Source organism: Bufo gargarizans, chromosome 6 (assembly GCF_014858855.1).
Source record: "Bufo gargarizans isolate SCDJY-AF-19 chromosome 6, ASM1485885v1, whole genome shotgun sequence".
In the NCBI taxonomy this organism is placed as follows: Eukaryota; Metazoa; Chordata; class Amphibia; order Anura; family Bufonidae; genus Bufo; species Bufo gargarizans.
The window spans coordinates 299052367-299124455 of NC_058085.1; the positions used below are offsets into that span (position 1 = coordinate 299052367).

Below are 72089 nucleotides of genomic sequence, written 5' to 3' on the forward strand. Positions count from 1 at the left end.
GCCCTGTATGCTAATTAATAGCATCGGAGCAATGAGGAGGAGACTGAGTCTTTCCCCGTGGGCATCTCCTTCTCCCCTGGCTGCCCCAGCAGAACCAGATACCACAGTGCAGTACAATATACTACACCAGCAGAGCCTAATACCACAGTGCAGTACAATATACTGCCCCGACAGAACCACATACCACAGTGCTGTACAATATACTGCCCCGACAGAACCAGATACCACAGTGCCAGTACAATATACTGCCCCAGCAGAACCAGATACCACAGTGCTGTACAATATACTGCCCCGACAGAACCAGATACCACAGTGCAGTACAATATACTGCCCCGACAGAACCAGATACCACAGTGCTGTACAATATACTGCCCCGACAGAACCAAATACCACAGTGCTGTACAATATACTTCCCCAGAAGAACCAAATATCACAGTGCTGTACAATATACTGCCCCGACAGAACCAGATACCACAGTGCCAGTACAATATACTTCCCCAGCAGAGCCTAATACTACAGTGCAGCACAATATACTGCCCCAGCAGAACCAAATACCACAGTGCCAGTACAATATACTGCCCCGACAGAACCAGATACCACAGTGCCAGTACAATATACTGCCCCAACAAAACCAAATACCACAGTGCTGTAGAATATACTGCCCCAGCAGAACCAGTTACCACAGTGCCAGTACAATATACTGCCCCGACAGAACCAAATACCACAGTGCTGTACAATATACTGCCCCGACAGAACCAGATACCACAGTGCTGTACAATATACTGCCCCGACAGAACCAGATACCACAGTGCTGTACAATATACTGCCCCGACAGAACCAGATACCACTGTGCTGTACAATATACTGCCCCGACAGAACCAAATACCACAGTGCTGTACAATATACTGCCCCAGCAGAACCAAATACCACAGTGCTGTACAATATACTGCCCCGACAGAACCAGATACCACCGTGCTGTACAATATACTGCCCCGACAGAACCAGATACCACCGTGCAGTACAATATACTGCCCCAGCAGAACCAAATACCACAGTGCAGCACAATATACTGCCCCAGCAGAACCAGATACCACAGTGCAGCACAATATACTGCCCCGACAGAACCAGATACCACAGTGCAGTACAATATACTACACCAGCAGAGCCTAATAGCACAGTGCAGTACAATATACTGCCCCGACAGAACCACATACCACAGTGCTGTACAATATACTGCCCCGACAGAACCAGATACCACAGTGCCAGTACAATATACTGCCCCAGCAGAACCAGATACCACAGTGCTGTACAATATACTGCCCCGACAGAACCAGATACCACAGTGCAGTACAATATACTGCCCCGACAGAACCAGATACCACAGTGCTGTACAATATACTGCCCCGACAGAACCAAATACCACAGTGCTGTACAATATACTTCCCCAGAAGAACCAAATATCACAGTGCTGTACAATATACTGCCCCGACAGAACCAGATACCACAGTGCCAGTACAATATACTTCCCCAGCAGAGCCTAATACTACAGTGCAGCACAATATACTGCCCCAGCAGAACCAAATACCACAGTGCCAGTACAATATACTGCCCCGACAGAACCAGATACCACAGTGCCAGTACAATATACTGCCCCAACAAAACCAAATACCACAGTGCTGTACAATATACTGCCCCAGCAGAACCAGTTACCACAGTGCCAGTACAATATACTGCCCCGACAGAACCAAATACCACAGTGCTGTACAATATACTGCCCCGACAGAACCAGATACCACAGTGCTGTACAATATACTGCCCCGACAGAACCAGATACCACAGTGCTGTACAATATACTGCCCCGACAGAACCAGATACCACAGTGCAGTACAATATACTGCCCCGACAGAACCAGATACCACTGTGCTGTACAATATACTGCCCCGACAGAACCAAATACCACAGTGCTGTACAATATACTGCCCCAGCAGAACCAAATACCACAGTGCTGTACAATATACTGCCCCGACAGAACCAGATACCACCGTGCTGTACAATATACTGCCCCGACAGAACCAGATACCACCGTGCAGTACAATATACTGCCCCAGCAGAACCAAATACCACAGTGCAGCACAATATACTGCCCCAGCAGAACCAGATACCACAGTGCAGCACAATATACTGCCCCGACAGAACCAGATACCACAGTGCAGTACAATATACTGCCCCGACAGAACCAGATACCACAGTGCAGTACAATATACTGCCCCGACAGAACCAAATACCACAGTGCTGTACAATATACTGCCCCGACAGAACCAGATACCACAGTGCTGTACAATATACTGCCCCGACAGAACCAGATACCACAGTGCTGTACAATATACTGCCCCGACAGAACCAGATACCACAGTGCTGTACAATATACTGCCCCGACAGAACCAGATACCACAGTGCAGTACAATATACTGCCCCGACAGAACCAGATACCACTGTGCTGTACAATATACTGCCCCGACAGAACCAAATACCACAGTGCTGTACAATATACTGCCCCAGCAGAACCAAATACCACAGTGCTGTACAATATACTGCCCCGACAGAACCAGATACCACCGTGCTGTACAATATACTGCCCCGACAGAACCAGATACCACCGTGCAGTACAATATACTGCCCCAGCAGAACCAAATACCACAGTGCAGCACAATATACTGCCCCAGCAGAACCAGATACCACAGTGCAGCACAATATACTGCCCCGACAGAACCAGATACCACAGTGCAGTACAATATACTGCCCCGACAGAACCAGATACCACAGTGCAGTACAATATACTGCCCCAGCACCACAGTATAAAACTGTATCATTATCCTGAGGACAGTCATACAGTAGAACTCCGGAGTACACCTGCGACCACTGCATCTGATGCTTCTACAGTATTGCTGAGAGCATCAGATCTTTATGCACCTGAGTCCGCTCACCCTGCCCTCAGGGCACCCGCTCACCTGGCCCTCAGGGCACCCGCTCACCCGGCCCTCAGGGCACCCTCTCACCCGCTCCTCAGGGCACCCGCTCACCCGGCCCTCAGGGCACCCGCCCACCTTCCCTGTAGGGTCTATGGCCGGTCTGCTCATGGAGCCATGTGATCGGACACTACAGACAGGGCCGGCGCTACCCATAAGCAGAGTAGGCCACCGCGTAGAGCGCACTCTGCCTGGGGGCGCCGGCGCTCTGGAGTCCGAATCCCGACTAGCCGCCACCACGCCCCCTACTTGTGATCCATCTAAGTAACATCTTCCTCTGATTCCCGACTAGCCACCGCCCGCGCCACGCCCCCTACTTGTGATCCAAATCTGACATCATTCATCTGCGGCTTCTTGACTCCTCCTGTACTTGCCGGCCGGATCAAGGATGTCCTGGGATGTGCGCCTGCGCGGGCATGAGTTTTTTTTCAGTCACTTCGGCGCAAAATCACGCGAGACCGGAGGTCACGGGTCTCGTGCCGATACTCATGATCGTATCTTATCCAACGTCATATCCGGGGGACAACAGGAAGTGACGTGACGACTCAGGGTATTGAAATATTACGGGGTAGGGAAATATCACTACAGGATCATCAGCGTCAGCGAGCGACACAAGTACGTACGGGGGGTTGTTTGGCGGCAATTTCAAATTACATAATGGGCATTGTGCACTGTGGGGGCAGTATTACTTAGTGTAGGCACTGGGGGGAAAATTACATAATGGGCATTGTGCACTGTGGGGGCAGTATTACTAAGTGTGGGCACTGGGGGGTAAATTACATAATGGGCATTGTGCACTGTGGGGGCAGTATTACTTAGTGGGGGCAAATTACATAATGGGCATTGTGCACTGTGGGGGCAGTATTACTTAGTGGGGGCACTGGGGGGGCAAATACATAATGGAGGGCAGTGTGGGGGTCTGACTGGGCGGAGTCAAGGGGCGGGGTCAAGGGGGCGGCAAAATTTGCTTTCGCCTAGGGTGGCAAAAATCCTTGCACCAGCCCTGACTACAGACCCCACAGGTCAGACATATTACCAAATGAAAGCTGATTACACAGTGAGAATGGCTTATCACCGCTGAGCGCAGCCATGCCGCTGACTGCAGGAAGCACCAGCCCTCTGTTATCCGCCTATGGCACCCATGACCCTTGCACTCTATTAATCAGTTGCTCATATGACTCAGCTCCAGCCCCTGTCATGAGACGAGGATCTGGAAACGGAAGGGTTAACACCCGAACAAACAGCACCCAGCCTACAGCCGTGATTTGCATGACAGACACGCCCCGGGTGACGTTTTTAAGTGCGGCCACGCCCCCACGGCAGTGCTTTCTGTACAGGCAAAGGCGACGTGTGAGCGTCCGTGACGTCAGCAGAGGAGAAGTGGGCGGTCCCGAAGCTGCCAGAAAAGTAACGCGGTGACGCAGGAGGCAGAGAGCCCAGCGGCGGTGCTTATCGCGCAGAGTGCTGCTGTCTACCTGAGCCGGGGGCTCGCCATGCTGGAGCTGCGGGGCGGGGAGAGCGGCCGGTGAACAGTCACCCTGTCACCTCATCTCATTCCCTGTCTACAGGATGGCAACCCACAGTGCCAGCGAGCCCCTGGCACCGGCCAGCCTGGACCTCCATCATCACCACCCCGGGGACAAGGAGCTGCTAGGAAAAGACCACAAGTTACTCAATGGCTGCGTCCCACTCTCGCATCAGGTGGCCGGCCATATGTATGGGAAAGATAAAGTTGGTGTGTATGGCTCTGCTCAGCTTGTCTACCCTCTAGGCTGGATGATGGGGGGAGTTATTGCATGGGGGCATTTTCTCAGTGATTGGACTGTAGGTGGCGGTAGTAATGTGATTGCACTTCAGGGGTGAAATGCGTCAGCCGGAATATGATACCTAATGTGACCTGTCAGCGGAGCCGCTGTTTCCACACCTGTATAGACAGCGTGACCTGATGACTATGTCTGACGGTACGGCCATGTATGGCTCATGATAAAAGCCTCAGTGGCTGAAATTCACCCGACATGGGCTGGTTATTGAGAAGGAATTGCTGTGGGTCCGCCACCGCTTTCAAAGTTTGCATTGCAATAGTTGAAAGCCGCAGATAAAGCCCACAGCATAAACTGACAGGCAGCGCGAGCCGGTGTATCCTATGGGGGTACCCTGCAGCTGTGGGGCGGTTCTCCAAGCCTCATCCTCTCTGCTAGTACTGTAAATGCTACAGATTCTCCACCTGCAGTTCCAAAGTGGAATACCTTGAGTGAGCGCTGTGTCACAGCTGGGGGTCTTTGGGGCAGAGGGGGCATAATGGTAAGGATTTAAAGAAGACCCCTCACCCCTCCTGGCATGTCTGACTTAGTAACTGTTTGCATTCCCTGTGAAATAGTCATTTTGGAGGGAATTTCCTTAAAACCCAACTACTGTATGGTTCCTCTGTTTTTCCTCCTAGAAATGTGAGAATAAATTGATGACTGGGTCTTACCATTTGGGGATGAGTCCGGATATCGTCCAATCGGAAATGACGGCTTCAGACCCTGTAATGCACGCCCTTTTCACAAGAGGAACGTTAACACCCAGGTGTCAATTGATTCATACATTTCTAGATGAGGGATGGCACAATACTGCTCTAAGAAAAGATACTCGAGAATTGTTACTTCATGGGGAAGACAATTATCGTATTTACTAAAAGAGATCAGGAGAGGTGAAAATTATGGGGTGCCATCTGGTAAAATTGCAACTTTTTAACACTTAGAGTCTTAGACTATTAGTTAACACTTATTGCGTTTGATACTTTATATGTATTTATAAAACACGACTTATGTCATACTTTAACACTGTGTAGCCTGGGACGCACCGAATCTGAGTCAGGTATGTGGTCTTTTCACCTGGGGCTCGGCAGTGTGCACTCCTACTGACAGCGGCAACCTGGGGTCTTCAGGGGTATGGGCAGCCCATATAGGAGTGCACACTGCCAAACCCCAGGTGAGACCACCCGGTGCGGGGGCTACACTATGTTAAAGTATGACATTATATGTATTTATAAAACATGACTTTTATGTAATACTTTAACACTGTGTAGCCTGGGACGCATCGGTCCTGCTCAGTCTGTCAGGTATGTGGTCTCACCTGGGGCTCGGCAGTGTGCACTCCTACCGCCTCCCTGGGATATGGGCTGCCCAAACCCTTGAAGACCCCAGGTTGCTGATGTCAGTAGGGAGGCCGCAGGAGTGCACACTGCCGAATCCCAGGTGAGAAGACCACATACCTGACTCGCTGAGCAGGACCGCTGCGTCCCAGGCTACACAGTGTTAAAGTATGACATAAAAGTAATGTTTTATAAATACATATAAAGTGGCAAATGCAATAAGTGTGTAAAAGTTTCACTGTAAATACCACATTTATCCCGGGGGCCTTGCTTTTGTTTATTAGTAGAATCTGGTAAAATGCGGAGCGTTTCTATGTGTAAGAGGCTGCAGTCAGTAGTGGCCGCAATTGCTGCATTTGGGAAGATTGTGCAACATGTGCTGGGATTCGTGTGTTGTGACAACATGAGTATGTTAGCTGATGGAAAACCCCTTGAGTAGTCAGGGTGTGTCCTGCAGCCGTAATGATAGATATTTTTATTTTTTTGTAAAAATGATCTTCCTTTTTATTTCCATTGTAAAATCGGGACCCGTCGGCCACTTCCTGCGGTTCGTTATGGGGGGGCTTCTGCTGATGGGATCTACTAGTAATGCGCTAACAAAAACTGGTTGTCCAAAGAAATAACTGCATGATCCCTATAACTTCTGTGAACAGAGATAATTGGGGTTGTTGTACCTCATCAGCGCAGAGTCTAAGGCTCTTTCACACGAGCGTGATGCATTGGCTCTGGGGGCGTTCAGTGAAACTCAACCATTTTGCAAGCAAGTTCACTCAGTTTTGTCTGCGATTGCGTTCAGTTTTTTTCACGCGCGTGATTTAAAAAAACAAAAACAAAAAAAATAAAAAATGAATGTTTACAAACAACATCTCTTAGCAACCATCAGTGAAAAACGCATTGCATTCACACTTCTGGATGTAATGTGTTTTTCACTGAAGCCCCATTCACTTCTATGAGGTCAGGGCTGCATGAAAAATGCACAATATAGAACATGCTGTGTTTTTCACTCAACGCAGAACTGATGCGTGAAAAAAAACTAAATAAAAAAACTCATGTACACAGACCCATTGAAATGAATGGGTCAGGATTCAGTGCGGGTGCTATGCGTTCGTCACCCATTGAACCCACGCGGAAAACTCGTGTGAAAGAGGCCTAAGGCATGGGCCATGCAGTGATTTTTTTTTTTTTTTTTTTTGGGCCTGTGGGGTCACCAGGGATCACGGTCCATTAGCGCATCCATTGAATGGGTTTGCAGCGCCACCTGCAGGTTGCCGCGACCTTGATCCCAGAATTGCAGCAGTGCTGGATCTATTGTGTTTGTGCGGCTGTGGTCGCTGCAACTTGTGAATGGCGCTGCGTCCGCATTTAATGGTTGCAGTGATACACGGCGAACGTTGGTCATGTGATAGTTGTTGAGGCCAAGATCGCTGTGTAGCCCCAAGCTAAACGATAACCACGCTGTGATGGATTCTGACTAGTCGCGCTGTCCGTGGCATTGGAGTCGTTACAGGTTCTTGCGTAATGACTATTTATCAAGTCCTTCAGCACTTAGAAGGGCCCTTATGACAGGTGAAAAACTAGGGAACCGTCTTTAAAGGGATCCTGTCACCTACTATGCCACACCTCACGGAGATGACTTTTAGGCCACCTGACCCAAAATCCACACTTTCTAACTGCGGATTTGATGCGGTTGTTGCCACAAATCTCAGCCTTCATTGGAAAAGTTTGACATCTGCAGCTAAAACTGCAAAAATATAGACACGCTGTGGATTTGGAAGTTTACTCGTCGGGTCAATTTTCACACAGAAAAAATCTGCAAGGTGCACATGAGATTTGTATAATCTCATACACTCTGCTGGTTCTGTAATATGCTGCGGTTTTTCCGCACGGGAAAAAAGCCACTCGTATTCCGTAACCTGTGCAGTTGACCTCATAGTACTGACATGCTAAACCTTGCGGGATGAGTCTGATGACTCTTGTGCCTCACCCATCCTCCACCTCTGGATGATGACTGGCAGGTGGCGGGGCCTGGGTGTCAAATCTGGCTCCTCTCCCACCCATCCCTGGCGCTCTCTGTGAGGTTCAGCATGTCGGCACTATGAAAGTATTGACTGCCATCACAGAAGTCTCTCACTAGAATGTGCTCCTCTAGGAGTGACAGGTTCCCTTTAATACTGGCAGTTGACTTGAGATCTATTAGCTTGTATTCTCACTTTCTGAATGGCACCAGCAGTGTGCCAAGTGGCCAATGGCCATGTTGCACCTGTAAAAGTTGAGGCAATTTGCTGTAAAACACGTGTGGTTTGGTCCTGTGGCACGCTGGTACAATTACCTAAATTATGCAGCATCTGTGTAATGGAGCTGGACAGACCCGGCCCCGCTGCATTTGCAATGCACATCTGATAGTAAAGGGAGCCGTGTGCTCTAGGGAATTGCCGGCCATGCAGTTTCCTAAGACCATGTTACTGAATGATGACTGTTGTGTTGCTCTCTCGTTGGCGCCTGCTGCTTCCGTTGTGGACGGCAGGCTGAGCGGGGTCGTTCACTGCCGCACCCTCGGTGCAATGTTTGTGTTACAGGCTACACTTTGCACTGTGACTCATTAGTGCAGCCTGTATCGATTGGCAGCGCTGCTAATTGCCTGCCGAACCTTTGCTTGGGGGGCAACGGTTGCTACAGCCTCTTACTAGAGCTTCCTCGTAAAGCAGTTGGTAGACGTGGCCATGAAGAGGTGTGCAGCGCCTTCTAGATAACCATGTGTGTGCAAGGCTGAGTTGTGTAAGTGCTGACATATTTGACATTGCAGTAACTTCCTTCCAAGTACGCTGCAGATTTGCTGAATGGTTTATGTCTGTTACCATCCTGTTTTTGCTTAGCACCTTTAAAGGGCTTCTGCCACCAGACTTATAGCAGTAGAACAGGCTGACCTGAAATGTGTGCGCTGGTCAGCAACAACTAATTGTGTTGGTCCCATGTTCATAGGTGCCCGCGTTTTCGGAGAAAAATGAAGCTTTAATATATGCAATGGTGGCGTTGCCGGTACACCTAGAGGCTCAGCTCTTTTTGCAACTGCCGAGCCCTCTCCACTTTGTTCCAACAGGGCCGGGCAGTAAGAACGTCATCACACCTGGCCCTGTCAAAGTGCAGAGGATGCAGCAGCTGCAGAGAGAGCAGAGCCACTAGGTTTAATGGCAACACCCCTGTTGCCCCTAGAGGCTCACTTGCATATATTAAAACTTCATTTGTCCGTTTTGCCGCCATGAGGGCATACATAGGAGATTGACCCCTGACCTCCGTAGGGGCAGGAACATCGAAAATGGTAAATTGCCCACTCCCACCAAATTTTCCCCAGTGTTTTACTTTCCCTACAGAGACCAGGGCAGAGTAGGGCCTTCCTGCGCCATCGCGGTGGAGAAGATTTTAATTGCCCTAGTTTAACACTATCCAGGGAGGTGTAGGCTAAGGGGTGCTTTACATAAGCACTTATCTTTGTTGAGCCCTGGATTTCCCCTGCTCGCCGGCAGTATTAAGACCAAAGCTGAGCCGTGGGATTATATGGTTTCGCTTCCATTGATCGGGTGTCTGGTCCAGGGGTGGGGACGGAGTTGTAGCGAGCGAACCCCGGATGTAGGCATTTGCGCAGACCTGGTGTGCAGGTGTCCACCTTCTCAGATCAGATCCCACTGAGTTTTGGTCTGTCAGTGGTGGCAACATGTTAGGCACGGGTTCAGAGCTGCAGGCATCCAGAGAGCTTGATGGTCTGGCAATGCTACCTCCTGTAAGTTCCCTGCGGGGAAGCCTCTTCTTTATGGGCAGCACCATCTATCATGGAGGAGTTCAGAACCATGATTCATGAAGAGATGAGGTCCTGGACTTCTATCTCTCAATGAAGCCAAGGAGGATTTCAACTGCAAAAAATTATGGTCCTATCTTCCTCAGGCCTCAGGCCTTATGCACACGACTGTTATTTTGGTCCGCATCCAAGCTGCAGTTTTTGCAGCTTGTATGCGGACCCATTCACTTCGGTGGTCCCACAAAAGATGCGGACAGCACTCCGTGTGCTGTCCGCATCCGTTGCTCCGTTCCGTGGTCCACAAAAAAAATATAACCTGTCCTATTCTTGTCCGTTTTGTGGACCAGAATAGGCAGTTATATCAAGGGCTGTCCGTGCCGTTCTGCAAATTGCAGAATGCACACGAACGCCATCCATGTTTTGCGGATCCGTAATATACGGACTGCCAAACACACAACAGTCGTGTGCATGAGGCCTCAGACTGTGATGGTCTCGAGAGGAGGACCCCCTTATCTGAAGGAGAAATAATAGAGGAATCAAAAAAATTATATTTCTCTGGGGAAGAAATGGTTGATCTATTGAAAGTGGTTCGAGCCACAGTAGGCATTGAGGAGGTTCAGAAAAGCCAGACAACACAGGAGGAAATGTTTGGGGGCTTAAAGAGGACCTTTTACCAGGATACATGTATTGAAATTGTTATATTACCTTACAGTGCGGCCCCCAGTGATGTCTTTCCCTTATTATTTTTTTCAAAGATGCTCATATGCTAATGAGGCGATTCGGTTCAACTAGACGGGGACTTTGTCCTGGGCGCGGTTATCTTCTACCTGGCTGTGAGCATATCCAATCAGAGCGCCCCGCTCTTAGCCAGGGAGAAGGAAAATACATCACTGGGGGCCGCACTGTAAGGTAATATACATGTATCCTGGTGAAAGGTCCTCTTTAAGAGAGAAACGCTCAAAGGTATTCCCCGTTAATGAAAATATAAAAGACTTGGTCCTGGATGAATGGCTAGATCCAGAAAAGAGACTTTGTATAGAACCACTTACTTTTTGATCCGGCAGAATCCCAAATATTTGACGTCCCAAAAATTGATGTCCAGGTAGCCAAAGTATTTACCAAACCTCCCTGCCTTTTAAGGACTCTCCTCAATTATGAGATCCCATGGAAAGGAAGGCAACAGTCTTTTATGCAAATCCTGGGAAGCAGCTATGTATGCATTAAAGAGCAATATAGCAGCAACATTGCTAGTAAGTTTTATGTACCTATGTGTGGCTTAATAAACTGGAAAATCATCTAACAAATAAGAGAGGATATCATTGAGTCCATTCCTTTAAGATCAGCCACACTGTTTCTTGTAGACACCTCTGCAGAATCTGTTAGGTTCAAAGCTAAAGATGCCGCTCTTTCAAACGCTGCCCGACAGGCACCCTGGGTGAGATCGTGGTCATGGGACAAAACGTCAAAAATGAAATTCTGTTCCATTGCCTTTTCAGGAGAGTACGTATCCGGGGCAGTGTTAGCTGAAATTCTAGGAAAGGCGGCAGATAAAAAGAAGGGCTTCCCGGAGGAAAGATCAGTTAAAAACAAAAGAAGGAAGGTATATGGAAGAAGATAAAGAACTAGCTGACTGCCTCAATGAATACTTCTGTTCAGTTTTTACAAAGGAAAATGAAGGAGAAGGACCTCAGTTAGGAAAGAAGACAAATGAATCTTTTGATGCATGTGTCTTTACAGAGGAAGAGGTTCTAAGTCAACTGTCTAAAATTAATACAAATAAGTCACAGGGGCCTGATGGTATACACCCAAAGCTATTAAAAGAGCTCAGCGGCGAACTAGCAAAACCATTAACAGATTTATTTAACCAATCACTGGCAACAGGAGTCGTCCCAGAAGATTGGAAATTAGCAAATGTTGTGCCCATTCACAAGAAAGGTAGTAGGGAGGAATCGGGCAACTATAGGCCAGTAAGCCTGACATCAATAGTGGGGAAATTAATGGAAACCAAACTTAAGGAGAGGATTGTGGAACATCTAAAATCCCATGGATTGAAAGATGAAAAACAGCATGGGTTTACTTCAGGGAGATCATGTCAAACTAATCTTATTGATTATTTTTTTTTTGATTGGGTGACTAAAATAATAGATGGAGGAGGTGCAACAAACATCGCTTATCTAGACTTTAGTAAGGCTTTTGATACTGTCCCACATAGAAGGCTTTTCAATAAAGTGCAGTCTTTGGGCTTGGACTCCCATATTGTTGAATGGATTAGGCAGTGGCTGAGTGACAGACAACAGAGGGTTGTAGTCAATGGAGTATATTCAGACCAAGGTCTTGTTACCAGTGGGGTACCTCAGGGATCTGTTCTGGGACCCATATTGTTTAATATATTTATCAGTGAAATTGCAGAAGGCCTCAATGGTAAGGTGTGTCTTTTTGCTGATGACACAAAGATTTGTAACAGGGTTGATGTTCCTGGAGGGATACACCAAATGGAAAAGGACTTGGGAGAACTAGAGGAACGGTCAAAAATCTGGCAACTAAAATTTTATGTTGATAAGTGCAAGATAATGCACCTGGGACGTAAAAACCCAAGAGCAGAATATAAAATCAGTGATGCAGTCCTAACCTCAGTATCTGAGGAAAGGGATTTAGGGATCATTATTTCAGAAGACTTAAAGGTAGGCAGACAATGTCACAGAGCAGCAGGAAATGCTAGCAGAATGCTTGGGTGCATAGGGAGAGGCATTACCTGTAGAAAGAGGGAGGTGCTCATGCCGCTCTACAGAGCACTAGTGAGACCTCATTTGGAGTATTGTGCTCAGTACTGGAGACCATACCTCCAGAAGGATATTGATAGTTTTGGAGAGAGCTCAGAGAAGAGCTACTAAACTGGTACATGGATTGCAGGATAAAACTTACCAGGAAAGATTAAAGGACCTTAACATGTATAGCTTGGAAGAAAGACGAGACAGAGGGGATATGATAGAAACTTTTAAATATATAAAGGGAATCAACAAGGTAAAAGAGGAGAGAATATTTAAAAGAAGAAAAACTGCTACAAGAGGACATAGTTTTAAATTAGAGGGGCAAAGGTTTAAAAGTAATATCAGGAAGTATTACTTTACTGAGAGAGCAGTGGCTGCATGGAATAGCCTTCCTGCAGAAGTGGTAGCTGCAAATACAGTGAAGGAGTATAAGCATGCATGGGATAGGCATAAGGCCATCCTTCATATAAGATGGGGCCAGGGGCTATCCATAGTACTTAGTATATTGGGCAGACTAGATGGGCCAAATGGTTCTTATCTGCCGACACTTTCTATGTAAGTAAACTATTATTTTAGTAATCGAGTATTCTATCGATTTGTTTTGTACGATTAATCGAGTAATGTAATAAGAAAAACCTTCTTAAAATAATGTATTACTCTGTCAGAACAGATTAAATCGATGAATCGTTTCAGCCTTAGTTAGAAGGAAAATACCCTTTTGTCCCTACGGTAATCAAGAAACATAAGTTAGGGGGAAAGAAAAACGGGACGTTGGATCTACCCAAAAGATGGGAAAGGAAGAGGGTTCCTCCTTAACCCACAGAATAATGGCAAATGGTGACGCCAGGATAGGAGGGAGACTGAAGAATTTTCTACCACAACTACTTTGGTCCGTAATGCGGACCAAATGCGCCCCATTGAAGTCTATGGGTCCGTTAAAATAACGAACACAAAACGGATGGCATCTATGTTTGGTCGGTTTTTCACTGACCACTGATAGGAGATGCTTTGGAAATACATTTTCAGCTGAGCAGTGTCCATGAAATACGGATGACACCTGGATCCTTCATGGACATCTTCACCGATGAAACACGGGCGGATTTTTTTTCACGGACGTCAAATTAACACGGAACTTTGAATGAGACCTAATACTGCACTGGCTCATGGCTGGCTGACCACCGCTTTCCCCGGCAACCTCCAGGGGCTACATCTTGAAACGAGACGACCCCTTAGGCTAGTTTCACATTAGCAGCAGACTACTACATGTCCTAGTTTTATTTCGGCCGCTTCTCGGCATGTTTGCTGTGCTGCAGCCGGACCTCTGGCCCGCCCCTATTATAGTGAATGGGGCCGGAGCGGCCTTCCGGAGGCACGCGCGCACTAGTGGCTGCACGGATCCGGCAGGCTGTTCACCCGCTGGAGAAGGCTGCCGCTGATGTGAAAGTAGCCTTAGGATGGTTTTCCACCAGGGCTGTGGAGTCTGTAAGCTAAAATTCTAAATCTTTCATAAATGGCTTGTATATAATGCCGTAATTAGTAATAACTCTTCCATCTTTTCATTGCCATCCTGTAATATTTCTATACAGAATCCGGAGTTGGTGATATGTGCAGGGCCAGATGTTACATTCCTGCGTCTAGTGAACTGTTCAATGCCTTGTGTTTTTTGTTCTATGTTCTGGGTGTGGTGTTTCTGGAGTTTCTTCCAAGAGATATGTTACAGGTGCCAACAAAAATGCTTGCAAAATACATAACAAATGCTTGAAATTCATGGCATTCAGAAAAGGTGTGAGTGAGGACCGCCCTGTTTTCCATAGTTTGGGGCTGGGCAGGGGGCGAAGAATCTTATGTTTCTTGCATCCACTATATTGGTTGATGTGTGTAATTCACCCTCTAGGCTGCAGCCACTGCATGGTATCCAAGCAGAATTAGTGAGACTAGGGATCAACTTTTTTTTTTTTTTTTCTCTGCTGAAAATGAACATGTTGGACGTTTAGCTTTTTCTCATTTATACTTTAATATTTTGGTGTTTGTGGTTTTTCAAATTATTATTTTTTTTACTATTAGCCACCTTAGAGGCTAGAACTCTTGTCCTATTCACCCAAATAGAGCTCTATTAGGGTGAATAGGACTTTACACTCTCCTTGCTGCTGTGTGCACACAGCAGCAGGGAGCTGACTATGGCTTGTAGTGTCCTGGCTGTCATGGTAACCAATCAGAGCCCTAGGCTTACACTGCTGGGGCTCTGATTGGAAGCTGCCACTGCACCACTAATGAGGAGGGGACCCTGTGGCCACTGCCACCAATGACTAATACTGGGGGGGCTTGGGTGGGGGGGGGGATGCCCATTAATTCAAATACAGGAGGCAGGTGCTTGCTGCAGAATCATAGAGCCGCACCCGACCTCTATGACAAGTAGCTGCGATCCGCGGCAGTTAACCCCTGCCGCACCTGAGGGGTTAACTGCCACGGGTCGCAGCTACTTGTCTTAGAGGTCGGGTGCGGCTATATAATTCTGCAGCCAGCTCCCGCCTCCTGTTGAATTTGAATGAGTGAGTTAACATCATTGGTGGCCACAGCCCCGCCCCTCTTCACCTCTTATTGGTGGCAGCATCGGCACAGGGGGGAGGGACTGCTTCCTTCTCCCCTGTGCTGCTGAGGGAACATGGATCGTGCTGACCGCGGCGCGATCCATGTTCGCGAGTCGTTATCGGCAAGGTCCGATACCGATAACTTTTGAAAATCCTGAATTTCGGCTGATAATATCGGTAAAACCGATAATCGGTCAATCCCTAATTATGACCCACCTGGAATATATTGCATGATTTAGAAATGGGTGTACCTCTCATGCAGATGGCTGATAACGGTCATGTCCCATTTGTGCCTCAGACTTTAAAGGTGTTGTCCAGCTTTATATAAGCTTTTAAATTCTGCCCCCCGACCTATGGAGAAAAGCCCAATGTTCTGTTTCAGATTCTTCTGTCCACCACTCTTCGCCGAGCTCCATCCCCTGCGTGTAAACCCACAACACGGACGGGGGTCACTTGTGCTGAAGCCAGTGACTGGCCGAGAAAGGTATTGTCCTTGCAGTCCATTGGTTTTTTTACCCTGTAACCCCCATACAGTGATCTGGCCTTACCTGCGGGGAAACCACTAGGCCGCTACCTGTTGGAATAGTCCCGATGTAGTTGGCAGCTGACTCACGGAAACAGGTCTGGGAAACTTTGCTGTTCCAAGTGCCCAAAGCAAACCAGACTGAAGAAGGGAGGGCTGCTTTCGCTGCCCATGTAGAATTATATCCACTACATGGTTAGATATAGATTTGGGAGTGAAATCAGTTTATTATCACTTTCAGCTGCATTCACTGCCAACCCGAAATCTAACCGCTATATCTTCAGATTTAGTGGATATAATGCTGTGATTCTGGTATTCTTGGAAAGCTGGAACTCCAGACTGTCAAACACCCAAACCAAACAGACCCATATCTAGCTGCTACCAATCCCTAGATCTGAGCAGCAGGGATCCCCCCCTTTCCCTTTCGCCCATGACAGCACCCTTGAGAGACCGCCTCCATCCAGGACAGGAAACAGGAACTTTCGTGGAGAGCTCATAAGGAGGAGCATGGCCCCGAGACCACCAGTTCCTGTTTCCTGTCCTAGACAGAGGACGGTTCGTGGAGAAGAGGAGAGAAAAGCTAGGCTGCAGGGCCCCGGAGGAATTTTTCTAAAGTGGGGTTACCTGTTCCGGCATAAGTCTCCTCTAGGGGCCGGAGTCTGGTGTCTGCTGCTGGGGTCTGGCTTACGCTGCGCTGGCGATACTCTGCAGTCCCGGGCTCACCGAGAGGTGCGTTCGGCACGCCGGTCCTTCCTGACAGTGCTCAGGCGGGCCGGGGCCTTCTTCTTGCCGCGCGCAGGGGGAACCAAAATCTCGCGATCCCAGCGAGATCCGGGTCTCGGTAGAGACTTCCGGTTTTTGGAACGCACGTAGCGTGCGTTCCGGAAGTAGGAAGTGCCTTCTCCTACTTAGGCCGCAGAGGGTTTCCAGCAGGACCCGACCGAGGAGATTGGACCCACAGGCGCACGGTCAGCAGCAGCCCAGCCAGCCAGCCTTACAGGAAGCCAGATTTCCTTTGGATCCGGGGAGTCACTCTCTATCCCACAGCAGTATGGAGGAGGAGAGTGCCCAATGCGCCGATCAACAGGAGGGTCATGAGACCAGACCGGTACTCCTGGTGGGGTAAGGGGGATCATTCCCCACCATTATTTCATTTTTTAGGCTAAATCTCCTTTCCCTCTTGTTTCTTCCTGCATTTAGACTACAAAAGAGGGCCCTAGAAAGGCAATTTCAAAGACCAGAGGGAAGGAGTGTGCCGTCTGTAAAAAGAAACTGGCCCCCTCTTGGTTGAAAAAGCTTTGTCAAAGTTGTATTGAGAAACTAGTGGAGGAGGAGTCCCCATCCCTTCTACAGAGTATTAGGGAGATGGTAAAGACGGAGGTCTCGGATTCCCTGAAAGATTTTAAAAAGAGCTTTCCCGCTGTAGCCTCTACCTCCCTGGGAACCAGATCAAGCACGGCTAATAGATCTGACTCAGATCCCTTAGAGGATAGTGATACGGGAGAAATCCTAGATAGCCCAGACTCGTCCCAGGATGAAGAATCCACGGGCAGGCCACTTTTTCCCCCCCGATGATACGGAAGCTTTACTAAAAGCAGTTTGTGCGACTATGAAAGTAGACGAACCCAAAGACCCAAGATCCGTTCAGGATATCATGTTTGGTGATCTCGGGCAGAAAAAATCTAGAGTATTTCCCGTTAACGAGAATATAAAGTTTTTAATACAGAAGGAATGGAAAAGACCCGATTAAAAAATTTTTTGTGCCAAAAAATGTAAAAAGGAAATATCCCTTTGACGAGGCAGACTCAGTAAACTGGGACAGACCTCCTAAATTGGATGCACCTGTTGCAAAAATTTCAAAAAAATCGGCCCTTCCGTTTGAGGACTTGGGTTCTCTTAAAGACCCTATGGATAAGCGAGCAGAGGTTTACCTAAAAAAAGTTTGGGAGACCTCAGCCCAAGCATTCAAACCAAATATTGCCGCCACATCCACTGCTAGGTCTCTGAAATTATGGCTAGAAGAATTGGAATCTCACATTCAGAACAAGACCCCGAGAGATCAATTGTTAGCCGTTTCCCCCACTCTACTTAAAGCAGTAGACTTTATTTCTGATGCATCAGCAGATGCTTTAAAATTAAATGCTAGGTCAGCTGCTCTTTCAAATTCAGCCAGACGAGCTATTTGGCTAAAAGGTTGGTCGGGAGACACGGGATCTAAAAATAAGCTTTGTGCAATTCCTTGTCAGGGCGATTATCTTTTTGGATCCGTCTTAGACAACCTTTTGGATAAAGCCTCGGACAATAAAAAAGGATTCCCTGTCTCCAGACCCCCGAAAAAACAACTGTTTTTTCGCAAAAACAAGAAGGATTTTTTTAGGGGGCAGAGGAAAGACTTCAGAGCTGACAACAAGAATAGGAAAAGCAAGGGGTTTCTCTTCAGTTCCCAATCCTCCTCAACCTCTAAACCATCACAGCAATGACGGTTTCTCTCCCGTGGGGGGCAGACTTTCTCTCTTCCTCTACGCCTGGGAAAAAATCTCCTCAAGTCCCTGGATTTTAGGCGTTATAAAGGAAGGGTTTTTTCTAGAGTTTGTCTCCCGCCCACCGGACAGATTCAAAATCACGAATTTTCTAGGAAACCCGGGGAAAAATCTAGCCTTACAACAAGAGATTGCATCCCTACTTCAGAAAAATGTTCTAATTCCTGTGCCGGAGGCAGAGAAGGGCGAGGGTTTTTACTCCTCCCTTTTTCTGGTCCCCAAACCGGATGGAACATTCAGAACTATTATAAATCTAAAGGATTTAAATCAATTCCTCTCTTACAAAAAATTCAGAATGGAGTCGATCCAATCAGTCATAAAACATCTATTCAGGGGCTGCTTCATGGCTACGATAGACGTAAGAGATGCGTACTACCACATTCCCATTCGGCTAGACTGTCAAAAATTCCTCAGAGTCGCGGTTTCTATAGGAGGTCACATCCAGCACTTACAATACACAGCCCTTCCCTTTGGGATTTCTCAAGCTCCCAGACTTTTCACGAAAGTCATGGCAGAAGTCATGGCTCATGTAAGGGAAAAAGACATTTTACTAATTCCTTACCTAGACGATCTCCTGGTGGTAGCAGAGTCAAAATCCATTCTAGAAGCACACCTCAAAAAAGTAGTGCAGATCCTAGAAGACCTCGGCTGGCAAATAAACGGAGAAAAATCCCATTTAATACCTTCACAAGTTTGTATCTTTTTAGGGATGGTACTGGACCCAAAGAAACTACTCTCTGTATTCTACCCCAGGACAAGATTCAGAGATTAATACAACAGGTTCAGTCCCTGATATCGGCAGAGAACCCTACTATCAGACAAGCAATGGCGGTCTTGGGCAGAATGACCTCCACTATACCAGCGGTCAGTTGGAGCCATCTTCACTCCAGACCCCTACAGTGGCAAATTCTGAAGGAGTGGCAGGGCTCCCTCCGCCCATTAGATACACCTTTCACACTCACCCCCCAAGTGATCCAGTCCCTTCACTGGTGGCTGAACCCCGTAAACCTGTCCCAGGGGCTCCCTTGGTTCCAACAAGACTTTGTTACCCTTACCACCGACGCAAGTCCTTCTGGTTGGGGGGCCTGTTGCCAAGGGTACTTAAGACAAGGTGTTTGGGAAAGAGAGCAGAGTCTAGACTCCCAAAACATGAGGGAACTGAGGGCGGTTTTTTTCGCCTTAAAAGAGTTTCTTCCTTTACTACAGGGAAAACCTATAAAAAAATTTTCAGACAACGCCACAGTGGTCTCCTATCTGAACAAACAAGGAGGAACCAGATCAGAAAATCTTATGCAGTTAACAACGGATATCTTTTCCCTTATAATTCCTTCTGTGCCGTCCCTTATGGCAATACATCTAAAAGGTACAGAAAACAAGGTGGCAGATTTCTTAAGTCGAAATACACTAGACCAGGGGGAATGGTGTCTGAACCAAATGGTGTTCGATCAAATAATTCGACTTTGGGGTCGTCCTCATCAGGATTTGTTTGCCACCAGAGAAAACAGAAAGTGTCATCGTTTCTTTTCCCTCAGCGCGAGAGATTCACCAACAGGGATAGATGCCTTCTCCCTTCCCTGGCCGAACCAGCTCCTCTACGCCTTTCCTCCATTAAGACTTCTTCCAAGATTCTTACAGAAGCTGAGACAAGAAAGAACAACAGTGATCTTAATTGCTCCTTTCTGGCCCAGAAGAACCTGGTTCACCTGGTTGAGGAAGCTATCCTTGACGGACCCTTGGATTCTCCCGGAGTGGCAAGATCTTCTATCCCAAGGACCAGTCAATCATCCGAGTGTGAAGCAGTTACACCTAACAGCATGGCTCTTGAGGGGGAAATCCTAGAAAGTAGAGGACTCTCCAAGAGTGTAGTTTCCACTTTACTATCCTGCAGAAAGGATGTCACCTCCTCTATTTATCTCAGGATTTGGAACACCTTCCAGAAGTTTGCCAAGGATCCAGTGAATCCTTTAAATCCCCCACCTATGTGTAGGATTTTAGATTTTTTGCAAGCTGGACATGAAAAAAATTTGAGGCCAAGTACTCTTAAAGTACAGGTATCCGCTTTGAGTGCGTTCTTTGATTCTCCCATCGCTAGCCACCCGTGGGTCCGAAGATTCTTTAAAGCCATCAGCAGGCTTAGGCCTATACCTGGACCTTCAATTCCCCCCTGGGACCTCAACTTGGTCCTCACTAGCCTCACAGAACCTCCCTTTGAGCCACTTAAACAGTTACCTATAAAGATCTTGTCTTTCAAAACAGCGTTTCTTGTGGCAATTACCTCAGCAAGGAGGGTTGGTGAGATTTCAGCCTTCTCTACCTCGCCTCCTTACACTAACATCTTAGATGATAGGGTTCTCATTAAACCAGACCCTTCCTTCTTACCGAAAGTGGTGTCTATGTTTCATAGAACGCAGGACATTATCCTTCCTTCCCTGTGCCAAGATCCGAGAAATGAGAAAGAGGAAAAACTGCACTGTTTAGATGTAAAAAGATGCCTATCTCATTATCTGGAGGTTACTAGTCAGTGGAGGAAAACCTCAAAACTCTTCATTCAGTTTAGTGGGAAAAATAAGGGCCTCCCAGCCTCTTCTAAAACCCTTTCCAGATGGATCGTGAGAGCCATTAATTTGGCCTATTCTTCAGCTGGAAAGGCTCCCCCGGGGGGCTTTGGTGCTCATTCTACAAGATCAGTCTCCACCACTTGGGCAGAAAGGGCTGACGCTACCTTAGAACAAATTTGTAGAGCAGCCACATGGCAGTCGCCTGGCACCTTCTTCCGTCACTACAGATTGGACCTAGGCAATAGAGAACAGCTAGCCTTCGGTAGGAAAGTCCTCCAGGCGGTAGTCCCACCCTAAGAAATAAAGGGATTTCTATTCTAGTCGTCTCTCAAGGGTGCTGTCATGGGCGAAAGGGAAATTTAAGATTACACTTACCGGTAATCACTTTTCCATAAGCCCATGACAGCACCCGGGTTTATTCCCACCCTGATATACATATAAAAAAAAAAAAAAAAAAAAAAGAGATAGATAGAGATATAGATATAGATATATATTATATATATATATATATAAAAAATAAATAAATAAATAAATATATAACATATACAAAAAAAAAAAAGAGGAGAGTGTGGTCTAGGACAAGTTCTTGCGATTAACTGGTGGTCTCGGGGCCATGCTCCTCCTTATGAGCTCTCCACGAAAGTTCCTGTTTCCTGTCCTGGATGGAGGCGGTCTCTCAAGGGTGCTGTCATGGGCTTATGGAAAAGTGATTACCGGTAAGTGTAATCTTAAATTTCCTTCAGATTTTTTGCTTTGGGCAGTTGGAAGCTATTTTTCAGCATAATAATTAGGCCTCTTTCACACTTGCGTTGTCCGGATCCGGCGTGTACTCCACTTGCCGGAATTACACGCCGGATCCGGAAAAACGCAAGTGAACTGAAAGCATTTGAAGACGGATCCGTCTTCAAAATGCTTTGTGTTACTATGGCAGCCAGGACGCTATTAAAGTCCTGGTTGCCATAGTAGTAGTGGGGAGCGGAGGAGCAGTATACTTACAGTCCGTGCGGCTCCCGGGGCGCTCCAGAATGACGTCAGAGCGCCCCAAGCGCATGGATGACGTGCCATGCGATCACGTGATCCATGCGCTTGGGGCGCCCTGACGTCACTCTGGGGCGCCCCGGGAGCTGCACGGACGGTAAGTATGCTGCTCCCTCGCTCCCCACTACACTTTACCATGGCTGCCAGGACTTTAGCGTCCCGGCAGCCATGGTAACCATTCAGAAAAAGCTAAGCATCGGATCCGGCAATGCGCCGAAACGACGTTTAGCTTAAGGCCGTATCCGGATCAATGCCTTTCAGTGGGCATTAATTCCGGATCCGGCCTTGCGGCAAGTCTTCAGGATTTTTGGCCGGAGCAAAAAGCGCAGCATGCTGCGGAATTTTCTCCGGCCAAAAAAAGTTCTGGTCCTGAACTGAAGACATCCTGATGCATCCTGAACGGATTTCTCTCCATTCAGAATGCATGGGGATAATCCTGATCAGGATTCTTTCGGCATAGAGCCCCGACGACTGAACTCTATGCCGGAAGAAAAGAACGCAGGTGTGAAAGAGCCCTAAAAGTGCTTTTCCTGGATATGGAATAAAGTATCACAAAGTATTTACAATTTATTTGGAATACGGTGTGGGGCCATGCTATTAGTTCTATTGGGGGAAAATGAGGTGACCGACTCCCTTTAAATTACTGTAATGGATGGTAACATGTCAATGTGAGGAATGATACAAATGTATCTGTTTTCTAAAAACAAAGAAAAACATCCCCTTTTGTCATTGATTTATACTATTATAGTAGTTTAGTGTGTGTGCACTGTGTCCTCTAGAATAACCCCAGGCTGCAGCTTGTTCAGCCCATCATGTGAGTGCAGACAAAGCATTCCTCATAGTAAATAAGAAATAACTATTAGTACTTTACACACCGGTCTTTGGAAAGTCAGTATCACATGGGGGAGCGGGTACAAAAGCGTATTCTGGAAGCTCTCGTTTGTGCTGTAAGGCTTGTATACGTTCCCAACAGATCCACATAGTAAACACCCTCCTAGTGCGTCCTCATCTCACCCTCTATCTGTTGTGACTCCTAAGGCTCTGTTCTAGGACCCTACTCTTCTCCACTATATCTCTAGCCTGGGAGAGTTCCATGGCTTTTAGTGCCACTAATATGCTGAAGACACTCAGATTTACCTACTGGTGTAGATGGTGTGTTGGGAAATCCTCCTGATGCTTGCCTCTTATTTAGGGCTCATACACAAGAATCGCGGATCCGCAAAACACAGATACTGGCTGTGTGCATGCCGCCATTGTGTGTGGTGTGTTTGTTTTGTGTGTTTTTTTTTTTTTTTTTTTTTTTTTGCCATTCCATGGAACAGACTTGCAAATCCGGACAGAGCATGATGTGCTGCCCGCATCTTTTGTGGCCCAATTAAAATGAATGGGTCCGCGTCCGATCTGCAAAAGACACGGATTGGATGCAGATAGAAACAATGGGAGCCCTTACACTGCAAACCCAGTGTCATATCAAGACTATGCTGAGCGTCAAAAAATAAAAATGTCAGTGGACCCCAAAACACTACATAAAAGCATATACTAAAAGGATGTGTGCGTAGACTTTCAATTAGTTTCTATAGACAACATTGTAATGTGCAACCACAGGGATTTTAATAAAAAAAAACTAAACAAAACATGTCATAACGGCCACAGTCACATATTAACCAATGTTTGAGACCTGTTATCATCTTCCAGCTTTTAATAGACATGTTACCTTTTTAGTGTTATTATTCCTGTGATAGTAGTGAGATGGCTGCTCAAAAGTTGGCTTAAAGGGGTTGTTCCACAAAAAATATTATTTTTCAAACCAGCATTTAGATCTGAAATTCATTTGTAATAGCATGTAATGAAAAATTCAGCATAGTCACTGAGTTATTCAATATAATGTATCTGTATAGCGCCACCTGCTGATTTTGTTTTATTTCTTTGTCCTGCTCACTGAGGTGGCCGCACATGCTCAGTTTCATCCTTCAACTGCCCCCTGAGCTGTGATGGGGAGAGCTGAGGCACGCCCCCTGAGCTGTGATAGGGAGAGCTGAGGCACGCCCCCTGAGCTGCAGCAGAAAACGCACTCCTCTGAGCTGTCAGCTTGATATAAATCCAGCAGAGCAATGAATGGGGAGATCTCTGGAACCATGTGAGGTACAGGGCTGGTTCCAGCTTTCTTAAAAAAGAGATGGTCATGTACTATATGAGGTCTAATTTTAATTTTTTACATTAGTCATGGGATAATTCCTTTAAGGCCCTATTCACACGACTATATATTTGGTCTGCATTTTTTTTCTGATATGATGCAGACCCGTTCATTTCTAAATGCAGACAACTCCGTATGTCCATTCCACAGCTCCGCAAAAGAGAGAGAATATCCTATTCTTGCCAATTTTGTGGACAAGGATGGGCATTGATGGATGCAACAAGGATGTTATCCGTATTTAAATTTTTTGGGCTAAACCGCAAAATATATCCAAATGCAACCTAAATACTGAAATGTTCTACTGAATACTGAAACATGTTCTGCTTTAGAGATATATGGTGATGTGGAAAGTAAAAACAAAGTTTTAAAAAGTTGAATCCGATAGAATTTTGTTGCCAGAGAATTCTTACATGATTGTAATAATAACTTTTACTTTGTGATCTATATCTTCATTCTGAAGAAAAGCTGCGAGTAATCCATATCTCAATGACCATTTAAAGGGGTTTTCCAGGCTCCAGATATTGGGGATCTGTCTTCAAGACGGGTACGGTCATTTAATATGCGATCGGTGTGGGTCTGACACCCCGCACCCCACCAATCGGCTGTTCCTTGCAGCCTCTGGTGCTGGAACTAGCAGTGAATGGAGCAGGAAGCACAGCTCCATTCAAAGTGTAATGCCGAGCTACAGTAACCCAGCGTGGAGCTGTGCTTCCTGTTCCATTCAGAGTGCAGGCCGCAGGGAACGGTGGGGGTATTGGATATTAATGACTTCTCCTCAAGATCAGTCACCAATATCGGAAGCCTAGGCAGGCTGGAACCACTCGGTGCACCATTGCTCTTCCTACTTTGTCTGCCAGCCCCTCCCTCCTACTTGATTGACAGGGGCAGGTGAGATGACTATGGAGAAACCTGGAAGGAGAGGGAGAGGCTGGCAGAGGAAGCAGGAAGAGCAAGGGTCCACAGTGGCATGGGAGAGGGTTAATCTCCCCCACTGTGCCTGGTTGATCAGTGACTTTCCTGGTGGCACATTCAGTTATTTCTTACTCGCACCTTTTTATAAAGAAGGCAAGTGAGAACAGGGACAAAAAGTGCAGCAAAATTCTTTTAGTCTGGCATCTGATTCAGTGATCAGATTTGGGGTTTGCATTTTAGCCATGACTTGGTCTTGGTTGAGGTTCTCAGACTTTTTTATGCTCTTCTGTGAGTATCAGTTAGGGTGGGTTCACATCGCATTTTATGACTTTGTTTGATGTATACATTACAAAAAATGCAGCACACCACGTTCTTGCACAGTCCTGTGTAAAAAAAAAAAAAGGTTTTTTTTGGGGTGTAATTTTCAGCTCCTCTAAAAACCCTTCTTGGCGTACGGCATCACATGAAGCTTGATGAAATAAGCAGAACACTTTAAAATACTGTGTTACTTTCAGGCATACTACAACATCCAGATGGGACAGTCTTAAAGCAGTTACAGCCGCCACCACGTGGACCAAGAGAACTGGATTTCTATAACATGGTATGTAAATGTTTTACTGATCGATAAGGGGAACACCCATTTTTGAAAAAAAAATCTATATTGAATGCTGCTTCCACCATATCTATTTTATTTTTTTATTTCTGTGGATATTTTCTTCAGGGTGAGGTGGACCAAACCCTGAGGCCATCTCTGTAACAGTGTTGGGACTGAGACAGGCAGAGGTGTCTTGGGATCGACATATAACCGGGGATGGGTGGTTTACTCCCTCTGGACAACATTGGCAAGCCTCTGTTGTTGGGGTGATGTCACGGCCCGGGCTACCACCACCAGTTGGTCTAATAGCCCAGCAGGAAGCCTGAATACCGTAGTAGAGGATGAGCTCTCCCTTATGATGATGTCCTCCCTTGTAGTGTTATACAGGATGCAGTTGGCTTCATTTGTAGCTTTTGTCTTTGTTGTTTGCATACAGTTTATATTGACCAGACTTGAGGATTAGTGGTTTTCTTTGGAGGAATCCTTCAGAAGCTTTGCTCACTCCCTGTGACGTTTTATTTGGTCTGAGCGCCAGCTATTGGCAGCAGAGTCTGATATTTGAACCGGTGAACTCCATTACGGAGTCGTTAGGCTGAATGTTGACTTCACAGCTACTGTATGTTTGATGTTTTCTATTCCCAGGGGGATAAAAGCTGAAGATCAGTCACTTTAACATTTCACAGATGATTCTTGTAGAAGGATCACTGCCAGAAGTTGCAGCAAAACGGCCAAATATGATTTTTTTTTAATTTATTTTACAGGTTTTCTCAAATGACTGTACTGATCCTAAATTGCGTGAACTACAAATATTTTTACCAAAGTATTATGGCACTTGGTCACCCCCAGGATCTGCAAATGGTATTTATACTTTATTATTATTATTATTATTATTATTATTATTTATTTCTTACATCATATATTTTCTTGACCGCAAGCAGATGTAGCAAATGGGGAGGAAAACAAATACGGGGGGGGGGGGGGGGGGAGCAGAACACCCAGCATATCTGAATAGCCCAGCAAGTAATGAGTGAGTGGGGCCTATCTTTTAGGCCCCACTCACATGTCCGGGAGATGTCCGCCATCTTGAAAGCCGCCATATTGGATCAAGGGCAATTTTTTTTCAAGTGGGAAAGGGGTGCAATATCTCTTGTGGTTCAGAGGTTAAGGAGTTGTAAAGAGTCTACGAAATAGGAAATATCTAAAGAAGATTGTTTAGTTTTTGCATTAGGCAACAAATGAACAATAAAAATCTGTACAAGCTTAACCATAGTATTTTACAGTTTTTATTTTTTATTTTCCCCTTCTTTTCTTTTTAAGATCTTTACTTAAAACTGGAAGATGTAACCCGAAAGTTTAACAAGCCATGTATCATGGACGTAAAAATAGGCCAAAAGAGTTATGATCCACACGCATCAGCTGAGAAGATCCAGCAACAGATCAGCAAGTACCCTTTAATGGAAGAGATTGGCTTCCTGGTTTTAGGCATGAGGGTAAGAATGTCTCCTTGGGTTTAATGCATGTTGAATGGGAACGTGAAGAGCTGCAAAATGTGAAAAAAATAAATAAATAAAAAATGTAACCTCTCCTTCTACAATCGAAATACCTCCTGGTATGCCTGCGTTTTTACATTTTACCCATGGTTATATTGTTGCTTGCAAAAAATCTAACTAGATGCTGCTTTTATAGGTGGGATTGCTTGTAGAAGAAGAGTATGAACAGACTGTACAGTCGCAGTCACCTTTTTGAAGTTGTGCGGGGAGGCACTTATTAATAACATGATGACAGCTGGCAGAATCTATGTGTATTACAGATCCCAGACTATTGAGCAAGCCCCAGACCTGTAATACTTTCTGTCCGTGAGCAGCTAAGAGCTGCGCAGGAAGTAGCTGTGTAGAAAAGCTCCAGGACCACTGCGCATGCCCTGAAGCAGTTGGACAGAGATTACCAGCACTGATGCAAGGTGGCCAGGATGGGAGCTGGAATGTCTGCGTCCCTATATGTACTCCTGCTATACCGGCTTTTATTGACAGGTTGGGCATGCTGGGAGCCATTTTATGAGGTGAGACAACCTCTTTGAAGAGGACCTTTCATCTGTCAAAATATTGTGAACTAAGTGTCATGATCTGTACAGTGGCGCCCAGGAATCTCACTGCACTTGCTATTATACCTGGGCGCCGCTGCGTTCTCTTGCTATGCTCGGTCACTTGGTTATAGTAGGAGGAGACTGCCCTTGTTCTCCTGGGCGTCTCCTTCTCCAAGGCTGTAGCGCTGGCCGATCGCAGTGGAGAGCTCACAGCCTGCAATTGGCCAGCGCTACAGCCTAGGAGGAGGAGACGCCCAGGAGAACAAGGGCAGTCTCCTCCTACTATAACCAAATGACCGAACATACCGGAGGGCATAGCAGGAGAATGGAGCGGCGCCCAGGGATAATAGGTGCAGTGAGATCCCTGGGCGCCGCTGTACAGATAATGATACTTAGTTCAGAAAGTTCAGAATTTTTTTGCCAGATGAAAGGTCCTCTAAGGACTTGGCTCATAAAGGGCTTCAGGCAATGATCCTCTAGGTATCGAAGTCTGGTCCATTTACACATGCAGGTAAGATGCAAACTGGGTCATGATAGTCCGATACTCCTCATATTTTGGTGGAGAAAAGATTGATGTAGTGAATCTTTTTATTTACATACAGACAACACATTGTGCACTTAATCAGGTCACTGCAACATAATAGACGCTTACGATATAGTTCAAAAAGAGACACCAACTGAAGGGTTGGAGGGTGGGCAACCCCAAATCATTTTAAAATGATAAAAAAAAATGTGGAGAAGTAAATATCCATCATAAATGGTTTCTTAAAGTTTTTAATGCAGTTATATTTGTGTTGTCTGTATTATTAAAATCACCGATACTTTACATCAGTCATTTCCGCACAGAAGTTTGACTCTAAGAAATGCCGGACTATGATTACCCTCCAGTTGTGAGAGAGTTAAAGGGCAGTTAGAATTCCAATGCTCAAGTACATTGGCTCCTGTCCTATTTCCCAACACAGCTTTACTCTCTCACGGTTTATATACAGAGGTCAGCTGTGTTCACTGCAGTTTATTGAACTCAATGTAGAACACTCGGGCAAACAAATATTATCATTGTAGTACATGGCAGATCATGGACTCTGAATCTACAGTTACATTCTGCATGGTCACATTTTGTTGACCCATCACGTCGGGTTTCCACTAGAAGTGCGAGGTAGCGTTGTCTGCGCCGGTGCCACGAGGGCTATGAGATTAAAGTAGAACTGTAATTTCCATAGCATCATCACGACGGCATACAAGGAGATTGACCCCTGACCTCTGTAGGGGCAGGAACAGAGAAAGGTTAAATACCCTCCTCCCACCACCAACACCAGTGTTTCCTGTCCCTACAGAGGACAGGGCAGAGAAAGGTCTCCCTGTATGCAGGGAGATGAAGCTAGGAATTCAGCGTGGATACCTTAAGAAATCGCCGGCATCCTGCATGGCGTCCCCCTGCCCTCCCGCGGTCCAGTACTAACGCTGGGCAGGGGTGTGGGGCTCTACCTCGTCCCGATTTTCGGGGCCTGTTCCCCGGCGCAGTCTCCCCTCCGGCATCAGCGGCAGCTGGGTGCGCGCCGGCGCATTGGGCGCATATGTATGACGTCACGCCCGGCGACCCGGAAGTGACGTCAGTGGCGGCAGCATGGAGCCTAATTTAAAAACAGAGGCCTGCTCCGGACAAACGCTCCCAGGATCGGTCCCCCACTGTGCGGTACCCTTACCTTTTGGGAAGAAGCGACCATGTCGGTACCGGAGCGGTCCCCCAGAGCGGAGCCGCCGCCAGCACTGCTAACTGTGAGTCCCCTTCGGGGGTATTTATGAATGGGTCAGGGAGTCTGTTGATCCCCCTCTCCCACGATGATATAGGGGGGGGGGGGAGAGGAGGAGGGGGCTCTTGCTCCACGCTCAGTGCAGCTACGGCAGGGCGCAGGCCCCTACATCCACCCGCGTGCCCCCCCCCCCCACCCTCCTCTTGGTGGGTCATATTCCTTATACTTGCCGTTTCATCTCTTTTAGGCAAAAGAAACCCCGAAAAAGATGGGGAAGTCACTCAAATGTGTCTCCTGCTCTAGTAGACTCCCTGACGGCTACCCCAAAAAATTGTGCAAACCTTGTATCTCAAATATCGTACGGGATGAGGCACCCTCCCTAAAAGAGGAATTAAAAACTATGATTCAGGAGGAGATCCGTTCATCCCTGGCCCACCTGTCCGCTAATCCCCCCGATTTGCCGCAACCAAAGAAAAAGCGGGCTAGATCCCCATCCCCCTCTGATATAGAAGTCGTTGCGGAGGAAAGTGCCCACTCTGTTAAGTCTTGGGAGGAGGGGGAGAGAGTCTCTGACTCAGACGACGATGGACGTAGATATTATTTTTCTACGGAAGAAATATCCGACCTTCTGAAGGCCGTAAGGTCGACCATGGGTGTGGAGGAGGTACAACGTACCCATTCGGTACAAGAGGAGATGTTTGGGGGCCTGAGGGTTAAGAAGACCCGTGTGTTTCCCATCAATGAAAACATTAGGGATATGATCCTTGATGAGTGGACAGACCCAGAAAAACGACTGGGAGTCCCGGCAACGTTCAAAAATAGGTTACTATTTGATCCGGAGGAATCTAAAATTTTTAATGAAATTCCCAAGATTGATGTGCAGGTGGCCAAAGTGAACAAAAAGACGTCCCTTCCATTCGAGGATGCCTCCCAACTCAAAGATTCGATGGACCGTAAGGCGGACAGTCTCCTCAGGAAATCCTGGGAGGCGTCCATGTTTAACGTTAAAACCAATATTGCGGCTACTTCAGTCGCCCGGTCCATGTATCTTTGGTTGGGAGAATTGGAAACTCATATTAAAGACAGAGCGTCTAGGGAGCAGATTCTGGAGTCTCTTCCCCTTTTAAAATCGGCCACGGCTTTCCTGGCGGATGCCTCTGCCGAATCAGTTCGGTTTTCCGCCAGAGATGCAGCACTCTCCAATGCAGCTAGGAGAGCCCTCTGGATGAAGTGTTGGTCGGGGGATAAGACATCTAAGCTAAAGCTATGCTCCATCCCCTTTTCCGGAGAATACGTGTTTGGCCCGGTGCTAGATAAGATCCTAGAGAAGGCCGCGGATAAGAAGAAAGGGTTTCCGGAAGATCGCCCTTCCAAACGCCGGTATCCTTTTCGCCCCCCCTCGGGTCAAGAAAAGAGCTACAGGGGAAAAGGGAAATCGGGGCGTTGGAGTTACCCAAAAGGAGGAAGAGGAAGAGGTCAGTCCTTCTCCCAGCAAAAACCTTCAGATAAGCAATGACGGCCGAGTGGGGGAAAGACTCTCAAGATTCCTGGGGTCATGGGAATCCATCTCCCAGAACCCCTGGATTTCCAAGGTAGTCGGTACAGGCTATCAGATAGAGTGGTCTTCAAGACCCCCAAACAAATTTTCTCTGACACGGTTCCAAATGAACCTTTGGCAAGGAGTCCAGAAACTTCTTCAGATGAACGTAATCTCTCTGGTCCCACCTCTAGAAAGAGGCAAGGGTTTTTATTCAACTTTATTTTTAATCAGGAAAAAAGAAGGTACCTTTCGGACGATCATAAACCTGAAACCTCTAAACAAATTCATCCGTTATCAGAAATTCAGGATGGAGACCCTAACATCTACAATCCCTCTGTTAAGCAAAGACGTCTTCATGTGCACTATAGACCTGCGAGACGCTTATTACCATATTCCCATTCACGCCAGCTCCCAGTGTTTTCTCCGGTTTGCAATCCGGGATATATCAGGAAACGTCCATCACTACCAGTTCAGAGCCCTTCCCTTCGGGATTTCGTCTGCCCCAAGAATATTTACCAAAGTGGTGGTAGAGATGGTTGCCTTCGCCCGAAGACAGGGACTCATGATAATCCCCTATTTGGACGATTTCCTTCTGGTCAGCGAAAGTCGCAGACAAATCAATTCAAATCTGAAGGTCTTTCTCTCCATCCTAGACGACCTGGGGTGGATCGTAAACGAGGAAAAGTCCGTCCTCACCCCCTCAAGGGAGGTTTGTTTCTTAGGGATGATCCTGGACTCCCGAAAGCAAGCAGTGTTCCTACCTCAGGACAAAATATCAATTCTCCGACAAAAGGTCAGGTCCTTTCAAAAGAGAAGATCTTGCTCTATCAGAGAGGCGATGAGCATGCTGGGTCTGCTGACATCTTGTATTCCGGCAGTCCCCTGGTGTCAAATACACTTCAGACCCCTTCAGTCCTGGATACTGAGTGTCTGGAACAGGTGCCAATCCTCTCTAGATCGCCAAGTAAGTCCTCCATCTCGGATTCTGCAGTCCCTGAATTGGTGGAAAAACCACGAGAACCTATCTCGGGGAAATCCCTGGCAGAAGACTCCCCAGTTGCAGGTAATAACAGACGCAAGTCTGTCCGGCTGGGGTGCAAAGGTCGGGGACCGTATATTTCAGGGCACTTGGCCAGATTCGATCAGATCCCAATCATCGAATTTCAGGGAGCTGAGAGCAGTCTGGGAAGCATTGAGGGCGGCAGAGGAAATGTTGTGTCAACATCATATAAAGGTACTATCGGACAACACTACAGCCATTGCCTACCTCTCCCATCAAGGGGGAACCCGGTCTGTAACCCTTCAGGCACTGGCAACAAAGATCTTTGCTTGGGCAGAACAGAAGGTGGCCTCTGTGTCGGCAGTTCACCTGAAGGGGATACTAAATCAAGAAGCAGATTTTCTCAGCCGCCACAGGATCGATCACACAGAGTGGTCTCTAAGTCCAGAAGTCTTCAGGTTAGTGGTAAGGAAATGGGGGTTGCCCGACGTAGATCTGTTCGCCACCAGGGCCAACTCAAAAGTGGAAACATTCTGTTCCCTAAACCCCAGGGACAGGCCTCATACATTAGACGCCTTCGCCGTCCGTTGGCATTGGAACCTATGCTATGCCTTCCCTCCACTTCCTCTAATCCCGAAGGTGGTGCAGAAAGTTCTCCAGGACAAGGTCACGGTGATTGTGATCGCTCCCCTGTGGCCAAAGAGAAGTTGGTTCTCATCTCTCCAGAGACTTTCTCTACAGGATCCATGGCCCCTTCCGGTACGGGAGGACCTACTCCAGCAGGGCCCAGTTCTACACCCAAACCCGCAGTTTCTGAAATTAGCAGCTTGGATCCTGAGTTCCAAACCCTGAAACTTCAGGGACTATCAAACGAAGTTATTGCTACTCTGAAAGCTTCCAGGAAGAAGGTAACGTCAGCGATTTACCTTAAGATCTGGAGACGTTTTTGTTCTTGGAGTGGGGATGAATCGCCACATTTACATAAACCTAACATCCAAAGAATACTGGACTTCCTACAGCGAGGTCTAGATCTGGGACTTAGGCCCTCTACCTTGAAGGTCCAGATCTCAGCCCTGGCTTGTTTTTTTGACCAAGATATAGCCGGTCATCGTTGGATCAAAAGATTCATCAAGGCAGCGACGAGGCTCCGCCCAACGATCACCGCTCGTGTCCCTTCCTGGGATCTGAACATCGTTCTTACAGGCCTTACCTTACCGCCCTTTGAACCCATGTCTGACTGTCCTATAAAGTTATGGTCCTTGAAAACGGCCTTCTTAATTGCGATAACTTCGGCCCGCAGAGTAGGAGAATTGCAAGCCCTATCGATCAGGGAACCCTACCTCCGTATTCTAGATAGATTAATTCTCCGTCTGGATCCGGGGTTTCTCCCCAAAGTGGTATCAAATTTTCATCGGAGCCAGGAAGTTACCCTACCTTCCTTTTGTCAACACCCTGCTAATGACAAAGAAGCCACATTTCACTCTCTGGATGTTAGACGGGCAGTCTTAAACTATATCTCTGTGACGAAAAAGTTTAGGAAGTCGGACAGCCTACTAGTTCTCTTCGGAGGAAGACTTAAGGGCCAGAAAGCCTCCCGGTCATCTATAGCCAGATGGCTCAAAGAAACTATTAGTCTTTGTTATCAACTACAAAATCTTACATGTCCAGTCCACATTAGGGCCCATTCCACCCGGGCCATGTCCTCCTCTCAGGCTGAGAGAGCTGGGGCTTCTCTGGAGGAAATCTGTCGTGCTGCCACTTGGTCCAGCATTCATACTTTTATAAAGCACTATCGCCTGGATCTTTCCAGATCATCTGATCTGTCCTTTGGGCGGAAAGTCCTCCAGGCTGTAGCCCCCCCCTTAACTGATATATTTTTTATATCTCCTTGTATGCCGTCGTGATGATGCTATGGAAAAACCGGAATTAGACTTACCGGTAATTCTATTTCCATGAGATCATCACGACGGCACGTTATTCCCTCCCTTGATTCAATTATTTGACCTACCCAGGTCTCTAGAAGGTATGGAGTAATACCTTTTTTCTTGTTTTTTACTGTTCTCCACCACCGGGTTGCTCTGTGTGATTTTGGAAACACTGGTGTTGGTGGTGGGAGGAGGGTATTTAACCTTTCTCTGTTCCTGCCCCTACAGAGGTCAGGGGTCAATCTCCTTGTATGCCGTCGTGATGATCTCATGGAAATAGAATTACCGGTAAGTCTAATTCCGGTTTTTTTATTTTAATGTTTAGGGACAGTGAGTGTTTACAGTACATTTTATTAGGGAAATATTTTATTCTTTATTAGAAAACTATTTAAAGTCTCCCCTTAGCAATCCACTACCTGAGGGTTGATAAAGAGAATCCATCTTCACTGTGTACTACCATGTTGAAGACACCAGATAACTGTATGATGCATTAGTCTACGCAGCCTGCCTCTGGTCTCCCTGTCCCAGTCTCTGCCTCCTTACTCCATCCCTGCCTCCCTAAATATTACTAAAAATAATGTGCAGTCAGGGGCGGACTGGGAACTTTAAGTGGCCCTGGAAAAAAAAAGAAATGTTAGTGGCCCCATGTTGTAGGCAGGTCCAAATTGAAAGAAGGCAGGGCAACACAAGTAGGTGAGGTCAGCAGTACCATCAGGGCTGTGGAGTCGGAGGAGGAGTCGGAGTCAATTTTGGGTACCTGGAGTCGGAGTCGGCAAAAAATGAACCGACTCCGACTCCTACTAAATTTAAATTGGAATAAAAAATAAAAAAAAGCAAGTTTAAATGTCCGCATTCATAAACAGTTATAATTAATGACTTCTCTACTGTAAGAATAAAGGCCAATGCATGCAGTGCCTCACGTAACCGCAAAACAAACGCGTTCAGTGATGTGAAGAAGCATGCTTTTCATATGCTTCACTATATGGCACGCAATGCACAATTAGGAGTGGCAATACATATACTTTCCATTGTGTTGTGTTCTGATGTTACAGGGAACACAATGCCCATGGTTTACCTAGCCTCTCACTGATAAGGGATTAAGTAAATATGTGTTTTGCAGGACTAGAGACACTTGTATAAGTGAAGGGAATGGAGGGTCAATAGTTCAAGACTGAAGCTGTAAACCATTGGAAAAACTGCTGTCATTCAGCTAAGGCTATAAAACGTGTAAACTCAGAATGTTATCTTAAACTTTAAACATGACTATGGGATTCTTCTAGGGAAATCATGTTTTAAAATAAATGTCCCTTCCTGGATCCTCCCACTGCCCTATCTTCAGCAGAAGATCAGCACACAAAGGAGAAGGCAGCAGCTTCTGCCCAACTACCTCTCTGTGCTAGAAGAGCTTAGAAGAACTTCTTTCTTTCCTTCAAGGAATGTATAAAATACATTCGCATATTAAATACAGAGGAGTCGGAGTCGGGGAGTCTGAGTCGGAAGTACAAAAAACTGAGGAGTCGGAGCATTTATCTACCGACTCCACAGCCCTGAGTACCATAGTGCAAAATACCATCCCAGCAGAGGCTAATACCACAGCGCAGCACAATATAGTTCCCCAAAAGCTGTCCCTCTGTGGTAATTATTAGGGATCGACCGATAATGGATTTTTTTTTATTTTTTTTTATTTTTTTTAGGGCCGATACCGATAATTTGTGAACTTTCAGGCCGATAGCCAATAATTTATACCGATATTCTGGGAATTTTCATTTTTGAAAAAAAATAAAAAAATTCCCACAAATCTGCTGAAAATTAATGTTTATTGTTAATGTGTATTTAATTTTTTTTTTTTTTTTTTTGTAAATCTTTCTTTTTCATTTATTTTTGTAATTTATTTTATTTTTTTAAACTAACTTTTAGCCCCCTTAGGGACTAGAACCCTTGTCCTATTCACCCTGATAGATCTCTATCAGGGTGAATAGGAGCTCACACTGTCCCTGCTGCTGTGTGCTTTGTGCACACAGCAGCATGGAGCTTATCATGGCAGCCAGGGCTTCAATAGCGTCCTGGCTGCCATGGTAACCGATCGGAGCCCCAGCATTACACTGCTTGGGCTCCGATCGGAGGAGCAGGGGAGAGGGGATCCTGTGGGGGGGCGCACTGCGACTGGGGTGGGGGGGCCTTATGCGCCACCACTGCTTAATACTGGGAGGAGGGGGGGGCACACTGCACCACCAATGCTTAATACTGGGGGGGGGCTTGGGCAAAATAAATGCCGATACCGATAGCGTTCAAAATCCTGAATATCGGCCGATAATATCGGTAAATCCGATAATCGGTCGATCCCTAGTAATTATCAATAGCTACCATCTGCTGTCCTTCTCCAGTTGTCTCCAATTAAGATATGGAGCTTAGGAGGTGAGATGCGGGCGCAGCAGTTAAATTCAGGAGGGCATGTGTGATCGCTCTTGGGTACACGAGTACCTGATTCTCACAGCTTTAAAGGGAGTCTGTCCCCTCCATATGGCCATATACAGTGCTTGCATTGCCCTATAGCACACCAATACATGAATGTAATGGTATCTTTGTCTCTACACTTGCAGAAGCTGGAAAAATGAACTTTGATATGCTAATTAGCATTTACAAGCGCCCAGGGGCGGCGTTCACTGTGTTGGTGCCCAGGCTGCCCTGCCTTTTTTCATTGTTCCCCCGCCCCAACCTCTGCATATGCCCGCCCTCCTATTCCCTTGCGTCATCTTGAGGTCCGGCCGAGATCCTACGACTGTGCACGTCCTCACCGGGCTGGAGCATGCGCAGTAGTTAAAGCGATGTGATGCCCATTGTTGGCAGTGCGCATGCTTTGGCCCGGCGGGGCAGTTAGGTCGTCAGAGAAAACAATTGGATCCCCCCGGCTGAGGGATCTCAGAAGACCGATCCAGCCCCTTCTGGGGCCAAAAGGGGACCACCAGGATTAGGGTACATTTCTCGGTCTGGAATTCTTGCATGACCTTCGGAATTAGGGGAAAAAGCATAAATTAGACCCGATGTCCAATCCTGAGTGAAGGAGTCTACCGCCACGCAGGGATCCTTTGGGTTGAGGGAGAAATAATAAGAAACTTTGTGGTTTTTCTTTGAGGCAAACAAATCCAGACTCTAACTGCCCCAATGAACCTGTATCTTCCAAAATGCTGTCTGAGAAAGAGACCACTCACCTGGATCTAGCCTTCTAACGCAGGGTCCAATCAATCATCTGAACCCCGGGCTTCTCAAGCTGTCAGCCGTGTTACTAAACAGTCCATCCTCCTAGGTCTGGATCTATCTGAGGTTGGTGGGTACCCTAATGCTCAACAGGAAGTCCAATACCTCTAAGGCATATCTTAAGGTTTAGAAGAAGTTCGCCTCCTGGAGTTGTGACAGGTTTAACCAGTCTACTCCCAATATTCCTCTCATTCTGGATTTCCTACAGGATGGTTTGGATATGGGTCTCTCCCCAAACACTCTAAAGGTGCAGGTGTCTGCCCTGGGTGCCATTTATAACACCAGTCTTTACAATGTCCCCTGGGTTTCTAGGTTCTTGAAAGCTGTAGATAGGCTGAAGCCTAGAATCAAGAATATGGTAGCCCCGTGGAACCTGAATAGTTTTTTTTAGGCTTGCCAGATTCCCTGTTTGAGCCTTTAAGTGGCTTCTTTTTTTTTTGGGTAGCAATATCCTCTGCTAGGAGAGTATGTGAGCTTCAGGCCCTGACCATCCAAGAGTCCTTTTTTAAGGGCCTTTGAGGATAAGCTAATATTTAAACTAGACCCTAATTTCCTCCCAAAGGTAGTATCTACATTTCACAGATCCCAAGATATTGTCATTCCCTCATTCTAGGCCAATCCCAGAAATGAACAGGAAGCGAAATTCCATAATCTAGATGTGAGAAGAGTCGTTATTTAGATGTTGCCAGAGGATAGACAAAAATTTGTTTGTATAGCTTTTTGGCCCTAATAGAGGCAGGAAAGCGACAAAGAGCTCCATATCCCGTTGGATAAGGAATGCTATTACGGAAGCATATAGAGCAGTGATGGCTAACCTTGGCACTCCAGCTGTGGTGAAACTATGACTCTCAACATGCTCCATCTATTTCTATAAACTAGCCAAGCAAGTGGGGCATCTTGGGAGTTGTAGTTTTACCACAGCTGGAGTGCCAAGGTTAGCCATCACTGATATAGAGCTTCCAGTAAAGAACCTCCTCCTTCTCTCAGAGCCCATTCAGTGAGGGCAGTGTCTACCTCCTGGGCTGAAAGTGCTTCTGCCTCCTTAAGGCTGCTTTCACACTAGCGTTCGGGTTTCCGTTCGTGAGCTCCGTTTGAAGGAGCTCACGAGCGGACCCGAACGCAGCCGTCCAGCCCTGATGCAGTCTGAATGGAGGCGGATCCGCTCAGACTGCATCAGTCTGGCGGCGTTCAGCCTCCGCTCCGCTCGCCTCCGCACGGACAGGCGGACAGCTGAACGCTGCTTGCAGCGTTCGGGTGTCCGCCTGGCTGTGCGGAGGCGTGCGGATCCGTCCAGACTTACAATGTAAGTCAATGGGGAAGGATCCGTTTGAAGATGCCACAATGTGGCTCAATCTTCAAGCGGATCCGTCCCCCATTGACTTTACATTGAAAGTCTGGACGGATCCGTCCCAGGCTATTTTCACACTTAGCTTTTTTTAGCTAATATAATGCAGACGGATCCGTTCTGAACGGAGCCTCCGTCTGCATTATTATGGGCGGATCCGTTCAGAACGGATCCGCCCGAACGCTAGTGTGAAAGTAGCCTAAAGCAGATTTGCAGGTCAGCCGCTTGCAGAGGGCCCATACCTTCACTAAACATTATAGGCTTCATGTATTTGCCAATGAGGACATGGCCTTTGGACGCAAGGTCCTGTGTGCTGTAGTCCCTCCCTGAGTTTTTCACTTTGGATATACAATAAAAAATAGACAAGTGGAGCGTCTACACACAACTTGGCAGTATTTAATACGCCTCAAACGCATGAGAAGAGTTTGTTCCACGTGGTGGGAGGCTAACTTCCGGTATCTCGGACCATGTAGATACAGCGATTGTTTCCAACACTGGTGAATCCATCCCACTTAAACACAACATGAATTGCAACTCCAGGTATGTTGTCTATATGTTAGAGTGCCCCTGTGGGTTACAATATATTGGCCGTACTACCCAAACAGTGAGGAAGAGACTTAACCGACATCGTTCCAGCATCCAGTGAGAATATTTTAAACCTGGAGTGTCAAAGCATTTTTCCGAAGTACATGGGGCAACTTCTTGGGCCTTAAACTGACTCCCATAGATTCAGTTCCCCAATCCTATCCCCAGCTTTGTAAAAGAGAAATGTACTGGATCTATAGGTTCAACACACTCGCCCCATTTGGCCTGAATGAAACTTTGGAATATAGTCTCTATTAAATGAAGAAAAAAAATTAAAAATCCTTTCCCAACCAGACATCTAGTTACACAGTACATCAGCCAGATGGAAGAGATGTGTTATTGACTCTATAGACTCAATAATATACTAATCCAATAATTCACAATCACATTCCCCTTGCCATTATCCACATGATCAATATGATGCTAATTACAGAAGTTAATTCCTTCACTGTCATTCCCAATATGATTTTATCATTATAAGGAAGGGAATGGAAAAGGAGGGAAAAATAGAACTAAGGGAGTGGAAAGAAAGGGGATGGAAGAAGGGGTAACCAGTACTGACATGACTATTTTTGTATCTCTATTTATATTTCTATTTCATGTTATTCTTTCTTTTAATCTGATTTAAAAGAAATATATGTATATGTTTTACAATGTATTTAAATATTGTGATAACTTGGGGCCATAAATGATTCCAGTACTATTGCGGCCGTGGTACGCTTGGCTGGTGGAGCGCATCAGTTATGGTGAAAACCTGGGGCCTTGATGGGTTCTGGCGTTTCCCTGTCCATTGTGCGTTCCATTAGTGGAGCACATACCTGGCTATCAGCACCACGTGACTGGAACCCGGGGCAGGGCGGTTCTAGCAGTATCCCTGCCGCGTTGCGTTCCACTAGTGGAACGCACTTCCAGCCTCCGTTATCACGTCACCGGAAGTAAACCAACGAAGAGCTTTTCTAAGCCCCAGCACCACATATTTTTCCCACTTTTTATTGGATCTTCTATTTACCACATTCAGTCGCCCCAATGATCTATGAGCTTTCCTCGGGTGGAAAGCTTGTGACCGGAAGTTAGCCTCCCACCACTTGGAACAAACTCTTTTCATGAGTTTGAAGAGTATAAAATACTGTGAAGTTGTGTGTACTATGTTTTGCTCCTGAGAAAGGGGTTTTAAGTCACCTTGTATTACCTGAGACGTCCTTTGGGTCATCCATCAATAGGACTACAAAGGGACCACCAATCCTATAGGCGATCTCAGCAAGGGAGGGTCTGGTGACGTGAGTAACACAAGATTGTGTCTATTTTCCCTTATTGAAGACCACAGTAGTTGTCTCATTGATTTTATTATCGTAAAGTGTATGATCTTTTCAATATATATATTCTCTACCCATGTGGCTCTGTACCAAACATACTTTTTAATCGTTGTTAATTGACTGTTTTCCATATGTATAGTCTTTTTCTCTGATATGGATTTGGGGTGGTACAATAGGCCTTTAAAGTAGTGTCGGCCTTGTTGATGCTATCCCCTGCCACCTCTCTACACTCTGGCTCTCCACTTGTCCACTGCTATTGCGACCTGCTTGTCAGGCCGACTTGGACTATCAGTGCCACTCGGTGTGAGTAGCCTTGCCCATTTCCATCTCCCACTTTTTGGTAGGTATACCTTGGCGCTCTATCCCCCTTCTCCCCACCTGCCGTCCTCTCCCACAATTGCATTCTTCCATTCTCCATTCCTCCTTTATTTATCGCTCTACTAGTGGTCTTGTCTGCCAACCTCCCTCTGTTTGTCTAATTGCCCGCACTTACACTCCTCTTTTTTTTTTTTTTTGTTTTCACTTTGTTAGTTCTCAGGATGTGCTGTCATGGAGATGACTGGGGAAATGAGTATTACACTCACCAGTAATTCGGTTTCCTGGAAGTCTCCATGACAGCACATGTTTCCCACCCTATTAAATTATTTTCAGGCTCTATCCTTTATCCTGGTTTCCATTAAAATACACTGGCGATGAGGGGTAGGGGTGGGGTTTTTAACCTCTGTTTGTTCCTGTCTTATCATGAGAAGTTGGTCTCAAGATGTGCTGTCATGGAGACTTCCAGGAAACCGGATTACCGGTGAGTGTAATACTTGTGTATTCACACACACACAGAGTTTAGGGAGGAAGAGGAGAGGCTGATCTTCAGCACGAGGAGAACATAGCCCTCTCCATCGTGAAGGTCTCCATTCTACAGTAAAGGAGAAAAAATCTCAGATTAAACTGCAGCTGAAGGACTTTTGATGTCGCAAGTGGGAGAGGCCAAACCAGGAAGACAGTACAGTGCTTGTAAGGGTATATTCACACAACTAATTTTGAAAATTCACCCCCAAAATTCAGTGCTTAATACGAAATGAATGGGAGGCCTTTTTTTTTTTTTTTTTTTTTTTTTAATTACAGCTGATTTAAAGGCGGAAATCAGTGTCTGTACCGCAATCGGGACCAAAAACTCCATGTGAACTAGCCCTTAGTGTAAGGAAATGTGAGTTTTAAGTGTGTGTGAAAAAGCTGTGTATGCAGAAGAGGTGTGTGTGGTAATAAAATATATATATATATATATATATATATATATATATATATATATATATATATATATATATATATATATATATATATTTTTTTCACATGTATCCAAAGACAACCACTCAATGCAGTCTTTATCAAGGATGCTTGATAAAGACTGCATTGAGTGGTTGAAACGTTGCAGAGGGGTCAATAAAGGGTCCACCTTTTTCACTTTATTGGAGTGCTGCCTCATCTTTGAATACATATTTTCTTACATTGACTGCTGAGCCTGCAGTTTGGAGGAGTTTGCACCCGTGGTCTATTGGACTAGTGCTGCTTTTTTTTTTTTTTTTTTTTTTTTTTTTTTGAGGCAACCTCAGTTTTCCATCAACTGTCCAGTTTTATTGCCAGCGGGTGGTACATAAAATACACATAAACAAAATTCTATGCCTGTCTGGCTCTAACTATAACCTTATTGTTTGTACCACCTGCTATACTCAGACTCCAAGCAGTTCTGTCCCCATGCAGAGACGTGTCTCCATTCTCAGCCTTATATCAGGCTAGCACACCTGAGTAGTGATTACCTGACAGCCTAAAACCCGGAATGTCCGGATGGAGTGGGTGCACACCCTTCTCTCCCCACTCCAGCAACACAGGCTCTAAAAACCGGGGATTTATTTATTTTTCAAACCCGCATTGCAGAAAGCTCTATGTAGACCTCTGCTGAACCTCTCCATTGTTGCTTTTTAAATGACAGAAGTGAGGAACCTTGGGCATGCATAGACCACGTCCACTACTTCTCCAGACACTGTCACATATCCTTCCCCCCCCCCCCCCGTTTCAGACCTGGGGCTGGAACACCTCTGGACGTCAGACAATGTACCCGTGACAAGGCATCTGCATTTCCCATTTGGGTCCGTGGCCTGTGCTGTACCAGGGAGTCCGGTACAGTTACCTCTGGCAACAAGGGGCTTCCCAGAGCACCGCTGCTTTGGCAGGTAGGAGGTGTCAGCATCAAGGGATAGTCCATCTTCCCACGGTTTAATAAGATTGACGTGGTATACTTGCTCAGGCTTCCTCTTACCTGGTTGACGGATTTTATAGTTTATTTCAAACCCGAATTGCAGAGAGCTCTGCGTAGACCTCTGCTGAACATTTCGCTGGTTGCGTTTTAAATGACAGAAGTGAGGAACCTTGGGCACACACAGACCCGTCCACTACTTCTCCAGACACTCTGTCACAATATTTTTTATTTTTCTCTAATTTTATTATATTTCTTTCTCATCTGCAGCCGATCTGTGCGTGTGTACTAGTGTTGAGCGGAGTGAGCTTTGGATGCTTAATCCGAAGTCGCTTCATTCAAAACTTCGGAATAATGCTGTACGGAGATCCATCTCCGTACAGTATTAGAATGTATGGGCTCCGATGAGCCGAAGTTAGTTATTCACGAAGTCCCGTGTGACTTTGTTGAATAACTTCGGTAGTTGATTTTTAAAGTGCAAAACCAGTTTAAAACTTGAAACTGAACTCTGCTTTGGTTCTGAGTGCACGCATGACTTTGAGTAACTTAATTCAGCTCAACTCTAGTGTGTACCCCACTGCTGTGTGCGTATATAATATAAGTACTTCAAAGCTGGGTATGTATTGGTATTGAGAGTGAGAAAAATAAAAAAACAACATAGCAGAACAAGCATGGCGGCACAGTACAGAGCAATGACAGGAGGCACGTGTACTTGGATAGAGGTACCTTTTTAATGAGATGATCACATGCACCATGGCCGTTAGTTACAATTTGGGATGAGCGAATCGACTTCGGATGAACCATTCAAAGTCGATTCGCATAAAACTTAGTTTCAATACTGTACAGAGTGAGCGCTTCATACAGTATTAGAATGTATTGGCTCTGATGAGCTGCAGTTATTATATTGCGAGATAATAACTTCAGAAATTGATTTATACTGTAAAAAACTATTTCCCGAACTCGGGTTTGTTTCCAAGTTAAAGGGAACCTGTCACCGCGATTTTGTTTATAGAGCCAAGGACATGGGTTGCTAGATGGCCGCTAGCACATCCGCAATACCCAGTCCCCATAGCTCTGTGTGCTTTTATTGTGTAAAAAAGCAGATTTGATACATATGCAAATGAACCATGAGATGAGTCCTGTCCCTGACTCATCTCGCGTACAGGACTCATTTGTATATGTATCAAATCAGTTCTGGTTTTTTTACACAATAAAAGCACACAGAGCTATGGGGACTGGGTATTGCGGATGTGCTAAGCGGCCATCTAGCAACCCATGTCCTCAGCTCTATACACAAATTAACCCCCTCTACGCTAGACCCATAAGTTAATGCCCTTGATTTCATGAAACCACCAGAGAAGGTTTAACAAGTAGAAAATGTATTCCTTATAATTTTTTCCTAAGGATGTCTTATAGTCTGTTTCTCCATAAACTGCATAACACATTTCCGCTTTGCCTGGCGGTGAGTTAGGTTAAACTCCTCTGATGCAGCTTATCGACCATTATCCCTCGCACAAAGCTTGTACACCTACTGTTCTAAATCCCCATTTTAGCATTGGAACACAGTCAAACATAATAAGCCTGCGGGGAACTAATTTTCTTTGGAGAAGAATTTCACAAGATCCTTAGGATGAGTCACCTGTTGTCCGGGCGCTGTTTATCTAGGAAGTTGACTTTAATTCTGCGATGTGTAAAAATGAAGTCTGACGGCCAAAAAGGGGCTCGTCTTGGTGCAGATTAGCGTGACCTTTTTGGCAGGGGTTTGTCGGGATACAAATGGCATGAAATAATAAATGCAGCTTGTATCTGTCCTGTGTTTGAGTAATTGGGCATGAAGCGTGAGGACAAGTGGGCAGAAGGGTACATGGCTCATAAGTGCCCCCCACCCTTGGTACGTAAAGGTTCTAGTGAAGAATTGCTTCAAAATTCGGTTGAGGCTCGCATCTCATGTAGATTCTCTAGTAATCAAAGTTTATGCAACTTTGTTTTCTTTAAAACTACCGTAGTTTGTAGCAGTCGGGGGAAACAACGTTGTAAAATGTTCCCCCTTCCTTTCATCCACTTTCAATTTGATGGACACATCTTGTCCAAAGGGGTTGTCCTTAATTCAGAGGGTTGGCTTAGCTGTTGCCTAGCGCCACATAGTGTGTGGGGGGGGGTTTGAGTTCCTTTGTGTCAGAACTAGGCTGGAAGTATGGATGAACCAAGTGCTTGTTGCAGGACATCAGGCCACCTATGCGACACAGTAAGGGGACATTGATAAAGACTGGCGTACCCATATGCCAGGCTTGATATCCCTGCGCTCGTGCAGATTGCTCTTAATAAATAGGACTCATCTCTGCCCTGTCGTGTGCCAGAAGCTAGGGCCCCCCTATATATTTATGAACAGTGTTGGATGAAACCACTATTTTTGACGGGAATGGTTTACAATTGGGGGGCGCATTCTTGACTCTTCTCCAACAGATAATTTAGAGCTTATTTTGTATTTTAGCAGGTCGCCACTAATTGACCACCCATTCATGTTTTGGTTATGCAGTAGCCGCTAGAGGGAGCTTTCGGCCGATGCATTTGAATGAGTCTCTTTACTTCAGTCAGAGCTGTATTAATCTGCATCCAGTGAGCTCCCTCTAGTGGCTGATGCTGGACATCATGATTATGGTTGTACCAATAGTATGGTGGTTCTGTTCATTCTAGACACACTGGCTACATGTCATGGTATTTGTGTTCGCTGTAGCAGTGTTGTGTACAGTATGATGGAACTGGTTGTGTAGATTATGGCCTAATGTACCTACTGTTTAGTGACTGCACTTATTCATAATAAGGGCACAGAGTGTCTGTGTGGCATGTATTTCTGTGTGCATATCCACTATGATCTCCCTCTCATGATGGGATCCAACGTAACTTCTCTGTATGGCGGTGTTAGAGTGGCGGGAAGTCTGAAGAATGAGTAATTGTTTCTTTATTTTACACAATTTCCTTCTCTTAGCAAATATATATATATTTTTTTTTAATCTGTGACAGCTCCCTCAAGAATGTCAACACCTGGGCTCTGTAGTCGAGCCATGGCATGAAGGCTATTTACTTACTGACATTCCGCAGCCCTTTACAGGCATTATCATCACTTGCTGTCCCCAATAGAGCTCACAATCTAAGGTCCCTATCAGTATGTCTTTGCTTGGGTTTCCTGCCACACTCCAAACACGGGGAGAACATACAAATTCCATGGAGATGTCCTCAGTCAGATCTGAACCTAGGACTCCAGCGCTGCAAGGCACCAGTGCTCACCGCTGAGCTTTCGTGCTGAGAACTAGGAGTATGAATGTATGTAGCCGTGCCCCTAATGTAAATCCTGACCCCATAATAGAAGGATTAATGCGAGGCCTTGGCACTGTTCACCCATAATTTGCTCTGCGGGTCTGCACCACGTAGATGTAGCCCTTTGGCATCTAATTGGAGAGGGGGCTTTACATGTAGGGCTAGACGGCTTCACGCTGCACAGATTATGTCGGCGTCTCAAGTTTTTGATCAGGAGGGAAGGCGTAAGATTCTGTGATAGCGGGGGACGCATAAGCTTGGATAAACATGACGGCATTAAGAGCCATCGCAGCCTTTTAATAAGGCATACGCCCTATGAATACTATCAAGCGCTTGGACGTGAGAAGGAGACGCTCAGATTTTAGTTTGAGATAAAACCTGAAAAACCTTTTGCAGTTCAACTGGAATTTCCACTTTAAAGTGATGCAAGCAAAATGTTCTCCATAAGGATTGGTTTTCTATCTGCCACAGCAGGTATTTTATTTATTTTTTTTACAAACTTTGCAATCCATAGAGGAATAGGGCAGGGTGTTGAGTAGCTTGTTTGTCACCCAACAGACTCGTTTACGGAGATGTATCGGATGTGGTGGGGTCAGAATGAGTTTCTAAGTGCTTCCTTGTAGTCTGCAGTCATTGCATACCGGATCTGCAGGTTGGAGAGCAGGTTCCTGAAATGCAAATCTATTATATATATCTTTTTTTCTTTTAAGGCATTATCCAAGTTATTTCACAAATTCAGGTGCAACTGCATTTGCTATAAAATAATTAAATGGCATATACTTGCCCATTTCACCCACCGTTCCAATCCTCTCCGTCAGACTGTGCTTGTTCGGCTGCAGCAACAATGCCCCCATATACTCCACAGGACTGCTGCAGCCAGTTACTGGCCTCAGCAGTCAGGTGGCATATTCAGCTGAGGCCACTGATTGGCCAGTTAGATGACATCATGGCTGCAGAAACGGGAAGAAAGGAAGAGGCGGGTATAATATAAGTGAGCATATGTTATCATCACACAATGCTTTCCCAAACTTTAAAAATAAACAAGTAGTCATTCAAAGTAGTGCACCTCCAGTGATGTCATGTATGTCCCCCGCCAGAAATGTAAATGTAAAGTAGACAGAAGTAGTCGGGGAAGGCGCGTTTCTGGCACTGGGGTACAGTGTACAGTGCTGGAAGCCTCTCTTGCAAAGCTCCTTTTAATAATGCTACTGTACCTAATGCCAACAGTGCTCATATAGTGCCGTTTTTGCATTTTCTTCCCCACTTACGATGCCCCCTCTACAGTGTTGTAACGTCACACCCACAGTACAGTACCCCCCCCCCCCCCCATATCATCAACCGCAAACATAGTTAAAAGAAGACTGCCATCTTTAATAGTGCAATAGGTATTCAGTTAAGTACCGGTAAGTTTGACAGATTCTGTGCCATACATCTGAACAGTAGGTGGCAGTGTTGCCCTGAGTATGTGCCTTCTGCATCCTGTGCCCCTGGGCTGTTGTATGAAAATTTGAATTCTCTTCCCTAATACCAGATTCTGTTTTGGTGTATGGGGTTTATTTATTTTTGTTTAATAAAATAATCCAAATGTATTGATGGGTTTCATATGTTGCTAGAACAAACTGTCTCTTTGTCATGGTGGAAAATATGTACAGCGTAATGCTTTTTGTCTTTGACATAGTTATTGAGTGCAGATGTCCTAATTTTGTATTCCCCCCCCCCCCCCCCTTGTGTTGTAATAATAGGTCTACCACATGGATTCAGACAGCTTTGAGACTCAAAACCAGCACTATGGACGAAGCCTGACGAAAGGCACAATAAAACATGGTGAGTATCTTGTAAGTTTAGATTGGAAGGCATGCTGCATTCTATGTACTTAAAAGACATTCATTGTGCAGACTCTTTCTCTCCAAAAAGCTCCTGGGAATTTCTACACTTATTGTTACTCTGTTAGGCCCCTTTCAGATGGGCGAGATTTCCGCGCTGGTGCGATGCGTGAGGAGGTGCAGATGAGCAGTGATGTTCACGCATTGCACTGTGACGTAGTCGGCGCAGTGAGGAAGCCGGCACCAGGAGCGCGTCCTTCACTCACTGCGCCTGTGCCGAATACAGAAGTGGACGGCGCAGGCGCGGGATTTAGTCAGCGATGCTGCGAACTCGGTCACACAAGAGGAGCGGGGCGGGATAAATGGTTAGACTAGGTACTGAATCAACGCCCACATAGCACCTAGAGGCTCATTAGCATATTGTAAAAGTGTGTTTTTAGGAGAACGGCCGCAGGGACAAATGTAAAAAGACTGTTATGTACTGCTGACATTAGCACATCGTCAGTCAGCTACATAACAAAAATTCTGATGGTAGAAACCCTTTAACCCCTTAAGGACATAGGGCGTACCGGTACGCCCTATTTCCCGAGTCCTTAAGGACCAAGGGCGTACCGGTACGTCCTAACTTAAAATCTTAATTCCGGCGCCGCTGGGGTTAATCGGAACGGGATTTCGGCTGAAATCATTCAGCCGGCATCCCGTAACAACGCAGGGGGGGGTCATTTGACCCCCCCCCCGTATCGGCGATCGCAGAAAACCGCAGGTCAATTCAGACCTGCGGTTTGCTGCGCTTTTTGCCGTTTCTGATCCCCGCGGTCCCTGACCGCGGGGATCAGAAACTTCAGAGTGCCCGAAATCAATATTGTTAACCCCCCCCTGCACCCCTGCACGATTTGATGGCGGCGGGTGGTGCAGGGGGGGTGTCGCATGCAGTGGGGGCGTTGCGGGAGGCGGGCGGTGCGGCAGGCGGGATCGCGATCCCCCGCCCGCCTCCCATTGCATAATCGTTGGTGTACAGTGGGTATACCAGGGTGCCAGCACATTGCTGGCACCCTGGTATAAACGGCTGACATCGTTGATGCGATGTCAGCCGTTTAACCCTTTCCATACAGCGGTCCGTACGGACCGCTGTATGGAAAAGGTTAACAGTAAGAGGGAGCTCCCTCCCTCTCCGATCGGGGGGCTGCTGTGCCTTTGCAGCCCCCCGATGGGAGAAGGAGAGAGCCCCCAGACAGCCCCCCCAGAACCCCGTCCTTACCCTTCCCCGTCTGCGAAGTTCTGACCATAACTGAGCAGACGGGGAAGGTTCCCATGGCAACAGGACGCCTGATCAGGCGTCCTGCTGTCCATGGTGCTGAACAGATCTGTGCTGAAAGCATAGACCTGTTCAGTGTAAGTAAAATACAGTGCAGAAACCTATATAGGTTCTGTTCTGTATTTTACAGACATCAGACCCACTGGATCTTCAAGAACCAAGTGGGTCTGGGTCAAAAAAATCAAATAAAAAGTGAAAAAAGTTAAGATAAAAAAAAAAAACATTTATCACTGAATAAAAATTAAAAAAATAAAATACACTACACATATTAGGTATCGCCGCGTCCGTAACGACCTGATCTATAAAATGGTCATGTTACTTTCCCCGCACAGTGAACGCCATAAAAATAAAAAAATAAAAACTATGAGAAAATTGAAATTTTGCCCACCTTACTTCCCAAAAAAGGTAATAAGTGATCAAAAAAGTCGCATGTACGCCAAAATAGTACCAATCAAACCGTCATCTCATCCCGCAAAAAATGAGACCCTACTCAAGATAATCGCCCAAAAACTGAAAAAACTATGGCTCTTAGACTATGGAAACACTAAAACATGATTTTTTTTGGTTTCAAAAATAAAATCATTGTGTAAAATGTACATAAATAAAAATAAAGTATACATATTAGGTATCGCCGCGTCCGTATCGACCGGCTCTATATAAATATCACATGACCTAACCCCTCAGGTGACCACCGTAAAAAAAAAAAAAAAAAAAAAAAACTGTGTAAAAAAAGCAATTTTTTGCCATCTTACGTCACAAAAAGTGTAATAGCAAGCGATCAAAAAGTCATATGCACCCCAAAATAGTGCCAATCAAACTGTCATCTCACCCCGCAAAAAATTAGACCCTACTCAAGATAATCACCCAAAAACTGAAAAAACTATGGCTCTTAGACTATGGAGACACTAAACAATTTTTTGGTTTTCAAAATGAAGTTATTGTATAAAACTTACATAAATAAAAAAATTTTATACATATTAGGTATCGCCGCGTCCGTGACAACCTGCTCTATAAAATTACCACGTGATCTAACCTGTCAGATGAATGTTGTAAATAACAAAAAAAAAAAACATGCCAAAAAAGCTATTTCTTGTTACCTTGCCGCACAAAAAGTGTAATATAGAGCAACCAAAAATCATATGTACCCTAAACTAGTACCAACAATACTGCCACCCTATTCCGTACTTTCTAAAATGGGGTCACTTTTTTTGGAGTTTCTACTCTAGGGGTGCATCAGGGGGGCTTCAAATGGGACATGGTGTCAAAAAACCAGTCCAGCAAAATCTGCCTTCCAAAAACCGTATGGCATTCCTTTTCTTCTGCACCCTGCCGTGTGCCCGTACAGTAGTTTAGGACCACATATGGGGTGTTTCTGTAAACTACAGAATCAGGGCCATAAATAATGAGTTTTGTTTGGCTGTTAACCCTTGCTTTGTTACAGGAAAAAAAATATTAAAATGGAAAATCTGCCAAAAAAGTGAAATTTTGAAATTGTATCTCTATTTTCCATTGAATCTTGTGCAACACCTAAAGGGTTAACAAAGTTTGTAAAATCAGTTTTGAATACCTTGAGGGGTGTAGTTTCTTAGATGGGGTCACTTTTATGGAGTTTCTACTCTAGGGGGGCATCAGGGGGGCTCCAAATGGGACATGGTGTCAAAAAACCAGTCCAGCAAAATCTGCCTTCCAAAAACCGTATGGCATTCCTTTCCTTCTGCGCCCTGCCGTGTGCCCGTACAGTAGTTTACGACCACATATGGGGTGTTTCTGTAAACTACAGAATCAGGGCCATAAATAATGAGTTTTGTTTGGCTGTTAACCCTTGCTTTGTTACTGGAAAAAAAATATTAAAATGGAAAATCTGCCAAAAAAGTGAAATTTTGAAATTATATCTCTATTTTCCATTGAATCTTGTGCAACACCTAAAGGGTTAACAAAGTTTGTAAAATCAGTTTTGAATACCTTGAGGGGTGTAGTTTCTTAGATGGGGTCACTTTTATGGAGTTTCTACTCTAGGGGTGCATCAGGGGGGCTTCAAATGGGACATGGTGTCAAAAAAACTGTCCAGCACAATCTGGCTTCCAAAAACCATACGGCGCACCTTTCACTCTACGCCCCGCTGTGTGGCCGTACAGTAGTTTATGGCCACATATGGGGTGTTTCTGTAAACAGTAGAGTCAGGGCAATAAAGATAGTCTTGTTTGGCTGTTAACCCTTGCTTTGTTAGTGGAAAAAATGGGTTAAAATGGAAAATTAGGCAAAAAAATGAAATTCTCAAATTTCATCCCCATTTGCCAATAACTCTTGTGCAACACCTAAAGGGTTAACGGAGTTTGTAAAATCAGTTTTGAATACCTTGAGGGGTGTAGTTTCTTAGATGGGGTCACTTTTATGGAGTTTCTACTCTAGGGGTGCATCAGGGGGCTTCAAATGGGACATGGTGTCAAAAAAACTGTCCAGCAAAATCTGGCTTCCAAAAACCATACGGCGCACCTTTCACTCTACGCCCCGCTGTGTGGCCGTACAGTAGTTTATGGCCACATATGGGGTGTTTCTGTAAACAGCAGAGTCAGGGCAATAAAGATACAGTCTTGTTTGGCTGTTAACCCTTGCTTTGTTAGTGGAAAAAATGGGTTAAAATGGAAAATTAGGCAAAAAAATGAAATTCTCAAATTTCATCCCCATTTGCCAATAACTCTTGTGCAACACCTAAAGGGTTAACGGAGTTTGTAAAATCAGTTTTGAATACCTTGAGGGGTGTAGTTTATAGAATGGGGTCATTTTTGGGCGGTTTCTATTATGTAAGCCTCGCAAAGTGACTTCAGAGCTGTAGTGGTCCCTAAAAATTGGGTTTTTGTAAATTTCTGAAAAATTTCAAGATTTGCTTCTAAACTTCTAAGCCTTGTAACATCCCCAAAAAATAAAATATCATTCCCAAAATAATTCAAACATGAAGTAGACATATGGGGAATGTTAAGTCATCACAATTTTTTGGGGTATTACTATGTATTACAGAAGTAGAGAAACTGAAACTTTGAAATTTGCTAATTTTTCCAAATTTTTGGTAAATTAGGTATTTTATTATGCAAAAAAATTAATTTTTTTGACTTTTTTTTTACTAGTATCATGAAGTACAATATGTGACGAAAAAACAATCTCAGAATGGCCTGGATAAGTCAAAGCGTTTTAAAGTTATCAGCACTTAAAGTGACACTGGTCAGATTTGCAAAAAATGGCCTGGTCCTTAAGGTGAAAATGAGCCCGGTCCTTAAGGGGTTAAGTGAACTGTGCTCAGCTACAATACCAAGCACAACCACTATGCAATGCATGGCAAAGTGCCTGGTAAGCTGTGAGGAGTCTGTGCTCACTGGAGCGCCTCTTCAAACAGATGATAGGCGGGAGTGCCAGAACTTATACCCCCTCACCGATCTGATATTGATGAACTATCTGGAGTGTAGGCCATCAGTATCAAATTCCCGGATAACCCCTTTAAAAAAAAAAACAAAAAAACGAGGGGTCATCTTTAACCTTTTCCCTTCTGGGGAGCACAGCATCAGGACGCTATCAAGTAAAAATATATCAATTACATACTTACTCTGATCTGCTCACTTTTTGGTAGCTGACTGACAGATTTCCTTTAACACCTTTGCACCCTTATGGACATGTACGTTACATGTGCAGGAGGAGCTGAGTCTGCTTCATACACGGTGGGTGCCGACAATGTTACACAACTGACACCCACCTGCTGCGGCCCGGATCAGGCCTTATTACACCCTGTCTCTGCCAGTAAAATCACCATGCACTGCAATTGGGGTTAGAAACCGTGCACACTATTCATACAGGCCTTCTAGCTTGTCGCCTGCTTCATTGGATACTGCACCTATTTGGACTAGGTTGTTACTAAATTTGGTTTATGAGATCTGATATTCTATACCCTACATTTGGTGGTTCTCCAACATCATTTAGCTCACAGCTGGCTGATCTAGTATATTGATTTATGGCACTATATTTATCTCATGTGCATAGCTGCCATTATTTGGAGACCTTACACCAACACTACCACTATAAACACCCATTAGGGTGACTGCCTTATTACTTTAAAATGACTGATTACTCCAGTGTTTTGATATGCTCACAATATACTGTATTCTCGACTGTACGTTATACCTCTCATTTTAGAATACAGTATATTGTGAGCAAATCAAAACGCTGGAGTAATCAATCATTTTAAAGTAATAAGGCAGTCACCCTAATGGGTGTTTATAGTTATAGTGTTGGTGTAAGGTCTCCAAATAATGGCAGCTATGCATATGAGATATAAATATAGTGCCATAAATTATCATAATGATTACAACGTATATGAGAAATAAATATAGTTCCATAAATCAATATACTAGATCAGCCAGCTGTGAGCTAAATGATGTTGGAGAACCACCAAATGTAAGGTATAGAATATCAGATCTCATAAACCAATTTAGTAACAACCTAGTCCAAATAGGTGCAGTATCCAATGAAGCAGGCGACAAGCTAGAAGGCCTGTAAGAAACCGTGCACACTATTCAAAGTATTAAGCGCAGGCTGAGTGATCGCAGTATCCTGCTGCAGAGACTAAGACCAGGCGCAGTGCGCCACACACAGGGACACAAAATGGACTAGGTGTAGGTGCTGCCGCAGTATTCTTCTCTGCCGGCTCTAGATTGCTAAGTTCCGGCGCAAGCACAGTGAGAATCATCGGCGCGTACAGAAGGTAAGTCCGGGTGCCAAACCCCACTGTGTAGCGGGTCATAAGGCCACTCCTACTCGCGGGTGACTAGGGAGCCCGTCATAGAGTACCCTATAGGTATACATGTTGTAGCTAAGTAGGCACTTGTATACCTAGGTTGGATTGGCTCCCATCTCCACAGCTAGTGAGAAGGTAGCCTATAAATCTCTCATATCTGCGTTTGTCATTCAAGTCTACCCACTACCCCTGATGAAGCCAGATTAGCTGGCAAAACATGTTGGGGGGGGGGGGGGGGGGCAGAATTTTGGTTTAAATTTGCTGTACTCCACCGGTGCGAGCCTGAAATCTGTGCGATTGGTGCTTAACATTCAGTGTGAACAGGTTTTGATCCACAACTCGCGCCCCAATTGTGGGGGCCTATTAGCAATCAGGCAGAGCGCAATACCTGACCTAACATAGCAGGGACTTGGGAAGGGCAGTGCGGGTTTGTGCACCCCCACCTGCGTTCACACACGTATACCAGTCCTCAGGAGCACCCTGTGGGGTATAGTCCGTTTTAATCTTTCAGTTAGCGCACATGTGTTTACCCTTATCACTTGTTTTAATAAAGAAGTAAAAGTTACGTTTTAGTGTCTGGGACAAGAGTGGTCAGTAGCCGTTCAGGCAGAAGTGTTTGTTACCACTAGCCCGGCGCTGTGGACACACGGTGAACTAGCTTATGCAGAGTCTGCCTGTAGTGTTGGTCGTGGTGGCCGCTGGTTGATAGGACCGGTCTCGTAACCCACCATCAGTGGACATTTTGACACCGCAATGCCAGGCTGGAAGTAGGAGACTATGCAAATTGGAAACATTGGATATGGGCAAATATGGTTGACTAACAGTCTGTCACTAGCTGCCTTTTATGTGCTGTTCCCACATGAGCTACAGCATATTATATGTATGTTGCTGTGTTGTGTACTGCATGAGAAGGTCTGGACTGTAGGATAGATCATGAATGGAAAAAGAGCCATGTTTCATTTACTTTTATCTTTTTTAAATTAATTTGCCTTGCTCTGTCAATGGGGGATTACAATGACATGTCTGGTTTCTCCTTATAAATTTTTTTTTTTTTTTTGCAGGTCTATCAAAATTCTTCAACAATGGCTGTTATTTGAGGAAGGATGCTGTGTCTGCTTGCCTCCAGATAGTGCAGAACATTCTGCACTGGTTTGAGAATCAGAACATCCTTCACTTTTATGCAAGCTCCTTGCTTTTTGTTTATGATGGTTATAGTCCACAACCGACCCCAACAGTTGATGGAAAAGTCCACGAGAAGCACGTTGCTACCCCCCCAGAGCTGCGTACAGATGACGAGTTGACCGAGTGCAATAATAACATCAGCAGGTTGAGCTCCATGGAGAATGGTAAGAACGAGATGCTGGTGGAGAAGAAACGGTCTAGAATTTATGCAGCAAACAAAAAGACATGTCCTAAAAGACTGCACAGTGAAGCCTTTATGGAAGGAGAGATTTTAGGTGAAGACAGAACCCGGAAAAATCAAAATAACGTTCCACAGGAGCATCTGAATGGTAACCTTCTAACGAAACTGGAAAATGTAATTTGCCAGGTTTCTCCAGACCTGAGGGATAGCAAACAAGTTGATGTGAGGATGATTGATTTTGCTCATGTCTTTCCAAGTGAAGGAAAAGACCTTGGCTATATCTATGGATTAAAGAACTTAATATCTGTCTTGCAGAGTATTTTAAATGAATAATTGGTATATAATTCGGATTGGGAGCCAATGACCAGATAATCAAGAACATACCTTCAAGAATATTTGCACTTGTAATTGTGGTAACCTTTTTTTTTTCCCCCTTTTTTTTTTTTTTTTTATTGTGATTTCTTCGTTCTAAGCTGTGTTTTTTTTTTTTTTTTTTTTTTTTTTTTTCTTCTTTATCTTGGTGGAAGGGGTTTACCTTTTATATAATATTACTCAGGAAAATTGAAGTGATATGTAGGCATTTGGGAAGTTTGCGGTTGGCAAGCAGATGGCATAACGTTCTTCTCTGGATTTTGGAGGATAAAGAGTAAGGGAAGGTTATGGTGCGATGGCGAGACAGCTGCTTTTTTTGACATAGATTCTGGTCAATTTTAAATTTGGGACCACTCTTTCAAGACCATACGAGCAGTGTCCATGTGAAAGAAACCGGCCTTCATACAAAGGTCACTAGGATGTTCTTATCTTGGAGAGGAATATTACATGGAAGATCACAATATTCCGAACTAACCTACATCCGTTTTGATATTGAGCCATTGAACCCTACAAGTTTAACCCCTAATTGTTTACAAAGATTAAAACTGGAAATCCATATGGTAGATAGATATATCTGTATATGTATGTAAATGTAAGTTATTTAGATTTCTACAGGAAGTAACCACCATTTTGGAAGTTGTACCAGAGTCTGATTATGAATGTTTGTCCTTATTAACCTGGCTTAGGAATTTGACTAATGGCTTGATAGGGAGACAGACAATGTTTTTTTTTATGCTGGATCAACTCTTGAATACTGATTCACCCTTCAAAGTGGAAGCAGTTAGTAATCAGTAGCTAAGCTGAAGTTGGCCATACACTTTAGAGAGATGTTGGTCAATGGTTATCCCTCCAGACCTTGGCTCTGCCAAGCGTTCATGTCTTCTGAAGGGGGGGGGGGGAGGAGAGAGTAAGCCAGTGCCAGTAGTACTTGGAGGGCACGGAGGAGCAGCTTGGCATCAAACGTGGTGTAAATGTGGGAAATGAAATGCATCGCTCGTGAGTTCATGTGGTGTATTTTGCTATTAATTAGCATTTTCCACCAATTAGTGTGTTTCATCTGAAATCATTGTAAACCGCAGAAGCCGTATACATGGCCTTTTACACCTTTTTCCAGCGTGACGCTTTTTTGCTGTGCTTTTCCCTATTCCAATATAAACGTATTCTCTGAAAGATGAGAAAAACTCTGCTGTGTCCATAGAATATTTAATCGGACAGTATGAACAATCTCATTTCTAGACCTCTCGTACAGTTTGCTGCTTGGTCATGGAACAAGACCTCTACCTCTCAAAGGAAGGGAACCCTAACATTGTATTGCTGCTCTGTTTTCCTTGAATCTGCAATTCATAGGTTTGAATTTTTAAATTTTTTATTTTTTTTTCCATTCGGTATTTCCTTTTGCTTTTTGTTCAATTTAGATGTGTATCTTAATGGGAACCTGTCACATTGAACATGTGTTGGAGCAGGAGGAGCTGAGCAGATTTATTTCTAATTTTGTGGGAAAAGATTCAGGGGTTATCTGATATCTAAAATATCCCACCCCCAATGCCCGGACCCCTTGTATAGATTATACTTACCTGCTCAAGGGGGGGCTCATGCAGGGATCTGGAGCAATGTGGGTGCTGGGGAGCAGGTAAGTATAATGTATATAAAGGTCCCGGGCATGGTCTCCAAAATTGAATGAAAAGACTAAAAAACAATTAATGCTTCTATAACGTTTAATCGAGGTCCATTTAAATAGTACATTATGATCAGAGGACAGGGGTATACATAGAAGAGAAATGTGCTCTAGGCAATGATGAAAGTGGGCTCCCTTTTTGGGGCTTATTGACCCACCAAACCCCCTAAATGGAGGGTCCATGATCCCTGGCTGGTTCACACATCCTGGTGGAGGGTGGACAAATGTATAGCTTCTCACCACCCATGAAAAGAGAAGGGGGTAATGCCGATCCCTCCTCTCTTGGGGCTCTGTAGCAGTTGCTTGATCTGTGTTTATGGGACGTTTTTCCCTTGGACTAGTAATTAAGTTTGTGCCCCCCATGTTAAATGTATGTGCGGAATCAATTGTGATTTGCGGCCGATCAGTGCTATTCATCTCCTTACACATTTTTAGATTCCCCCTTGCTGCCATTTTTGGATAGTTTCAGAGCAGACTATTTTTGGGAAGGAAGCGTTCTTTCCAGACAATCCCCTGCTCGTCAGTGAAGGAGACCTCTGCATTTGCATGCAGCGGTCTCCTCCACAGTATGGGCAGGAGGGATCGCTATTGTCATACAGAATCATTGTTTGCCGGCAGCAGAGGCTGTTTAGACATCACTATCTGCTGGTGACCACACCACATATCCTATTACCCTGTGAACGAGGATAATTGGCGGCACCTTTACACTGGCAGATAATCGCTAAGGAGCACTTGTACAAACGCTCTTTAGTGATGATCTGCCCAAACATCAGGCAGTGTAAAGGGGCCTTAATTCAAGGAGCCTTTCTGATTTCCATCTGCAAAACATGTCCAGATGGTGTCTAGGCAGGGCCTTGTTCCATTTGAATGAACAAATAATTTTTGGATGGAAATCTGACACGGGCCAATGGATGTCTGATTTGCGCCATTTACTTTAATGGGCACTTGTACTGTCTGGGTGCAGTCAGGACAGAACTGGGTTGGAAAATACTGTCTCGTGAATCAGGCCTTAAAGGGTTCAGCTTCAATGACGTGTACCCTTTTTAGGTCCTGCCTCCTTTAATATTCATTATATTCCACTTGCATTACCCCCCCCCCCCCCAGGTGGTGTGGTGTAAATGTTGACCATATTTTTATCGTATGTGTCTTTGACGTTGCAAACCTTTTTAAAGGGAACCTGTCACTGGGATTTTGTGTATAGAGCTGAGGACATGGGTTGCTAGATGGCCGCTAGCACATCCGCAATACCCAGTCCCCATAGCTCTGTGCGCTTTTATTGTGTATAAAAAAAAAAAAAACATTTGATACATATGCAAATTAACCTGAGATGAGTCCTGTCAGGGACAGGACTCATCTCGGGTTCATTTGCATATGTATCAAATCGTTTTTTTTATACAATAAAAGCACACAGAGCTATGGGGACTGGGTATTGCAGATGTGCTAGAAACCAATGTCCTCAGCTCTATACACACAATCCCGGTGACAGGTTCCCTTTAAACCTCTGAAGTAATGGTCATTTTGAACTTTTCTCCCCTGCTGCTTCAAGAGCATACTGAGTCGTATCAGGTGAAAGATTTGGTGGTTTTCGGTTTTTACCTTTTTTAATTGACCCATTTTTGGTATTGTGTAGTTCACACTACATCATTTACATGCTGCTTTTAAAAAAAATAAAAATAAATTATATATACAGTAGGTTTGGCTTACATGTGTTACAAGAGACCGTGTGCATGGCTCTTAACCGGACCTAAAGCTGCTTTTTCTGTAAATCTAAAAAAAATATATAAACTGCTGATTTCCTGGAGCAATATGATAGAATATATATATATATAAATTTTTCATTTGTAAATAGTTTGCCAATATAAGATGTGAGTTTGTAAAGGCCAGAAGGAATTCTGTAGGTATCTTCACACAGGGTGTATACAATGCTGATTTATTTTTTATTTTATTTTTATTTCTCATCCCCCACACTGCAGAAAACATTGGTACTGAAATTTATTTGTGGGGTGGATATTAAATCCTAAGTTTATCAATTTATGTTTCAGCCCTTTTCACCTTGGATTTCGCACCATTTGCAATGTCTGCGGTAAAATCTGCAGTAAATCCACATGTAAGGCATGCTGATTTTTCTGCAGATTTTAATTTTTATTTTTATTTTTATTTTTTTTCCTGAATTTACTTTTTTTGGACATATCTTTACATTTTCTGTACTCACCGAGATATCGGTACTTTTATCTTCAGTTAGTGGTCATTTTATCAGAAGATCGGGAGATGTAGCCATATTGCATAGACAATTAAAACCTAATTACCAAATATTAGCGCCTGCTCTTGCTGTCATACGGCTGACTGATGTCTGTCGGGTTCAACAGCGAGAAAAGCGTTTCATGACTCTCTGTACTTGCCGTCGTTGTATGATGTAATTATAGTCTTTCATAATCAAAGCCTTGTAATATTTTATGAATTGATCTTTTTAGCAGTTCTTTATACGTGACCCGTTTCCCACAGATACTCCTGACGGGTCTACTTTCATATTTCTGGTTTGAGTGGTAATATATTTATCCTATTTTACCTTCTCGGGCTTTTCTGAACATATATAATATCCTGATGTAAATCCATTTATTGTAAGCAGTACAGTTGAAAAAGCCATGGTAGAAGACTTACGGTAACCCCATGGGGAAAGCTTTTATTGAATTTTTTTTTGTTTTAATCTGATTCAAAACTGGAATTTTCTATAGGCACGGTATGTGTTGCTGTTGGGGTACTTTTTCGACTTCCCTGAGTGACATTCTTAGAGGAGTCATTGTAGACGGGATGTATTGTAGCAGGAAGCCGCCATATTAAGGAACCCCTGTAACCATCTAAAGCGAATAGACAACAATTTCAAAATGATTGGAAGTGGGTCAGTCTACTAATCGTGCTGATTTTCCTGCACTTTGCTAATGAAGTTTCACATTTTATGGCTACAGCTTTGAAATGAATCAGAATAGCAGGCAGATATATATACCAATGTTTATTTGTACGTACGGTATATAATGTGTTTAAATGATTTGCCGGCGGCGTACGGTATTTACAGATCTAGGGCGTAAGACTAAACGCATGGGGATTTAAAGGATTCTAAAATGCCATGAATTGTTAACGGTCTAAGGCAAGTTTCACACTAGCACTAATATGATCCGGCAAGTGGTTCTGGTAGAGCAGGTACCAATAACCTCCAGCACTCCAGCTGTTGTGAAACTACAACTCCCAGAATCCTCTTTTTTTACGTCTATGGGAGTTACAATAACAGCCAAGAAAGTGTGCATGCTGGGAGTTGCAGTTTCACAGCAGCTGGAGTGCCAAAGGTTGCTGATCTCTGCGGTAGAGGAACAGCTTGCCGAGGTTCATTGCATCCGGCACAGCCAGAAAGGTCCGGAGCACTGCCAGTCCCCATTGACTATAATGGGACCCGGTGGGGATCTGGCCTGTTTCCCCAATTAGTGCCAAGATTTGGCTGGACAAATACCGAATCCTGTGTTCGATCTTCGTTTCTATGGGTTTCCCCCCCCCCCCCCCCCCAACAATGGACAGCAAATGGATGTCATCCTTATGCTGTCCACATCTTCTGTAAATTATCAAGCATGTCCTATTCCTGTCTGAATTGCAGATGGGAATAGTAATTTTTTCTGATGACTGAGAAAAATCCACATTGCGGACAAGAATAGAACATGCCCTATAATTTGGAGAATGGAAATGTGGATGCAGACAGCACATGGATGGCATTCACGTGTTGTCTGTTTTTTGGAGGGACTCCTAGAAATGAAGGGTCCATGTGCTATCTGCAAAAAACGAAGATCGAACACTGATCCAAAAAAAAAAACGGTTGTGTGCATGAGGCCTAAAACCTTCCATTCCAAAAAGTAGGACCTCATGGAAACTAGCATGGGGCTGTAATACTGCACCCATGAAGGTACTTGTGACTTTATCTCGATGCCTTCAATTTTCTGTTGGAACAAAGCTTCTAGGGTAGAATGTCAAGAAGCATTACTTTAACCGAGGCACCAGATGGCATACTGTGGTGCCAGCGGTACTTTGCTGCTATACAAGCTCCGTGCAGTGTTCATATCTGCCCTTAAATATAATGAAAAAAAGTTTCATCCAATTAGTTTCTGAGGGCAGCTCCTTAACTTTTTGTCTCTGCCAGTTTTTTGTACATAAGCCATATGTCTACTCTTCCCATACCGAGTGCCTACAATGTACCAAAATGGTTTGACAGTGTTCCCATTAGGCTTGTGTTGCCTGGCGATATCTCTTCATAACATTACTTATCCCTAATGTACATTTCACTTATTTTTACAACTAGGTATTTGTTGAGGGCAGTGAAATCTAGTTGTGAGCAACTCGACAAACCAACAATCTATTGGAAAACAGTGACTATTTTATTTTTAGGATTTGGGTGTGATGATTAGTTAACAATAAATGATGGTTTGGAGTGTTTTGTGTTAGATTTATCAATTCTAGTCAAAAGGAAAGGAACTTTTGCCTATAGCAACCAATCAACCAATTGGTTTGATGCTGTAATTTTCCAGAAAGATTCCGAAAAAGGAAATCTAAAATCTGGTTGGGCAACACCGCCCCCCCCCCCCCCCCCGCCTTATTCCCAATTGATTTTAGTAAATCTGTCCTGTTGTGTTAACCATCCTCTTGGGTTTTAGAATTTGATGGTTCACAGTCAATGGATGCTCTGCTTGTGCGTGTTTAAAAAAAATAATAATAATAATTGTAAATTGTAATATGATTAATTGCAGTTAAAATCATTGTATAACATTTCTTTAAGGGGTTTTCCGAGTATCTTGTACTGATTACCTATCTTTTTAAAAGGCCTTCAGTATGTGATGGGTACAACTCCTGGCAATCCTGCGCATCAGCTGTATGAACAGGCCGCGGCGCTTCGGTGTGTGCTGCCGCCACCTCCTTGCAGCTTACCAACCACAGTACCGTACATTGTATTGCGGCTGTGCTCATTCACTTGAATGGGACTGAGCTGCACATAATTCATGTGACGTTACTGGCGTAGGAAGAGGCCACAGCGCTGGTCTCTTCATACAGCTGATGGGTGGGGGGCCAGCTCAATGATCAAATACTGATGACCTATCCTGAGGATAGGCCATCATAAAAAAAACTCAGATAACCCCTTTAAGGTTGGGCTCACATCAGCGTTATGTATTCTGTTATAGCTCTCCGTTATAACGCAATCTATAAGACGGAAGTCAAAACGGAAGCCTTTAAGAGGCATTCCGTTTTGATCCTTCATAATACAAGTCTATGGGCAGCATAACGGATCCATTATGCAGGAGTCCAGTCCTGCATAACGGAGAACAGATCCATTATGCTGCCCATAGACTTGTATTATGACGGAATGCAAAATGGAAGCCTTTAAAAGACATTCCGTTTTTGCTTTCTGTCATAATAGAAGTCTATGGGGAATTAGAACGGATCTGTCTGGTTACCGTTAAACAGAACAGACAAAAGTCCTGTTGATACGACTTTGTTTTCCATCTTGCATAACGGGATTCGGACTGATCCGTTATGATTCCCATAGACTTCTATTATGACAGATCAGAACGGAATATCTCTTAAAGGTTTCAGTTTTTTACTTCCGTTATTTTCCGTTATAACCATGTTGTATCGGAAAGCCATAACGCTGATGTGAGCCCACCCTAATTCTTATCTGTGATTGACTATGGGGTTTATGGAGTTTGTTTTTATGAGGCAGATAAATTATTTCTTTAAAAGGGGTTCTCAAGAACTTGGGACATGCTGCGTGTTTAGCACAGCAGCCAAAATCTCTTGGATTACAGACCAAGTACTATATAGATGCATATAGTCAGAAAATAGTCTCCCCCGAAAATGGGTTTTGTTTAGCAATTTTCTATACTGCATCAGGAAAAGTAAACTTGATGAGTGGATCCTATGGGCAAGGGACATGACAGAACCCAGATATCTAGAAATTGGCTGGTAATGGAGGTGGTCTGGGAACTATTAGTATGCTTTATTGTTAATAGAAAGCTCTAGTAAAACTGGGCGTACAGTTCGCCTCCGGCCACTCTTATTCCCTTAGTTCTATTCTGCAAGCAATATGCAAAATCCAAGCATTTGTAACAGAAAATAAATGTAACTTGTTATTAGTGCATGTAGTTATGGTCCCTTTTGCTTGTGGTATTTGTCCCCCCATGACAACCACTCCTGTGCTTTTGACAGGTCCGCAGTTTCAAATAAGTATTATTGTGAATGTGTTATTCTATTTTTTTTTTATTGCGATCCACATATATTATCCACCCTCAAATACAATTTTGTGCTTCAAAATTCTATGCTAATTAAAGGGTTTGTCCAGGCTTTTAATATTGATGACTTTTCCTCAGGATAGGTCATCCATATCAGATCGCGCATTCCGTCTCCTGTCTCTTCCTGCTCGCCGCTGCTATGTCTGCAGCCTTCTGTTCATTCAGCTGATTGGCGGGGGTGATGGGTGTCGGACTCACGCTGATCTGATATTGATGACCTGAGTATAGGTCATCAATATTAAAAGCCTGGAAAACACCCTTTTAATCTTGTGATGGCCTCGTTCACATCTGCCTGGAGCTTTCATCTGAGCCATCAGAACAGAAAAAGCAATAAAAACAGACCCGTTATATGGGTCAGATGACAGATATAAACAGAATGCTCCTTTTGCATCAGTCGGTGACGTTCATGTAAAAAAAAAAATCAGTTCTCTCCTGTATCTGAAAGTGGTAGAAAAAAAAAAAGGTCCTGCAGACAGGACATTTATCCCCCCCCCCAGAAATTACATACATGACAGAGGGGACACTAGCTGAGCATAATGCTCTAAAGCACCCAGTGAAGCAAATGGGGCATAAAACAACTTTTTTTGAGATTTTTCTGTTCTTTTGATGGATCTGATAAACGGAAATCGCGACGCAGAGGTGAACAAGGTCTTGGTTCCATTTTTCTGATACAGATATCCAAATTTGATGCATTGACCTGCAGTTCTCCTTCAGTTTGCTCCAGTTTTCTGCAAATCTAGGTTCTTGTGTTTCATTTTCATACACGTACGTGTCTTCTGTTTTTTTTTTTCTTGTGTTTTTCACATGCATGAGAGAGTGAGGAATAACACACAGCATATCTAAGCAACCGTCAGTGAACAGTGGAGCAGTCTTCTGTGTGGTTCATTTTAGTTGAACTATCTTGCATGAGAAGAGTGCTCTTGTGCATAAACCCATCGCTGGTGAGCTTGAGCGTTACATGTAAAAACTAAAAATGCATAGTAAACTCCATAGTATGCAGTAAGCTCTAACTTTCCTCTTAGTATTGCCTGCAGGTATCTAGAATTTTAGCAGGTGACTGCGCAGGGGAATTGTAATAAAGCATCAGAAAAATGGAGCTGCGACCATTATACAGTTGCTGCTCCTGAAGGAGCAAATGCTGTGGATTCTCTGAAGCAGAAGCTGTTCTAAGCTGTGGAAGACCTGTGATCCCAGCAGCAATGCCGCTGCAAAAATCAGCCAATTTTGGACTTTTTTGGGTGGCGTATTTTGTGTATATGTAGTGCCTAGATGACTGTATCCTAACAGTAAAATGCTCATCTGATCCCAATCATTTTATTTGGGAAAGAGATCCCTGACTGGTCCTGAAGGGATCGTATCCCGTTGTTAGCACAACATAGGCTATTCCATTGCAGAGCCATATGATGGCCGCCTAATGCTGCAGTGTGAATGATGTCAAACTTTTAAAAGTTTGAAACGTGAAGGTCGTTCTGAACCAAGTGAAATTTCAATAAAACTGACTGTTTATCCATGACGATGCATTGTGACAAGGCTTTGTACGTTTGCATTGGAGTGATGACGACATATGCACGCTGACACTTTAAATCTCTGGGATATGTACTGCAAGTTGTATGAGAGAACTGGGAACTGGATAGAAATTTTTCTGTGTCTTAAACTGTTCATGAAACTCCAGTACTAAAATCTATTGTACTTGATAAATGAATGTATGTCGAGTGGTATAAGCGTTATTTTGATGTAATAATAACTTTGATGTTTTAATTTTTTGGGTAATCTGTCACTACATGTAGATATACAGTTTACGTGTGATTTTAGTGAACATTTATTTTTTAAAACTGTCTAATACAATTTTTTGTAATGTGATATTTAGCTAAATATAATAGTATATTTGACATACCTGAATTGCTATTAAAATCTGTTCTTCAATAACTTGCGGTGCATTGTGTTTGTTCATTTTTTATTGTGTACTAGGACAATATTTTTAGTTCAACCATTTGGTAAAAGAAAGGATTGTGTGTGTTAAGGACTCATGCACACGAACGTATTTTAATAATATTTTTTTGTGTCCGTTCAGTTTTTGTTTTCCTGCGGACCTTGGGTGGAACCATTTATTTCAACGATTTGGCAAAAAAAAAAAAAAAAAAATGGAAGTTACTCCGCATTACGGACAAAGATAGTACTATTCTATTAGGGGCTAACTGTTCTGTTCTGCAAAATATGGAATGCACACGGACGTCATCTGTATTTTTTTGAAGATCTGTTTTTGCAGACATATGGTTGTATACAAGAGCTCTTGGGCCTCTTTCACACGGTTATAAGGGAAAATAGCATTCTTAATACAAAATGCATAGTACAATAGGGCTGGAGGGGTTAAAAAAAAATATAAATTTAACTCGCCTTAATCCACTTGCGCAACTTCTTCTTTGAGGAATAGGACCTTTGACGTCACTGCACTCTTCACATGGTCCATCACATGATCCATCACCATGGTGATGGATCATGTGACGGACCATGTGATGACCGCAGTGACATCACCACAGGTCCTTTTCCTGTGCACAGCAAAGATGAAGACAGAAAAGAAGCCGGGCTGTGCGAACAAGTGGATTAAGAAGAGTTACATTTTTTTATTTTTTAACCCCTCCAGGCCTATTGTACTGTGCATTCTGTCTTAAGAATGCTATTTTCCCTTTATAACCATGTTATAAGGGAAAATAATAAAGATCGGGGTCCCCTTCCCGATCATCCCCTAGCAACCGTGCGTGAAAATCGCACCGCATCCGCACCGCAACCGTGCGTGAAAATCACCGCTTATGTGCACAGCCCCATAGAAATGAATGGGTCCGGATTCAGTGCGGGTGCAATGCGTTCACCTCACGCATTGCACCCGTGCGGAAATCTCGCCTGTGGGAAAGGGGCCTTTAGGGTTTCATTTGAAAAGGTTGTGCAGCCACATAAAATTTTACAGACTGCTTTACAATGTAGTAAAATAACATGAAGTAATACTCCAAGTGAGCTCATCGATTCGACATATCCTCCCATACAGACATTGGCCTAGATTTACTAATGTGTCTGCACCTAGAATGTCAACCCACCCACTAGAAGGCTCCACAAATATAATCCTGTGTGCTGTTCAAAACAAATTCACCACACCAATTAGGAAATCAACTCCCACACAGTCCACAATAATTTCAAAAGAATAAATAGCTTTATTAATGCATCATAGATAATATTAAAAATACATCATATAATAGCGGCATACATCTACAGAAAAAGATACACTGGGCATGTAACCATAATAATGATCCCAATATCGGACTTGGCGCACATAAATTTGGGGCCTTCCTCTGTTACCACAAACCGCCTAATATATCAAGTAAAGTGCTAAGTGCAATCACAAACTGGAGGTTATATGGCAAGTGCTAATCAGGTAAAATTAAGTGCAATCCTTCAAGTAGAGTTAATGTTGGTATAAGTAATGCAATATATAAAAAAGAGGACAGTCCACAAGGGAATGAATAATACAGATAAAATACTGACCAGTGTAGCTCCAACCCCGACGTATGTTACACCTTAAGCTTTCTCAGGGGATGCACCTATAATATATCTAAAGTTACCCAAATTGGAGTAATTTTAGAGCAACTAGGGTTGGTTCAGTTTTTTTTGTTTGTTTTTTTTTTTACCACAAATTTGGAGAAATTAGCAAATTTCAAAGTTTCAGTTTCTCTACTTCTGTAATACATAGTAATACCCCCAAAAATTGTGATGACTTTACATTCCCCATATGTCTACTTCATGTTTGAATTATTTTGGGAATGATATTTTATTTTTTGGGGATGTTACAAGGCTTAGCAATTTAGAAGCAAATCTTGAAATTTTTCAGAAATTTACAAAAACCCAATTTTTAGGGACCACTACAGGTCTGAAGTCACTTTGCGAGGCTTAGATAATAGAAACCGCCCAAAAATGACCCCATTCTATAAACTAAACCCCTCAAGGTATTCAAAACTGATTTTACAAACTTTGTTAACCCTTTAGGTGTTGCACAAGAGTTATTGGCAAATGGGGATGAAATTTGAGAATTTCATTTTTTGCCTAATTTTCAATTTTAACCCTTTTTTTTAACTAATAAAGCAAGGGTTAACAGCCAAACAAGACTGTATCTTTATTGCCCTGACTCTGCAGTTTACAGAAACGCCCCATATGTAGCCGTAAACTACTGTACGGGCACACAGTAGGGCGTAGAGGGAAAGGTGCGCCGTATGGTTTTTGGAAGCCAGATTTTGCTGGACTGTTTTTATTTTTATTTTATTTATTTATTTATTTTTACACCATGTCCTATTTGAAGCCCCCCTGATGCACCCCTAGCCCCTTAAGGACATAGGACGTACCGGTACGTCCTATTTCCCGAGTCCTTAAGGACCAAGGACGTACCGGTACGTCCTGACTTTAAAATCGGCATTCCGGCGCCGCAGGGGTTAATTTGAACAGGATGCCGGCTGAAATCATTCAGCCGGCATCCTGTTAAAACGCCAGGGGGGTCATGTGACCCCCCCGTGTCGGCGATCGCAGCAAACCGCAGGTCAATTCAGACCTGCGGTTTGCTGCGCTTTTTGCAGTTTCTGATCCCCGCGGTCCCTGACCGCGGGGATCAGAAACTTTAGAGTGTCTAAAATCAATATAGTACACCCCCCCCTTCACCCCTGCATGATTTGATGGCGGCGGGTGGTGCAGGGGGGGTGTCGCAGGCGGTGGGGGCGTTGCGGGAGGCGGGCGGTGCGGCAGGCGGGATCGCGATCCCCCGCCCGCCTCCCATTGAATAATCGTTGGTGTACAGTGGGTATACCAGGGTGCCAGCACGTTGCTGGCACCCTGGTATAAACGGCTGACATCGTTGATGCGATGTCAGCCGTTTAACCCTTTCCATACAGCGGTCCGTACGGACCGCTGTATGGAAAAGGTTAACAGTAAAAGGGAGCTCCCTCCCTCTCCGATCGGGGGGCTGCTGTGCCTTTGCAGCCCCCCGATGGGAGAGGGAGAGAGCCCCCAGACAGCCCCCCCAGAGCCCCGTCCTTACCCTTCCCCGTCTGTGCAGTTCTGACCATAACTGAGCAGACGGGGAAGGTTCCCATGACAACAGGACGCCTGCTCAGGCGTCCTGCTGTCCATGGTGCTGAACAGATCTATGCTGAAAGCATAGATCTGTTCAGTGTAAGTAAAATACAGTACAGATACCTATATAGGTTCTGTACTGTATTTTACAGACAGACCCACTGGATCTTCAAGAACCAAGTGGGTCTGGGTCAAAAAAAAAAAAAAATAAGTGAAAAAAGTTAAGATAAAAAAAAAAAACATCACTGAATAAAAATTAAAAAAAATAAAATAAACTACAAATATTAGGTATCGCCGCGTCCGTAACGACCTGATCTATAAAACGGTCATGTTACTTTCCCCGCACATTGAACGCCATAAAAAAAAAAAAAAAAAAACTATGAGAAAATTGAAATTTTGCCCACTTTACTTCCTAAAAAAGGTAAAAAAAGTGATCAAAAAAGTCGCATGTACGCCAAAATAGTACCAATCAAACCGTCATCTCATCCCGCAAAAAATTAGACCCTACTCAAGATAATCACCCAAAAACTGAAAAAACTATGGCTCTTAGACTATGGAAACACTAAAACATCATTTTTTTTTTGTTTCAAAAATAAAATCATTGTGTAAAACCTACATAAATAAAAATAAAGTATACATATTAGGTATTGCCGCGTCCGTATCGACCGGCTCTATATAAATATCACATGACCTAACCCCTCAGAAGACCACCATGAAAAATAAAAATAATAAATTGTGCAAAAAAAGCAATTTTTTGCCATCTTAAGTCACAAAAAGTGTAATAGCAAGCGATCAAAAAGTCATATGCACCCCAAAATAGTGCCAATCAAACTGTCATCTCATCCCGCAAAAAATTAGACCCTACTCAAGATAATCGCCCAAAAACTGAAAAAACTATGGCTCTCAGACTATGGAGACACTAAACAATTTTTTGGTTTTAAAAATGAAGTTATTGTATAAAACTTACATAAATAAAAAAAATTGAATACATATTAGGTATCGCTGCGTCCGTGACAACCTGCTCTATAAAATTACCACGTGATCTAACCTGTCAGATGAATGTTGTAAATAACAAAAAAAAAACGTGCCAAAAAAGCTATTTCTTGTTACCTTGCCGCACAAAAAGTATAATATAGAGCAACCAAAAATCATATCTACCCTGAACTAGTACCAACAATACTGCCACCCTATTCCGTACTTTCTAAAATGGGGTCACTTTTTTGGAGTTTCTACTCTAGGGGTGCATCAGGGGGGCTTCAAATAGGACATGGTGTCAAAAAAACCAGTCCAGCAAAATCTGCCTTCCAAAAACCGTATGGCATTCCTTTCCTTCTGCGCCCTGCCGTGTGCCCGTACAGCGGTCTACAACCACATATGAGGTGTTTCTGTAAACTACAGAATCAGGGCCATAAATAATGAGTTTTGTTTGGCTGTTAACCCTTGCTTTGTAACTGGAAAAAAAATATTAAAATGGAAAATCTGCCAAAAAAGTGAAATTTTGAAATTGTATCTCTATTTTCCATTAAATCTTGTGCAACACCTAAAGGGTTAACAAAGTTTGTAAAATCAGTTTGAATACCTTGAGGTGTGTAGTTTCTTAGATGGGGTCACTTTTATGGAGTTTCTACTCTAGGGGTGCATCAGGGGGGCTTCAAATGGGACATGGTGTCAAAAAAACTGTCCAGCAAAATCTGGCTTCCAAAAACCATACAGCGTACCATTCACTCTACGCCCCGCTGTGTGGCCGTACAGTAGTTTACGGCCACATATGGGGTGTTTCTGTAAACGGCAGAGTCAGGGCAATAAAGATACAGTCTTGTTTGGCTGTTAACCCTTGCTTTGTTAGTGGAAAAAATGGGTTAAAATTGAAAATTAGGCAAAAAAATGAAATTCTCAAATTTACTCCCCATTTGCCAATAACTCTTGTGCAACACCTAAAGGGTTAACGGAGTTTGTAAAATCAGTTTTGAATACCTTGAGGGGTGTAGTTTATAGAATGGGGTCATTTTTGGGCGGTTTCTATTATGTAAGCCTCGCAAAGTGACTTCAGAGCTGTAGTGGTCCCTAAAAATTGGGTTTTTGTAAATTTCTGAAAAATTTCAAGATTTGCTTCTAAACTTCTAAGCCTTGTAACATCCCCAAAAAATAAAATATCATTCCCAAAATAATTCAAACATGAAGTAGACATATGGGGAATGTTAAGTCATCACAATTTTTGGGGGTATTACTATGTATTACAGAAGTAGAGAAACTGAAACTTTGAAATTTGCTAATTTTTCCAAATTTTTGGTAAATTAGGTATTTTATTATGCAAAAAAATTAATTTTTTTGACTTTATTTTACCAGTGTCATGAAGTACAATATGTGACGAAAAAACAATCTCAGAATGGCCTGTATAAGTAAAAGCGTTTTAAAGTTATCAGCACTTAAAGTGACACTGGTCAGATTTGCAAAAAATGGCCTGGTCCTTAAGGTGAAAATGAGCCTGGTCCTTAAGGGGCTAGAGTAGAAACTCCATAAAAGTGACCCACCTAAGAAACTGCACCCCTCAAGGTATTCAAAACTGATTTTACAAACTTTTTTTTTCCAGTTACAAAGCAAGGGTTAACAGCCAAACAACTCATTATTTATGGCCCTAATTCTGTAGTTTACAGAAACACCCCATATGCGGTCGTAAACCGCTGTATGGGCACACGGCAGGGCGCAGAAGGAAAGGAATGCCATACGGTTTTTGGAAGGCAGATTTTGCTGGACTGTTTTTTTTTTTTACACCATGCCCCATTTGAAGCCCCCCTGATGCACCCCTAGAGTAGAAACTCCAAAAAAGTGACTCCATTTTAGAAACTACGGGATAGGGTGGCAGTTTTGTTGGTACTAGTTTAGGGTACATATGATTTTCGGTTGCTCTATATTACACTTTTTGTGCAGCAAGGTAACAAGAAATAGCTTTTTTGGCAAGTTTTTTTTTTTTTTTTTTTTTGTTATTTACAACATTCATCTGACAGGTTAGATCATGTGGTAATTTTATAGAGCAGGTTGTCACGGACGTGGTGATACCTAATACAGGTCCTTCTAAAAAAAATTAGCATATTGTGATAAAGTTCATTATTTTCTGTAATGTACTGATAAACATTAGACTTTCATATATTTTAGATTCATTACACACAACTGAAGTAGTTCAAGCCTTTTATTGTTTTAATATTGATGATTTTGGCATACAGCTCATGAAAACCCAAATTTCCTATCTAAAAAAATTAGCATATTTCATCCGACCAATAAAAGAAAAGTGTTTTTAATACAAAAAAAGTCAATC

At 44.3% G+C, this 72089-nt stretch overlaps 1 protein-coding gene across 1 annotated transcript; it reads left to right on the top strand.

Moving 5' to 3' along the window:
- The first annotated feature begins 4422 nt into the window (after nt 1-4422).
- On the top strand, nt 4423-58590 carry IPMK (inositol polyphosphate multikinase). The gene is made up of 6 exons (XM_044296117.1): nt 4423-4761; nt 25589-25674; nt 26430-26526; nt 26986-27158; nt 47768-47849; nt 55005-58590. The coding sequence occupies exons 1-6, from the start codon at nt 4596-4598 to the stop codon at nt 55637-55639; spliced, it is 1239 nt and encodes a 412-aa protein (XP_044152052.1). The 5' UTR covers nt 4423-4595; the 3' UTR covers nt 55640-58590.
- Nucleotides 58591-72089: the final 13499 nt, after the last annotated feature.

Coding starts and splice junctions, on each gene's coding strand:
- IPMK (XM_044296117.1), top strand. CDS start 4,596: ATGGCAACCCACAGTGCCAGCGAGCCCCTGGCACCGGCCAGCCTGGAC. Junction 4,762..25,588: donor GTATGGGAAAGATAAAGTTG/GTGTGTATGGCT, acceptor TGTTACTTTCAG/GCATACTACAACATCCAGAT. Junction 26,527..26,985: donor ACCCCCAGGATCTGCAAATG/GTATTTATACTT, acceptor TTTCTTTTTAAG/ATCTTTACTTAAAACTGGAA.